This window comes from Coptis chinensis, chromosome 2 (genome assembly GCF_015680905.1).
Source record: "Coptis chinensis isolate HL-2020 chromosome 2, ASM1568090v1, whole genome shotgun sequence".
NCBI classification, from domain to species: domain Eukaryota; kingdom Viridiplantae; phylum Streptophyta; class Magnoliopsida; order Ranunculales; family Ranunculaceae; genus Coptis; species Coptis chinensis.
In genome coordinates, this window is record NC_141457.1 from 16,620,572 (window position 1) to 16,692,660 (window position 72,089).

The 72,089-nt window shown below is 37.1% G+C and overlaps 2 protein-coding genes and 1 pseudogene across 3 annotated transcripts; all 3 read right to left on the reverse strand.

The window, feature by feature from the left end:
* Positions 1-1,121: 1,121 nt before the first annotated feature.
* Positions 1,122-1,634, reverse strand: LOC147515140 (uncharacterized). The gene has a single exon (XM_086592806.1). The coding sequence runs from the start codon at positions 1,632-1,634 to the stop codon at positions 1,122-1,124; it is 513 nt and encodes a 170-aa protein (XP_086448932.1).
* Positions 1,635-24,192: 22,558 nt separating this feature from the next.
* LOC147515141 (protein VERNALIZATION 3-like) lies at positions 24,193-31,550 on the reverse strand (annotated as a pseudogene). The gene is made up of 4 exons (XR_015213376.1): positions 31,088-31,550; positions 30,211-30,272; positions 29,321-29,361; positions 24,193-24,578 (listed from the first exon to the last, which is right to left on the reverse strand). The product of XR_015213376.1 is annotated as a protein VERNALIZATION 3-like (transcript).
* A 920-nt stretch (positions 31,551-32,470) lies between these two features.
* LOC147515142 (uncharacterized) lies at positions 32,471-32,899 on the reverse strand. Its single transcript, XM_086592807.1, has one exon. It carries the CDS (start codon positions 32,897-32,899, stop codon positions 32,471-32,473), a length of 429 nt encoding a protein of 142 aa, XP_086448933.1.
* Between the last annotated feature and the right edge of the window lie 39,190 nt (positions 32,900-72,089).

Genomic DNA, 72,089 nt, shown 5'->3' on the forward strand with positions numbered 1-72,089 from the left:
GCATAAACTCTATTGTACCAATACTATCAGTGGCATCCTTAACTGTAGATTGCAAATACATCTTCATAGTCTTGACCATTCTCCAGTAGAGTAATTGAGGTGTAGTACTCTGATTTCTAAACCTCCTAGCATTTCTTTCATGCCAAATCTAGTAGATAGCTACACATATCAAGGCTTTTGCAATTTCACCTTCTTTAGAGACACCCCTACACTTTCTAAAGATATCATACCATTCTGACACAGAAGTTTTAACCGCAGATCCCCAACCAAGTAGAGTTTTCACATATGACCACACTTGTTTTGTGAAAGAACAATCGAAAAACAAGTGATGTGAATTTTCTCTGGCATTACTGTCACATAAACAACAACTCGAGTGATTTAAGATATTTTTCTGCATCAGTTTATCTTGAGTAAGAAGCGCACCTGCAAAAAGTTGCCAACTAGTAAAAGAGTGTTTGGGAATGACGAGCTTACCCCAAACAACTCTGACCTACTTTACCTTCCTTCAAATAGCCTTAAGAGCTGCATAGGCAGATTTGACAGTGTATTTTCCATTACTTGTAGCAGTCCACACTAACTGATGATTTGGTAGCAAAGAATTAATAGGAGTTCCTATTATCATAGATTTGAGCTCACATTGAGGTAAATTGGTGATGATATTGGACCATCGACCATTGACAATGAAATCTGCAACCTTTGTTGTGTCATTTATTGCCAAAATGCAATCTTGCTTGAGCATTTCACAGAAGTTGAATTTCTGAGCACCATGGGACATGCTAGAAGGATGTAGTTTCGCCATTTGCAATGAGGACCCGAGAGAACTTTAAAGCATATGTCCTATACTTTAAGATATTTCGCCATGCCCAAGAACAATCAGTAGGTGTTCTCATGGTCCAAAAGTGCTTTTCTTTTATATGATGCATCCAAGTCCATTTTACCCATAGAGAGTCTTTCTTGCTCGTCAGCCTGTATATGAGTTCATAGTATGCAGCTCTATTCCAAACTTTGGCATCAATGATACCAAGGCCTCCTTCATCTTTGTTGAGTCTAAGAATTTCACTACAAGCATGATGCGTCTTTCTTCTAAGAGTTGGACCAGGCCATAAGAATTTGTGGCAAACTCAATAGACATCTTTCAACACAGTTTTGGGGAGTATAAAGGATTGTGCCCAATATGTGTGAAAAGATGATAGTACTGATTGTACCAATTGGAGTCTCCTTGCATAAGAAAGTGTCCTGTTCTTCCAGTCAGAAATTCGGGAAGTTAACTTCTCCACCAAGGGTAGACATTCCCTAATTCCAAGCCTTGTAGAGATCAATGAAAGCCCCAAATACTTTATAGGAGGCTTTATGATTGCAACACCAAGTAAGTCTGCAAGTGTTTTGCCTCCTGCATCACTCATGCTCCCTGCTAGCAAAGTGGCTTTAATAACATTTGTGTCTAGTCCTGTAGCACTAGAAAACGAGGAGAGAACATCTTTGATAGCCAAAATAGAGTCCACCTCGCCTTTACAGAAAAGCATTACATCATCAACGAAGCAAAGATGCACTATAGAGAGTTTCCTACATTTCGAGTGGAATTTAATGCCTCTAGAGCATGCACTCTTTTGCAAAAGACCACCTAGCAACTCCATGACTAGAGCAAAAAGTTAGGGTGATATTGGGTCACCCTGTCTCAACCCACTTTTTCCTTCAAAATAGCCATAAGGGGTGCCGTTGACAAGAACTGAAAAAGTGGGAGTCATGTAACACATCTTGAGCTAATCCACAAACAAGCTAGGAAATTTGAACTTGTTGAACATAAGTTCAAGTGCTTGCCAACTGATGCAGTCATAAGCCTTTGTGAGATCCACCTTAATAGCACATCTATTTGTACCGTGACTTCTGTTAAAACCTCGAATGAGCTCATGAGCTAGAAGGATGTTGTCTTGTATTGCTCTTCCAGGGATGAAAGAAGATTGATTCAAAGAAACCAAAGATGAAATAAAGGAGTTCATTCTGCAAGTAAAAATCTTAGCCACACATTTATAAATGACATTACAACATGAAATTGGTCTAAAGTACCCTACTTTTGAAGCATTAGGTTTCTTAGGAATAAGGCACAAGATGGTAGAATTGGTACCTTTATGTATATGCTTTGTAGTGAACATGAATTTCACTGCTTTAATCACATCAGCACCAATTATAGCCCAGTATTTCTTATAGAAGAAAGTATTAAAACCATCAACACCTGGATATGCCAAATAAGTCTTATAGAATTGTTGAAGGTATTAATAAGTCAATTTCTTAAAGCATTAAAACCATCTTATAGTATTGTTGAAGGTATTAATAAGTCAATTTCTTGAAAAGGTAAATTGTGATATGCCAAATTGTGTCCCAATACATTCTATATTGGGAAAGGAAGTTCATACCTGATTTTGACCAGTTACAGAAGACTCATTGGTGGCTCTTGAAATAGGTTGATGTGTATATAAAGTTGGATTTTCAAAATAGTTGTACATTTGTCCTCTACTTTGACCACCTCTAGAGCTTCTAGTACCTCTACCCCTTGTAGGTGGTTTTGCAGATGCTTGACTTTCATTCAATGGTTCTTCAAATGCTTGACTTGCATTGACTTGTTGAGAAACTTGGTTTTCACTGACTTCTGTTGATCCAACTGTACCACCCCTTCCACCTCTACTACCCTTGCCATGACCTCTACTACCTCTTCTACCTCTAATACCACTTGTAGTTAGCACTTGGCCTTCATTAATAACTTGAGGTGGCACTTGGCCTTCAAGTGTTTGACCTTCATTCTCAGCTACATCCCCTATAATACAATATTTTTTTTCTAAGTTAGCAATGTATTCATATGAAAAATGTTACAAAAAGGTTGGCTTAATTGGGATTATATTTCCCAATTAACCTCAATCAAACCTAAAATAAATTACATCAGGAGACTCCCACCTAGTAAGCCATTAAGGCTTTCCTAGATATGCCACCTGTTCTTGGGGGGGGGGCGCAATTGTAGACTATGATTTGCAGCATGGTCTGCTGCGAAGTTCACTTCACGCCACATACTTGAGATCAAAACATAAGATAACTTCTTTCTTGTGAGTGAGAGTGAGAGTGAGGGCATTACAGTCATTTGGTCCTTTTAAATTATTTTTGGTTCGAAAAACCCTCTTGGAGGGAACTTGCCTTTTAAGGCAGACTCTAACCGATGCTCTTCGATGTGCTTCTGTTGTTGACTCTCAAACGGCTCAGCCATGGATGGTGATGAGACTATGGATCCACTAGATAACTCTAGTTCTATCATTCCAGCAGTAGATCAGGCCGCAAAAACCGCCCCAATTGCTTCTCCAATAAGTGAACCTGCTGCTTCACCTATTGCTTCTCCGACTATTGGTGGGCGGTCATGGAGCTCCTTATTCAGTTTGAGTAAGTCTTCTAAACTACAACCAAACCTTGAAAAGGTCTATCCTTTAATCTCAAATGGTATTGCTAAAGTACCACTTGATATTGTTGAAGAGGGATTTCTCTATGGAAAGACTATGTTGTTAGTTTCTTCATTGAGAAGAGATTATCTTACCCACTTGTTAAAGATGCACTGACCAGATAATGGAAGATTAAGGGTAGCATTGATATGGTGGCTGATAAGGATCTATTTTACTTTAAATTTGTGAATGAAGAAGATCAAAAATTGGTAGTGGAACTTGGCCCTGTATACATTGTAGGGAGAGTATTCGTTGTTTGACCATGGTTGGAAACTGTTGAGCAGCATAGGAGTAAAATTAGATCTGTTCCTATTTGGGTTAAAATGGATCTCCCAAAATAGTTATGGACAAGAAAAGGTATTGGATTTGTTGCTAGTATTTTGGGTAATCCTATATGTATGGACGATGCAACAGCGAAGAGGGAAAGACTAACCTATGCAAGAGTTTGTATTGAGGTGGAAACTGATTTTGCTTTCCCAAGCTCAACCACAGTAAATCTGGGCAAATGACTCATTGTAGATATTGGGATAGACTACACTTGGATCCCCTCTTAGTGTAGTGTTTATAAGATCTTTGGGCATGCTGACGCCAAGTGTCCCAAACAAAAGGGAGCTACTAACATGGTTAGTAAGAAACCTGAAACCCCAAAGTAGCAGAACCATCTCAAGAAGAAAGTACAATAGAGATGGACTCCTAAGAAATATACAAATGTTATAGGAGAATCTAGTTATCTGAGAGATGAAGAACGTAATCCTATTCTCCCTGTTGATGACTCTACTATTGAAACCATGGACTTAGAGCAACCTAAAGGAGCTACAACCTTAAATAGTATCACAGTGCATGAAGGTTCACTCGAAGATGTAGTCGCTTTGCCTGAACATGCTACAGTCGCAAATAGAGCTATATGGTTCTTGGTGGTCTGATGACGACAACTTCTACGCTTGTAGTATCTCCAACTACTGAGTTGGAACCTTTACCTGTCAGTGACAGAGAACCATCGGTTACTACCATACAGTTGAACACATCACCCCTCCCTTGGTGCCTGTGATTCCTAAATCTTTTTGTAGATTTGAAATCCTCCTTTCTTGTGAAGAAGAAATTGCCCTTGACACTGAGTTGTTGACTGACAAAGGGGAATATACCATGCAAGGGAATGTTTATACTGTTGCTGATGAGGATGGTCTCAATTCCTCGGGTGATGAACAAGATGCAACAGAGCATATCTTCTTCAAAGACAAACATGGCATTATTGAAGCAGATGATGGTCATATGACATACACTCCTCCTTATAAAGCCAAGGCTGCGTCAGTAAGTACTCCACTCACTGAGCATGCATCTATTGGTTCTGTCCCTGTGAAACATGATTCTAACAGACCCAGTAAGAAGAAGAAAATGGGAAGGCCCAAGGGGGCAAAAAACAAAAAATAACTCTAGTTTTAAATGAGTACACCATTTTGTGTTTGGAATGTGAGAGGCATTAATAACCCTCTCAAGCTTCAAAAGTAAATAAAGTTAGAATAGAACTCAAAATTGCTCTTTTCTCTTTGCTAGAAACTAAAGTTCGGCAAGATCATTTTGATTATATTAGGAATATTTGTTGTCCCTTTTGGAGTTTTTTTTGGAGAACTACACTAGTGATCCTAGTGGTAGGCTGTGGTTATGCTGGGACCCCGCCATTGTTCTGGTTAATAAAGTTGCCGAGAGTGCTCAATATATACATTGTCATGTAGAGTACTTGCCTTCCTCTACTTCTTATTGGCTTACTGTCATTTATGCTAGTAATGTTAAAAGGGAGAGACTTATTCTATGGGATGATATCATGGCATTATCTACTTCTATTAATAAACCATGGTGTATTTGTGGTGACTTTAACAATGTTCTTAGTGCTGATGAGAGACTATGGGGGGGGGAGGGGGGGTCCTATTCACCCTTGAGTGATAGTAGACTTTCAAAATTGCCTTCTTACAGCTGGTCTTTCTAATCTCAAAGCTAATGGAGCTCTATTTACATGGTGTAACAATTCTGATGGTACTAATAGAAGAATGTCAAAGATTGATAGGTGTTTGGTAAACTCTGAATAGTTACACATGTTTCATAATACGGAGGCTAATTTCTTGCCATATGGAGTTTCTTATCATAGTCCCATTTTGGTTACATGGAAGGATTTTGTATGGAAACCTGGCCCTTTCAGGTTCTACAATGCTTGGGTGTCTCATCTGGATTTCCAAAAGGTTGTAACAGAGGCATGGGAGCAAAATTTTCATGACAACCCGATGTATGTACTCATTGGGAAACTGAAACTTCTTAAATCTAAATTGAAGAGCTGGTCAAAGCATAAATTCTCTAATATCCACTCTGTGGTAGAGGACACAAGGTATGGGGTCTTTAGACTACAAACTTGTTTACAGACGGACCCTTCTAATGGGGAGCTGATTAGACAAGAGAAGGATGTTTTATGGCTATATGGTGAAGCGGCTAGAATGAAACAAGTTGAGATACAACAAAGGACACATTCTGATTGGATGGCTTTTGGTGATAGAGGAACAACTTATTTTCATAATTTGCTGAGAGAGAGAAAGAACAGAAATTCCATTTGGTCACTCAATACTCAAGATGGTACTTCTCTTAATACACAACTAGAGATTGCTGAGGAAATCGTCAACTTCTACAAGGAGTTAATGGGATTTGATTGTTCTACCCAGGTGGATGCTAGTTTCTTTGAAGAAGTGAAGGTACGAAACTCTATATCTACTCTTTCTGCGGATGCACTAGCTTATGATGTCACAGATGTGGAAATTAAACATGCTTTGCTTGATATGGGGGACAACAAATCCCCTGGCCCTGATGGGTTTAATGCATTCTTTTTCAAGTCATGTTGGAGTATCGTAGGAAGTGATTTCTTGAACATTATACATAATGTCTTCAGACTTTGTATTATGCCAAGGGGGGCTAATGCAACCTTTCTCACGTTAGTGCCTAAAGTCAAGAATCCTTCCAAAATGGAGGAGTACTGCCCAATAGCATGCTGTAATGTGATCTATCGATGCATCTCTAAAGTTATTACTAATAGGCTGAAACCTATAGATCATTGCATTTCTCCACATCAAACAACCTTCATTCTAGGCAGGAGTATACAGGACAACTTACTTCTTTCTCATGAGCTCTTGAGAGGATACACCCGAAAGGCCATCTCTCCTAGATGCACCATAAAAGTTGATATTAAAAAAGCATATGATATGGTTTGTTGGGATTTTATCACTTGTATGTTAAAAAGATTTGGTTTGCCTGATAGAATGATTGCTTGGATTAAACTATGCCTTTCCACTTCTTCGTATTATATTCTTATTAATGGTGCAGCTGAGGGTTTCTTTGCAGGGAAGAAGGCTTTGAGACAAGGAGATCCTATCTCCCCATATCTTTTTGTCATGATTATGGAGATATTGGGTGGCCTTCTTAGTCAAGCGAGCCTTTCTGGAGCATTCAAGTTTCATCCTAAATGCAAGAAAACTCTAGTTACTCACATTTGCTTTGTAGATGACATTCTCATTTTCTCCAAGGGTGACATCAACTCTTTATTGGCTATCAAGACTTCTTTGGATACTTTTGCAGATGCAACGGAGTTGTTCTTTAACAATACTAAGACTACTATTTTAGTAGCAGGACTCCAAGTTTAAGAAGCCCAAGATCTTGTAGATATTCTTCTTATTCAACTGGTCACCCCACCAATGAGATATCTTAGTGTCCCTTTAACTGCCACTAGACTTGGAATAAAATAGTGTCAACCTCTTGTAGATAAAGTCATGTTACAGATATCAAATTGGAAGTTAAGGGCCCTCTCTCATGCTGGCAGATTACAACTCATCAACTCTGTGTTATTATCTTTTCTCACATATTGGTCTAGAACTTTTACACTGCCTAAAACTGCTCTGGATCACATTTCTAAAGCTTGTGCAAGATTCTTATAGAGTGGACCTGACATGGAAACAAAGATGCACCAAGCTAGCCTTAGTACTATTTGCCTTTCTAAAGATGAAGGTGGGCTTGGTGTCACTGATATCTATAGATGGAATTCTACATCCAACTATGGTCTTGTCTATATGGCAACTTCCAGAATTGATAACTTATGGGTTAATTAGGTTTGGACCCATGACATTAAGCATGCTTTCTTCTAGACTATGAGAATCCCTGCCGATTGCTCTTGGGTTTGGCGAAATGTTCTCAAGGCTCGCAAACTTGCTACTAGATTCACAAGGTATGTCATAGCAAATGGTGATTGTACTTTTCTTTGGCATGACCCTTGGTGTTCGGATACTCCTCTTCTCACTCATGCATCTGCTCTTCGTGAGTGGAGTCAGAGTATACCACTATATTTAGTTCTCTTATTACTAATGGTCATTGGAACCATCTAGTCCACAATTTACAGTGTCATTAGTTAAAAGAGACTATCTTATCTATCTCTATTAATTCCTACTGGTGGTATGGACCCCCTCACAACCAGGGCAATCTAGTGCCAAATCTACATATCAAGCTTCGAGAATAAGGGCCACTAAAGTAAGATGGGGTAAGTTGGTTATGCCGAGACATTCCTTTGCAGGTTGGCAACTATTCGCAAATAGTATCCTAACGCAAGACAGATTAATTCAGAGAAAAGTCTTGAACGCTTCATCCTGTTATTTCTGCAACCAAAGTAGAGAGAACTCAGACCACTTGTTCTTTGAATGCAATTACTCTCAAGAGATATAGAAGGGTATTAAGCATGCTTTGGGTATCAACATACATAGTAACAATGCAAACAATGAATGGCTGCATCAGTTCTTGATGATATACAAGCAAAAAGGTCCCCACACTGAGATCTATAAATCTTATGCATGCGCGGTTGTTTACTATGTATGGACTGAAAGGAATGAGAGACGATTTAACAACACTATTCAGCCTACTAGAATAGTGTTGATTAGATTACTCAAGGACATGAAAATGTATTTGCAAGCGAAAGTCAAAGAGCTGGACAACCTCAATGTAACAGATGGGCTTTTAAGTAGATTGGGTCTGAACATTAACCTCATGAACCGCTTAGTTACTGAATGTATTTGGCAGAAACCACCACCTGAAGGTTTCATTCTTAATACTGATGGTTCGGTCTGTAAGGATAGAGGGGGTGGATTCGGTGCCATCATACGTGATCATTTTGGGTTTGTGATCATGATTTATACGGGTGGTGACCAGAACATGTCAGTGCTTCACCAAGAGCTTAATGCTATTCTATATGGGATGAGTGGTTGTCTGCATATGCAAATCAAGAGGATAGTTATACATTCTAATTCCCTTAGAGCATCTTTAGGAGAGAAACCAAGAAAACACCAAATTTTTTAACCAAACCAAACACCAAACCAAAAAAACACCAACCAACTTTAGGAGAAACATCAAATTTTTGACATCAAATGACGCGATTTTGGATAAACTGCGCCATATAGCCCACGCGATTTTCTCAACACCGCGCACTGAAGCCCATCTTAAAAGTCTAAGCACACACGGTTTTGAGAAAACCTCGCGATGTGTTGCACATTAACTTTCTTATTTATTTTCTTTCCAAATCTCTCACGCGGTTTTGGCAAAACTGTGCCATAAAAGCCCACTTAGAAGCCCAAGCCCATGTGGTGTTAGAAAAACCACGCAATTTTTCCAAAACCGCATGAGAGATTTGATACAGCACCAAAGCTAGAACCAAATTTTGGCCGATTTGGTGTTTGGTTTGGTATTTTTTTGGTGTTTTCATCAACATGTGACTCTCCTCAAGATGAAAAAACCATGGAAAGTATCTTACCTAAAGATGCTCTTATGGTTGTTAATCTCATTAACAAAAGAGTTGAAGCACCATGGAGTTCCTGGAACTTACTAGGACATATACAATCTTTATGTATTAGGTTTGAATCTATTGATTTTGTTCATGTATTTAGGGAGTGCAACTTTGTAGCAGACTAACTTGCTGGACTAAGTACCTCTCTTGAACATCATGTTGTTTACTCTGTCCCTCCTCTAGATAACAAACTCACTACTATTGTAAGGGAGGATGTTACAGGGAAAGTGTACTTAAGATTCTCATTTTAATACAGGTAAGGGTTTGCCTAACCCTAGCTCAAAATTCAAAAAAAAAAATTCTTTCTTGCGCGTTCCCATCGGGGTCTTATCTCCTATGGCAGTTCCAAAGTTCCAAATGTAGTGACAGCTGCTTTAGAATCTAATTCTATCCAAATACCTCCCCATCCCTTATCTATCGCCAGTTCTGCACTTTCTAGAATCGACATACCTTCTGCAAAATAGCTAGTGTTCTCACCCAAGTTTTTGCAAAGCACTAAGAGGACCTCACAATCACTATTTCTATACACTGACCCATAACCAACAGCTCCTGGATTACCTTGTGATGTACCATCTATGTTAATCTTGATTATCTCTTTGTCTAGCGGTTCCCATATACAATCTCGAAATCTTGGCACTTGAGAAGGCTTGAGAGAAAGACCCCATCCTTGAAGAATTATATTATCATCTGAAGGTTTTGAAGTACGTACCTTTCAACAAAGTGTATGTCTAATGAACCTGTCTTCTTATAGCCGCTTTGCAATCTGTTAAGTTTTCTTTCTTCGCATCAAACACTATATCATTTCTATGTGTCCAGATGGTTACCATTCCCGCGACCACTGTCGTATGCCACATATGTCTAATAATGGAGCTTTGCTTCGTGTTCATCTTCATAGATTCCTTGAAATTGTTAAATCCCTTCTTACACTTGAAAGTTTTAGATAACCAATCCCATATCTCCTTTGAGAATCTACACTCCCAAAGAACATGGTGTAAGTCTTCTTCATTGTGACACCCCAAGTAACATCTTGAAGCAAACCGAAAGCCCATCTCTTTCAGACTTATCTCTGTAGCTGCACAATTTTGTAGGAGCTTCCATTGTTCCCGCTATTTTTGGGTTAATGTAATCATTCCATATATAATTGCTCCACCAAACCTTCAAAGATTTCTTTCTGAGTTCCTTGTGTGCTGACTTAACTGAAAATTTGCCCTTTTGATCAGACAACCAAACCTTATAGTCTGTAGCAGCCGAGTTGATCTTGGGCAAATGAGACACCCCCTACAATACAACAATTAAGATAATTACGATAATGAAATTAAAAATTCATTAAACATGACTAAAATAATAGTACCTGTATCTTTTGATTTTGATTTCCTTTTCCTCTTCTTGCTCTGCTTGTCAAGTCTCTCAAGGCAAGTCCTCTTATTATGTCCTGGCTTATTACATAATGTATATTTTCTTGTGCTACTATCTCTCTCCTCATCTTCATCTATGATTCGCTATTTTTTTTTTGTCTCCCAGCTTTTCTTTCAACAGGTGGTGGTAGATATTGATCTTCATAACTTAATTGTAACAAAAAAAACATGATCACATAAGTGTCATATTAAAATATAATCCAATAAAACATAATACAACATAACTAACCTTTCCCTAGTCTTCCTCACTATCAAAGGGATAGATACTACAAGCATAAGTGGCTTTGAATGCCTCAGCAAGAAAGTAAGGGCTACACCATTTATAAACCCAAATATATATATATGAAATGGCATGAGTTAATTACATATCTATAATACATTGTATAAACTTAAGTATCAAACTTGTACTTACTTGCTCCAAGATTCTCTACTTGGCCTTAGAGGTCTGATGACTGCAATAGCATGAACACATGGTATGCCACCCAACTGCCATACCATACAAACTAAGAGCATGTCTTGGCAATTAAATCAACTACAAAATGTTTCCCAAATTTTAGATTGGTAGCACAATATTTGTCAGTATCAAAACAATCAACCTTATATCTATTATGTTTCTTCTCTAGTTTGGTAATGACCTTTGCAGTAGATGTTACAAGGTCACCCTCTTTCATCTCCTTGGAAAGTACTTTTCTCTCATGTATAAGAGATATCACAGCTTTGGTATACTTATCTATAAATTGTAACAGTGGCTTGTCTCTAACTTTAAATATCCATGCATTATATTGAATGATTCACTGAAGTTGTTAGTAACTGCATCACACTTGGAAGTAAGGTTAAAATGTGACCTTGCCAAAGTTCTTCTAGGCTCTCTCTCTAACCAGTCCACATCATCCTTCTCAACACTTGCCAATGCCTCCATGAATTGATCATGCTCACTAACTTTGTATGCTTTTGATGTCCCTCAACTAAGTTGCATCAAGTGGTCACCCTTAAATTCCTTCTTAAAATTCTTGTACATATGTCTAAAATAAAACCTGTCAAAAACACAGACAAAATATGTAAATATATGAAGTAAACCTTAAAGTAAATTAGGGAAATTAGATAAATTAGTGAATACACAAACAACTTATACCTGTGCTTGGCTTCTGGAAATCTGGTCCCCACAGCATGAACAAGTCCTTTTTGTTTGTCAGATATGAAAATGAGTTGTTCTGGGTGCTTGTTAAGGTATTGTTGAAGCAGTCCTAACATCATGCACCAAGATTTTATGTTCTCACCCTTACACATATAGATTACAAGTGGAAATAATCCATTTATATATTGCATCTAACTCTATAACACTTAAAACACAACCACCATATTTACCCTTCAAAAAAGCACCATCTAAACCCACAATAGGCCAACACCCATTAACAAAACCATTTAATGAAGCTTTATAAGCAAGGAAAAATCGTTTGAATTGAAATGTTTTATCCTTAACACATTTCACTCTACTCCCTTCATTTCTTTTCAAAATTTGTCTTTTTAACTCTTTACAATGTTGTAGCTATACTCATAATTGCCATTAATTCTCTCTAATAACAAGCTCACCTTTGATTTCCAAGCAGTGAAGTATGAAATCTTTACCCTATATCTATGATAAATCTCATTGTAGATGTTAACAGGCTTACTATTTGGATGATCTCTAACATATTCTTCCAACTCATTAACAACTAGGAGCTCTAGCCTGCCTATACTTATCCTCTTTGTCAGCTTCACAAGTGTGAGTATCATTGAACTTCCACAACTTCACAGTATGGTGATCCTATGTAGCACTACACCAAGCATACCAACCACATGTACCAAACTGACACTCATCTCCCATTGTTCCTTCATTATGACACCAAATTCTGTACCTCTTTTTGTCATTTTTGTTATGCTTAAAATTGAATCTATTCTAAATTCCATATGCTTTGAAGAACTTACTACACTTTTCCATGGTTTTTCACTCCGTTCCTTTCACCAGCTGCCCAACTGTGGGAATATTATCTCCATTTTCATTTTGCTCATTTTCAAACAAATTTGAACCTATTTTCCCCCAACTGTCAATAGGGTCTCCCTCATCATTATCAATGAAGTGCTTCTCCTCATCAACCAAACCAGCTACAAAACCTTCAGAGTCCTCATCCATGACATTTTCTTCAGGGTAAAAATCCTTATATTCTTCATCAGATGAATCACAACTGTTGTACCCTGCATTGGTATTGACTGTAAGACCAAACCAATCACCAGTACAAAAAACCTTATCAGCTTCATCACCATAACTTCCTATGTCTCCCACATCAGATCCCACATCAAATCTAGCTCCCACATTAGCTCCTTCATCAAAAACTTCAGTAATAGCAATAACATCAGCCCAATTAGTCAATACATAGTCTATAACTTCTTTCAATTTTTGAGAAGCCTCATCATTCAAACCAGCACTAGCTTCCCCACTTGGCTCTACTTCACCATCAAAATCAACACTAATAACTCTTGGTTTCTTACACAACAACACCTTTTGGACACCATCTACCTCTACCTTTAGGGTTGACAATTTTATGAATTGAATGATCAGGGTCTATTTCAATGACTTTGAATGGACTGACACAACTCTCCACAGTAGATTGGACAATTGGATTGGGGTTATCATGTTTATTAGATATGGCTTGAACATGTATATTGGATATGGGCTCAACATGTACATTAGATATGGACTCAATATGTACATTGGAAGTGGACTCAACAGGTATATTGAACTTGTACTGAACACCCAAAATTGACTTAAAGGAGGGCTCATATTTTCTTTGGTTTACCCCATCACACTTGGGTTCTCCTCCCACTTTTCAATTAGGCCCACAACATCATCATAAGCTACAAACAAATGATATTTGTAGTCATTTTCTACCATGATGTCGTTTGTCAGTCCTAAGTGGGCACAAAAATCCTTCCAAGATACAAGTAACAGATGACACTTTCTTCCCTTTAGGCATAAAGCCCTCATTATCCTTCATAAAATCCATATACATCAACTCATCTCCATCTAATGTTAAATTTCTCTTCCTACCACCACTATGGTCATGCACAGTTATTGCACCAGGATTGACCTCAACCCAAACACCACCCAAATGAACTACAAAAGTTCTTTTACCCACCACATAACTGTATATCACATAAACCAAACAAATAAAGCCACATATGAGTGACACATCATATTCAACACTTAAAGTATGAGTACAATTAAAGTACATCACATAAATCCAATAAACAATGTCCCATATGATCAAAGTAATTAACATTATTAACAATTGGACCCACTAAAGTCAAAATCCCTAACTTTTTAATTCATAAATCCCTAACTCTTATCCTTTACAGCAGCTGTTGGATTGGGGACCCAGGATGTCAACACGTGTCAGGTAAATTGAAATTTGGATTTTGACTTTTTTTGTGTGGGCACGAGCAAAACATGCAAGGGCTAGTTTGCCCATTTTGAAAATGCACGGCGCCAAGCACACAACAATAGATGGTCAACAACGGTCAACTAACGTTAGGGTCGGAGTGGCAATGAGCTGTGTTGGGTCAGGTTCGTGTCGTATTATATTCGGGTCACGTGTTAGGAGAGCAAACCCAAACTCAACCCAATTACTAATCGTGTCGAGTTTGTCAAACCCAAACCCAACCCGCCTATATAACGGGTTACCCAACAGGTGACCCGCTAAGCCAGCGGGTCAATTTCATATCAGTTTCAGATCAGATTCACAGACAACTTGTATGCAAAATATTTAGTATTTCACGATTTTATTTATAAAAAAAAATATTTTAATTCTAAAAAATCATCTATAATTTAATTACTTATTAATGAAAATTAAATAATGAAACATATCTTTATCGAATGAATTAATATGACAGCTAATCTTTCTCCTTTTAGTCGTTTATTTTAGGTAGTTGGGATGATAGATAAGATTTTAGATCAGTTTTGGATCGGATTCACAGACAACCTGTATGCAAAATATTTAGTATTTCACGATTTTATTTATCAAAAAAACATATTTAAAAAAATATGTATGTATTAAATCTAAAAAATCATCCATAATTCAATTACATATCAATGAAAATTGAATAACAAAACAAATGTTTATCGAATGAATCAATATGACGGCTAATCCTTCTCCTTTTAGTCGTTTATTTTAGGTTGTTCGGATAATGAAACTTATATTAAAACAGGTTATACAAGTCACGGGTTGATGACCCGACCCATTAGATTTGAGAACTAATCGGGTCTACTAACGGGTTACTTGGGTTAACATATTTGACCCTAACCCAACCCATTTATTTGACGAGTTCGGTGGGTCAACCCTTAAATGACCTAAAAGCCTTTTTTCCTAACCCAAACCTGCTAATTTCATGTCGGATTCATGTCAGGTTAGCAGATCGTGTATAAAACTGTCACCCCTAGGTAGGGGGGACATAAAGCTAATAAATAAAACACTTTGAATCCAACGTAAATACCACTATTATTGGGAGGACCTACAACTAAATCACCCTTTTTTAAATATGACGATCCTCTTACCTACAAGCCTTACTTGGGAGCCTGCTCCAAAGATATTCCTTATATTTGCATTGAACAATGTCACTCATGCACAAACATTCGCCCATAAACGACATCGATTAAAACCAATGCTCGTTTGAAATCAATTAAGCTTAGTTTCTTGTGACAAAGGCTATGTAATAGCCATTCAAACCATCGAAAAGTCTCTCATATTTTTCCACAAGAAAGATTTGCTATCCATCTGGAAGGAATTGAGGTAAGGTCATAAACATTTCACTTCGTGAAAACCTGTTTGCCAAATATCCCGATTTGATATCACCATTGTTGCCAATTATTAACAGTGTCGATCACTAAGTGAATCTTGGCCATTGCTCTTGATCTCGTTTCCTAGAGGAGAATTATTCTTCCATGAGATAATGAGATGCTTGATTTTTGACATAATTGCTAAGCTACTACTTTTTATGGACTTCTAAATTATGTCGTTTTATTAATACCAACTATTGAATTTGCTTGGATTATTATTGTATTATTGTGTCAATTATACGTTTATCCAACAAACAAAATCATAAATCTATGTTTGATATAAATTTATTATAATTTCAACTTAGACATTCATAGTTATAATTACTTAGCTTGTCCAATTAAAAAGAGTGATCCTATAAAATTAAACAAAAAAATTAAGATAATAATAATAATAATATTCAAGTAAGGTAATTTTATTAGTGAAAAAGAGATAATGATACAAAGAAAGGGAAAGCCTTTTACATCGTTCAGTCACATTTAGGTAAACCTAAAATAAGTTCTATATGGACATTCAAGAGATTTCACAAAGTCAGGCCTAGTACAACTCCAGAGGATTGAATCTTTTGTCAACTGTGAACCTTTTTTAGCTGCTGCGTCAGCTGCAAAGTTCACTTCTCTGTAAGTGATCGTGATACGCACCTCTTGAAGTTGTTTGTATGCCCTTCTCCATCTTTGTCTCCATTGCCAAGGACCTTGATTCCCATTGAAAGCAAGAACAGCAGCACTAGAATCTGACTCAATCCATATCTTCAGCCATCTTTAACGCACTGCAGTTTCCACAGCAAGTACTACAGCAAAACACTCGGCCTCATAGTTTGTTACCACCCCTAGCCCCATAGCTAAGACTCCAACAACCATGTTATCACTATTACGACAAACCAAACCACTACCCCCATTCCCAGGATTTCCCAAGGAAGAGACATCAGTGTTAGCTTTCACAATATACTCATCTGGCGGTATCCAAGACACCTGTTTGATGCAGTCAGTTGGTCTGACTCAACATCGAACATTAAGTTTATGAAGAAGAACCAACTCATTTGAATCATTTTTCATGAAGCCTTTCGATAGCATACCTGCTAGGCCAATACTACTAAAAATAAGCTTCTTCATCAGGTGGATTCTGACATTAGCATCTTCGAAAGTGCATTTGTTTCTGGCCTTCCAAATCTGGACCAGTGTGTTAATCACAGCAGCCACCTAAAGATCTTGAACCAATGTGTTAATCACAGCAGCCACCCAAAGATCTTGAACCAATGAGCTTCTGGTTTTAGATGTTTCCATCATGCTACTGAAGTTATAATCATATCTTGCCACTTGAAATAAATCGGCAAGCCAATCCCAAAGAGATCAAACTGCAATGCAATTCCAGAAGATGTGATTAGCTGTTTCCTCTTATTGTTTGCACATTATGCACTTTGACGCAAGGTGCACCCCTTTCTTCTGTACCTTGTCATCAGTAGGAATAGCCATGTGCATGATTTTCCAAGCTAGGCCTGAAGCCCTGGGATGAATGTGTCGTGCCCATATATACTTATGCCACGTTGTCTTAGATTCTTTTTTCTTTATCGCCTCGAAAGCAGAACTCATTGAAAAGATTCCCTCTCTATTAGGCTTCCAGATTCTAATATCCTGCTGCTCATCACCACTGGGCATCTGCAGAGTTGAAAGATCCACTTCTAGATTTGAGAAGACCTGAGAGACTGTAGCTGGTATACTCCAATTATTTTCCTCTATGAGATCAGCTACAGTAGCCTTAAAATTCTTCTAGTCTAAGTTAGGTAGCCGATCTGTAATAGAAACACCAGCCCAATGGTCACGCCATAAGTCAATGTCTTTACCTCGTCCAACCACCCAACTAATAAGATGCTTCATATGACCCAAAGCCCATTTAATCCCAGGCCAAATAGATGAGGCCTTGTAGTAGGTGAGCCAAGTTCCATTCTTCATTGTAAACTTAGAATGCATATATACACTCCAGATGGATTCATGCTGCATCAAATCCCAAGCAAGCTTCATGAGTAAAGACAAGTTGAGATCCCTTAATCTTCTCAACCCAAGACCTCCTTCTTCTTTAGGTTTGCATACTTTCTCCCATTTTTGAGTAACAACTTTTTTCAAATCCGGGTTACCAGACCATATGAAGTTTCTAATAGCTGCTTCCCCTTCTTGAATACTCTTCCTTGGAATGGGAATGCTAGAAAGAATAGATTGGGCTAGAACCACTCTACCTTGGAAAGATAACAGCTTTCCAGCCCACCCACTAGCCTTTCTTTTTATCTTATCTACTAAGGGCTACACATGACTCTTTTTAACCTTCCCTTGGAATAAAGGTACTCCAAGATACTTCTCTGGTAGACAACCTTTAGGGATACCAAAAAGGTCTTCTATCTTATTCTTTCTTGCAAGATCCATGCTTCCCAGAAACAACTTGCTTTTTGTGGGGTTACAAATCTGCCCAGAAGAAGCCTGATACTCTTGAAGGAGTTTTAGGACCGCATTAAGCCCCCTCAACCCTCTATTCATGAAGAGAAAAATGTCATCTGCAAAGAGAATATGCGTAGGAGCATTCACCTGACTAGTGCTTGCGAGATAACCCACCTTCCCAGAGCAAAACAGCCAATTCAAGCCTCTACTCAAGACATCCTCTGCTATATCAAACAAAATAGGAGACAACAGAATCTCTGCTATATCCACACATCATTAAAGCTGAATCTCTTGAGAACTTCAAGAAGGAATTCCCAGCTAATGGAATCAAAAGCCTATGCCACATCAAGATTCAACCCCACATTACCACCCCTCCTTTTTATGTTGAGCTCATTCATCATTTCAAGGGCCAGACAAATGCCAGAAGTACCTGTTCTACCTTGTACAAAAGCTAATTGCTCCTTACTAATAATTTTATCTGCTACATGCTTAATTTTGTTAGCCATTATTTTAGTAATGATCTTAAAGAGGAAGTTGCTGAGACACAGATGTCTATAATGATTGACAGAGGTTGGATTATTGACTTTAGGCACCAACACAAAAAAACTGGAATTCATACCTTGAGGGATTTTATTATGCTGAAAAAAAGAGATGACAGCATTGCTTATATCATGGCCAATGATTTCCCATAAATGTTGATAAAAGATCCCTTGGAAGCCGTCAGGTCCAGGGGAGCTATTGGCATCCATACTAAACACCACAGCTTTGACTTCTTCAACAGATGGGAAAGCACCCAAAATATCATTATTATCTCCTTCAAGAATCGCTTTGGAATAAGCTCCAAAGAGGTCTTGCTCATTTGAACCAGCTGCATCAAGTATTTCTGTTCATATGCTTCAACAAGATAATTTTTTTATCTCTTATTGCTGCCTGAGGACTGTGCCATCAAGTTTAGTAACTTCGAAGATCTGTGATTTCTTAAGCCTGATTTTAGTCACTGCATGGAAATAAGCAGAATTCCTCTCCCCCTCAAAATCATCTGAGACTCGAGCTTTTTGCCTTTTCATGCTAGTTTCCAAATCCTTGGCTGCCATGAGTTCAACTTCCTTCATGCTTTCCTGCTGCTACAGAATAGGGTTGAGAGGGTCCTCCTCAAGATCAGTAAGGATGGTACCCAAATCATTATCAAGTTCATGGATTCTATATTGCAGAGACCCAAAAACCTTTCAACGCCACTCTTTAAGTGTTGCTTTCAATCTTTTCAGCTTCTTCATGACCTTTCTTATAGGAACATCCACCAAAGGTTCATTCCAACTTTCTGTTACAACTTGCTTCAGATTAGCATGATCCAGCCATATCTGAATGGAATGTTATGTGGCTTCGGAATAAAAGGACTACATCCAACAACAGGAGAGTGGTCAGAGAACTTTCTTTTAAGAATCTTGCTGCTCCAGTTAGGCAATACCTGCAACCATTCTTGATTAACTAAAATTCTATCTATTTTTTGCAACATTCTTGCTGCCCCAAGCCTCTTATTGCAGTACGAGAATTCATAGCCCAAAATAGTAGAGTCCAAGAGAGCATTGTCATTTATGAATTTCACGAACTCATTCACAGCAACTCTGCAAGGAAGTCCCCCACCCTTTCTTCAGGCAATAATAATAATAATCTATATCTTAATATTAAAGCTCCCACAAGTGGTATTTTTCGAGCTCTATTAAAATTCCATGTTATCTCCTATTAAAACAGGAATTTCTCTCCTATTTGAAAAACGATAATTTTTTTTTTACAATGGAAAATCATTTCCTATTATAATGGGAATTCCTCTCATATTAAAACAAATTTTAACACTTCTAATTAAAGTGGGAATCATTCTCCTATTAAAATGGGAATTCCTCCCCTATTGAAAAGAGAAAATCTAGCATATCTAATTAAAACGGGAATTATTCTCCTATTAAAACAGGATCTCTCTTCCAATTGAAAAAACCGGTTTTTAAAATTTAATTAAAACTTCATTTAAAATAATTTATTAGAAAATTAAAACGAGTTAGCGACTAAAACGGTAGTCCTAATTTTCTAAAAAAAAATCTAAATATTTTCAAAAGAGCCGGTGCGTATGCACGGGCCTACAAACTAATAATAATAAGAAGAAGAAGAAATTTGACACGTAAACAAACTTATGGTCTTGATTGCAATTAGGTTAGATTAGGCAATTTTTCGTAGATAATATTACTAGCAGCCTCCAAAAAAAAGAGAGACTATTCCAAAATTTATAACCATATATCATGTCAAATATAAGTAGTCAAAAAGAACAATCAACAATTATTTAATTTGGTAATTACACCGGGTAGGAAGTTCATATTTTATTAAATTTTTGTTAAATTGTTTTGTATAGTTACCAGGAGGTCCCTCTAAAATAATTTGCCTAACCTAAAATTTTTAAGTGAATGAGCATGAATTTATTTATTATCACTCTTCCTTTGAACAATACTTGATTTCTCAAGCTAATTTACAGGCCACTGCACTTTATTATGGTCATCTTTATGAAATGTCTGTCTTGTAAAAGAACGCTTGCGAGGACGACGAGCAAAATAAGAAGGTAGTCGTTCATAGTCATCGTCTATATATACGAATCAAAAGAGAGTCGAGACTTTGGGCGGAAAATATTGAGGGAGGGGTATAAAAAATATGCGAGGAAATGTGCCCTGAGTGGACTTTGGACTTCGAAGCAAGAAAATAAAAATAAAAATAGGCAATGTCACAAAAATACGAGAAGTTGAGCAATTGAGAAGTGATTGTCATTTTTATGATATACCAATTCCGAAATAAAGGGGGCTACTAGGTATAGGTGTAGCACTAAGGAGGAATTCGATAAAGCCTTAGCAAAAATGGATGATGAAATAAATGTAATGACTGCACGAGTCTGATAGGAACCAAAACGCAAATGGTTGAACAAAAAAGGCAATGCTAGACATAGGGATGTCCAAACGGAAACCTGACCGATTTGAACTCGACTTTTCTGATTTTGAATGGGTATCGGGTTATCTGGGCCCGGACCGATTCTCCGTAGGTCGAGTTTGAAATTGGATATTTTGTTGAGAAGTGTGACCAAATCCTATTCTAATCCTATATTTTGGGTATCTTCTAGTTCGGGTTTCGAGTAGGATAAAATCCAGTATAAATGAAGAAAGAGGACAATAAGAAACCTCATTTGAAATATATATTTACATTTTATTTTTTCTTCAGCTATCCACCAATCTTTCAAACAAACTAAAGCTCCTAACGAACTTGGATGTAACTGTCACCTATACTTGGACATAATTCTTTTACATATTTTAAAAATAAATGAACTCAAAAGGAATTATAAATACATGAACACATATTAGATCACGTGTAATTGCCAAAAAAATTGGAAGTCCTGGCATAACTCTTTACATAATCCAATACATTAAATAACTCATCATTGTTGATATGAATAAGAGATCATAATCCAAATATTTATCTAACTCATCATTTTCTATGAGATTAGTAGTAGGCAATTGAAACTAGATTTGGGGTTTGGTTTCAGTCCCGGTTCAGTTTTGGGCTTTTTAGCCATTTTAACGGGTTTATGACTAAATTATTGGTTTGAGTTGGTTTGGATTTAGAGAGTGTGACCAAATTCTACCTTTTGTATTGGGTTCGGATTTTGTTAGATTTGGGTAGGATTCAATGCGGTGGTTTTTTCGGATTTTAGGCGGGTTTCGGGCAAGATGGAGATCCCTATATGAACAGAAGAGCGAAGAGAATGGTCCAATCCTCTATTGCTGGATATTTTCGACGATACTACTCATTCGCTATTACAATGTTTTGTTGTTCCAATATAGAAGAAAACGCGAGTTCTTTCCCATATGCAGTGATCCAACTTGATTAATTATCATTTTCCACTATATATGACTGTAACTTCCTTTCAAATTTCAATTGGTTAACAATATGCTAATTGCGGATAGTATTATGACAGGTCCACACGTGTAGATGAATGTCTGATGGGCGAAACTAAATAAAAATCAACGACCTTAAATAGCCACATTAATTATGTGAAACAGTCTTATTCAAATCCAGTCGTTTATTTTAGGCAGACCGTATCAAATGGTTCATATTAAAAGTCAGCGAAAACCTCACGACTAAGGGCAATTATATAGACAAAAGGTCTTACCAAACAGGCAAACATAGGCTATCATACCACATGGAAAGGTCTGCATAAGGGCAACTATGACAAAAACCCACGTTATTGGGCGTGGTTAAACTAAGTGGCCGGTTAATCAGGTATTGCTCGTAAACCGATTAGTTTTTACCCATTTTTTAATTTTTTCTCACCGAACCAATTTATCACCGAATTGACCGATTAATCGGCCGAGATGACCGATTTCTCGCTAAACCGAGAAAAAAAATTATTGAAAATATCGGTTTCCCATCCAAAAAAATATGTAAAATTAACGAATTAGATTCTTAAACCGTATTTAATAATAATAGAACCCAATCAATACACAAAGCTAAGAGTTTACTTATTTTCCCCTCCTTAACGAAAGTTAAATATACAATAAATCCAAAAATATGTAAAATTAACGAATTAGATTCTTAAACCGTATTTAATAATAATAGAACCCAATCAATACACAAAGCTAAAAGTTTACTTATTTTCCCCTCCTCAACGAAAGTTAAATATACAAATTATTGTATTATCTCTCTAATAAATATTATCGCTTCTCAATCCCCTTATTCCTTTAAATATTTAACGTAGTTTTTGTGTTTGACATATCTGTAGTACTCCAAAATTGAGGTAGTTAGATGTGATTATGAGAATTTGATATTTTTTGTTGTATCTTGGATCACTGTTTAGAAATATTTGGTATGATTATACTAATATATATTTTGAAAACATCAAATATATACATCCGATATAACTGATTAAATCACCGATTAACCGATTAATCGCATATCGCTCCTCGATCGATTAGTTTCGAAACCAATTTTAACTGCTTAGAGTTTTCAGTATTCAGTGGCGCTGAATTGTTAGTTTTCAGTATTCAACCTTTCAAAAAGTTGTTTGTTTTTTATTTGACTTCAGTGTTGAGTGCTAAAATCGGTTTTCAGCGTTCCACCACAATCTTCTCGCCGAATGCTGAATAATTCAAGTGTTGAACACAATGAAATCCTATACTACCCTTTTCTATTTCGACTTCAAGCGAAGAACTCATTCACCAAAAAAGAAAAGCAAAGAACTCAAGAATCCATATGTTTTTGTTACCTCGCATCAATTATTGACGAACCCATCCGGCCTCTTCATTTAACTTACACTTCTTAAATTTTTGTCTAGTGATTTGAGATGGAGTACGAGATTTTCGATCCAGAAAGAGAGATCGAGGGTTTTTAATTTGAGACGGTTTGTTTTGAAAAATAAGACTTTGATGTCTTACTTGACATCCTTATTCGATGCTCACTTTCAGTTATAGTGGCGCAACCTGACAACCATACATGTGAAAATATATTATACTTAAAATGTATTTTCTTATTTAAAATGTGAGTTTTTATTTTATAATATACTATATACTTAAAATTTTTATGTAAGAAAAAAAAAATTGTGACATTAATTATTGCTTCTATATATTACTATACATTTTTAACAATATTAGTTTTCACTATTTAGTCCAACTATTTATTTTCATTATTCAGAAACCAATTTTTTAAAATGTTGACAATAATATATTATTTTCAAACAAAATACAAAGATTATGTTAGTAAAAAGAAATTATAATTCCATTGGGTAAAATATGGTCCAAATAACTTATATTCAACATTCAGAACAAAAAAAAACAAACAAAGTTTTAGAGTTCAGCATTCAGATGGTAGACTTATTTAACATTAGCAATCAGTATTCAAAGGCTCGAAAAAACAAACAACCCCTCAAGCTTGCATAATATTCAGCAATTTTCCCATTCAACAAGTTGGTGAGACTAAACTCAATAGAATGACAATACTAACAGTCTAACACTCTCTTTAATTAGTCTTAACCATTATTTCTAAGTCTAACTAACACTCTCTTTAGTCTTTATAGTCATCTTTCTAACAATTATCATGAACACAAACAAAAGAGCATTACATTTTTGTACAACCTAAGAAAACGGAAATGCATAAGCCAACATAAGCAGTAATTAATGATATATTTATTTAATTAGCCAGACATATCACCACATATATTTGATTTTATCATTATATCACACCACGTCATAACTACTTTTACCAAGCTTTAGCCATCTATATTTCCATACACATACATATCAATTTCGTCGTCCTCCCGTACCCCTCTCCCTCTGACAGTTGAAAAAAGCTGCAGCAACAGGCAATCCGAGGTTATAAAGCTCAGCGAACTCTTTGGTGTTGAATTGTAGACGCCATCCCGAGCGTGAAACGGTTTCCTACCAAGTTGTCGAAACGAACAAAGACAAGTCGATGAATTCCAAGTGAAGGTCTTGGGCTCTCATAACCAACAATCTCTTGTCCTAATATCATAACCATGCATGTTGTAAAGATTAGACAAATAAAACAATTAATGCTTCCAAGTATGCCATCTATATTATTGTAGATCTTTTTATTAATCAATCAAAAAATTATTGGGGGTTCATACTAAAATTGATAAAATTGAAAGAAAATAAACCTGACAAGGTGGAAATTTGATGTTGGAACTTGGAAGTGCACATAGTAGGGCTGTTCTCGGTCCGGTTTTTACTAGAAATTGAACTGAATGTTCAGTTCAGTTTCAGTTCGATTGTTGGTTTGGGCTTTCTATTAAGCTTCAAATCGAAGCCTATATGAGCCTACTGATCACCAACCAAGTGAATTTTAATAAATATATTGAATACTATTGATGCCAATTTAGGTATGTTGACAAGTTATAACGTCAATCACAATAAGCAAATATTCAAGTGCTCAATAACATAAACCATTTAGCCCAAAAAAAAACTAGTAATAAAAAAAACTTTAAAATTTTTCTATATAAATCTAGCATCCAGTTTTGTTCGGTTTATATCGGTTAACCGAACCCGCAAACTGAAAACCAGTCCTAATCAGTTGGTTTTGTCTTTTGAGAACTGACAACCAAACCAAGAAAGTAAAAAACCATTAATTTCACCCAAACGGTTAGGTTCGGTTTTATCGGGTTTCCGTGTTTTTAACAGCCCTCACATAGAAAGGGCGAGGCTTGGCTGGCTATCCAGGACGAAGTGGAGTTATTTCAATGTCATTGACATGAAAACCACCAAAACTCTGACGGTCCACTTACATAAACCTATATTTTACTAAAGGTTCGAACTGTTCAATAACATTCAAGTTTCTCGCATAAAATTGTAGTAGACTTGACTACAGAATAAGTAATACTCACACACTTTCACATCAATTCATTAGAGTTGACAGAGGAGTGTTATTTTGTTCATAACTAGTATGTATAGCCTGTGCCCACGACACTATTTCAAATTAGGCCCAAAAGAACTCAACCAACCGAATGATAAAAGCCCAGCCTACAAAGCAGTTTTTATTGACCAAGTCAACAATGATCCAGTACTCTTTCAAATTAATATTTTAAACTGCATATATCCTATAAGACTTTGGATCTTCCATGTCATAACTTGTGAGAAATATTTGTAGCCACCAGATGGGCCCTACGGGCCCCACACAAAGTTTTTTTATTAGATAGATTACTAGCCTCACGTAATCAATTTTAGAACAAATATGTGGTGTGTAGACCTTGCCATACCACTTTTTGCATGAAAGTGGTGCCAACTTTCCTTAAATAAAATGGATGTTTCAATTACGTTTGTGTCCACAATTAAGTAGTTAACTACGATGGTATGCACTTGGAACTGTTGAAATATAAGGTGTAAAATTGGGACAAAAACTTCCAAACAACTCACAAAAAGTAAGATGTTGAAAAGTAAGATGACATTCTAACCACTTATAAAAGTCTTTGGTCTTAGTAACAGTATTTTTTGCATACGTCACAGGAGCAAATTTTTTATTTTACAATTTTTATTTTTTAAAATATTTTTAGTCTTTTGTAGGGGTATAACAGTACATTCGCCATTTGTTAAATTATTTTAACAAGAAATTGGTTCCGAGGCCCATTCATGTGTGAAAATCACTCAGAACCATTTTTTTTAAATCACTCTCAAAGACAATTTTCGAGTGAAAATAACCCTTAAGGACAAATAGCTAGCCCGGATTTGAAATTAATATCTTCCAATTTTACCTTTTCTGTTGTTTTGGTATGAACAATGATTGTTCGTACTTTATGTTGACGTATGAACAGCGATTGTTCATACCCAAATAGGTGAACATACTTCATACGCTATGTTGATACATAAACTAACAATGATTGTTCATAGTTCATGTTGAGGTATAAACAATGATTTTTCATACCCTACATATGTATGAACAATAATTGTTCATACTCCAATATGTGTTCTCACTGATCATACATTATGCTAAGGTATGAACTTATGAACAACAATTGTTCATATACCCTAATAGGTGTGAAAATTAATTGTTCATACTTCTTACTGACCACATGCACATTATGTTGAGGTATGATTGTTCATACCCCAATATGTATGAACAATGATTGTTTATAACTCATGTTGAGGTATAAAAAATCATTGTTTATACTCCAATAGGTGTTCCTACTGACCATACATTATGTCGAGGTATGAACTTAACGTTGATTGTTCATAGTCCAATAGGTGTTCCAACTGACCATACATTATGTTGAGATATGAACATTGATTGTTCATACCCCAAATAGGTATGAACAATGAGTGCTCTTATGAATAGTGATTGTTCATACTCATGTTGAGGTATGAACAATGATTGTTCATACGAATAGTGATTGTTCATACTTTAATAGGTGTGAAAATTATTTGTTCATATTTTTTACTGACCACACATTATGTTGAGGTATGGACAGTGATTGTTCATACTCTATATAGATATAAGCAATGATTGTTCATACTATATGCACCGGGTGGTTTCAGTTGGGTCGGGCCATTTATTATTTCGCATAAGGGGTATACTTAACCTTTCATCTACCTAAGCCATTTTTAATTTCGCGTCAAGAGTATACTTGACCTTTCATCTACCCCGTCTTTATGAGTGATTAAAAAAAAATTAGTTCTGAGAGTTATATTTTCTCCCGATTTGTCATGGAGAGTCAATCTCTGTTATTTTAAACATTAGTGGGTTCTACATGTTTGGATAAAATTGGACATAACGGTAATTATTACGAGATGGTTGATGGTTAAAGTTTTAAAAAAGCCAAAAGTGTGGCCATGTTATATTAGTGTAGCTTTACATTTTTGTCATTAAATTATAACGTTTATTATACAATAGTCTGTATGGACTAATGAAATATCTTTTACCTATAAAGAAAACTCCCCAAGCAACAGTGTTATTTCCATCAACCGGATTTTTCGCTTTCCAATTTTTGCCCTCGCTCATAATTTCCATTTACAATGCTATAATCTGATTTTATTTGTAATTTATTATATTTGATAAGGGTAAATGTGTAAATGTAATATTCAAGTCTAACTAGATTGGTCAACAATTTCGGCTGGGCTGGAATTTGATGGGCTTTTTATTACTGGGCTTCGGTTGCAATTTGGTTGGGCTTATTTTGAGTAGACTTCGGTTGCAATTTTTTTAAAATCAATCTTGCCACATGGACTGGGCTTTTGTTGGGTTTGCTTTCGTGGCTTGGTTAATTGAACAACTCTCAATTTCACGCTCTTTTAAAATGTGGAAATTATTTCATTTTTTTTTTATCTCGACAAATTTAACACATTTAGTCTAAATTAGTGGGTTAGTGTGATCTCTTTATATCTAGAGCAACAAATCGGGTCAGGAATTAAATTTTTTATGATCGATTCAAATTTGAATTTTGGAATCGGGATTTTTTTTATTAACCCGATTGATTTCGGTTTCGGATAGGCAACATAAAATAAGTGCGAAAAAAACAGGCGTATTGGTTGCAATTTGGTTAGGCTTATTTTGACTGGGATTCGGTTGCAATTTTTTTAAAAATCAACATTGCCACATGGACTGGGCTTTTGGTGGGCTTGCTTTCATGGTTTGGTTAATTGGGCAGCTCTCAATTTCACGCTCATAGAGCATGCCCAAAATGCTAGTATATATAAGATGTAAAGTTAGGTTCCGTCCGGCAGTGGAAATAGAAGGATGCCATTTCTTCTAATACTAGGGGTGGAATATAGTGAAAGTGACCATGAGGACTTCCCTAAACCTAGGAATGTTATGGAACCAACTAAATAAATAAGAGACACTACTATTTTAAATTGGAAACTAGCTTATTAACATTTTTTAGCAAAAAGAAAAATAACAAAAAAAACACAAAACACACCAATTATTGTGGATTGTGGACACGCTCAACTGTAGTTTTGGATTTCGGAATTGCGGGAATTCTGAAAGCTCTCAAAACTGGAATTTTGGTCAGAATTGCCGTAATTTCAACATATTCCTACCAAAATTTGAAATTTATATATTTTGACACTATATTATTACTTTATACCATTTTTTTTTTCAAAAATTAAAATATTTGATCGACTTTCAAGATTCCCTTTGAAAATCATGAACATTGCACTCAACTTCAAACATGTGCAACCAAGCAAGCCCAATTTTTCCATATCGACCGATATATCGGCCTCCCCAAAAATCGATATATATATATATATCAGTCTATATCGGGATATGTCGGAGATATCAATCTTTTAAAAAAACAATCAAAATATCGTATATACATTATATATCAAAAATATCAGTCAATAGTAAAAAAAAATCGATCAAACAATCAAAAAGTCAAGCCAAGTCAACCGATATATATATATATATAGCAAATATCAGAAATATCACGACATATAATGGTATATCGGAAAATCCGATATATATTGGCTTAAAAAATATTGAATATCCAACTTCGAAATATCAAACATATCTATATCGGGTACCTCAAAAACTAATATATATCGTTGATATATCGATATTTCAACTGATATTTTCAGCCTTGGAACCAAATACAATTTATGTATTTGCAACTTTTCAAGGATATGTTACCCATAATGAATACACCCTCAAAACATTACCATTCTACAAAAAAAATTATTTCTTAACTGTTCACTATAATGTTACAAATTAAATTTGGGTTGATTTGCAATTTTTTATGGTGAAATGATACTAGTCTTACCATAAGTGGCACCAGTTGTCCCAGGAATATCCGTCACCAACCTAAAATCCAATGTAGGAGTAGATAGTTAGATTCTATAAGTAATATAAGTAATGGAACCGAATCCCGAACTATAATCCCCGTCTTCTAAGATGAGCCAATTGGGATTTCTTCTACTAAATGGAAAATTAGAGTCTCTCTTCCCCCAAATACATTAAAAAAAAAACATAGATTGATTGTGTATTTTTTTTCCCGTGTATTTGGGGATCCTAATTTCTCATTTAGTGCAAAAAAATCCTAACCGGCTCATTTATGGTTTTTTTTATTTACTTATTTACTTTTTCTAAGAAAGAGTATTTTCGGTTATGTCTCATCTTTAAGGGAAAAAAAAACATGACATAAGTTGGTTTCAATTCTCGTCAAATATGACACTAGTTATCAATCTACAAAGTAAATTGACTTAAAAAATGCTAAGGAGCCTTGTACTATATGGAGAAAAACTAAAAGTAGGATAGATATCGTGGATATATACATGGCCCGGGAAAAAGAAAATGAGTATAGGGCATGTAGCCATGTACCGGTATAAAGTATAAACAACCTAACAATCCTAACATACATATGGGCTATGGGCCTATGGCACAGATATTTTCCTTTTCTTTAACATATTTTGGACCCTGATTCCGATATGAAGTTGAGAGATCCTTGTAGATATTTATGGGTCACATGTGAAGTTTGCAGTGACCCACGCCATGGAAGTACGTGTACTATATATACATCTATCTCAAGTTAACTTAGGCACAGGGTAATCATCTAACAAGTGACTATATATTCTGCTAGGAAGAATTAAGGGAGAGAGATCGACAGAGTGTGTCCCTACGTAGTACTGTAGACGAGGGTTGACGTTAAATTACCAGTGCAAATATTCCCTCTGGTTTGGATCACTAGGGCTGGGAGCATCAGGGTCGACCAACACCTGCCAACTCAACTATGTTAATCATTCACTAATTATATATGAAAAAACAAAAAAACAGACTTAGCTGCAGTACATAGACGTCATGATCATATTGACTGCAACAGCCAAGACTAAAAAAAATAATAAAAATAAAAGTACATACCACGACCATTGATAGCGTGGTCGGCTAGCTGTTACTAGTCGGTCATAGGATAAGTCGTGGTAGATCAGATGAAGAAAACTACTCCTTAATGGGAAACAAGATCTAGAGGGACGACTACAGTGTGACCTTTATGGTAAGTAACATAAATAATGTTTTTGAACAAAGGGATATATAGTTTTAAATCCCTCATTTTATTAAAAACATTGGGTGGACCTATAGTAGGTCTAACAGATGCTGTAGCCCCTTTGTCATGTGAAGTCGTGGTCCCGCCCCTGTAGATAGGACTGAGGTGTTCAAGATACCATACAATCTAAAGTATATAGTGTAATCTAATCATGTAGAATCATCAATAAATGCTATTACCTATACATTTCAGTCCCTTGCTACTTAGAAAACGTTTTGAGTTACGACATCTAGGATATAAATTTATATTTTTTAAAATTTTCTAACCGATCAAGCGCTGTTTGAAAACACTATATATAATTGCAGAAATCTTCCTACATAAACTAAAGTGGGAATTTGAATATATATGATATAGGTTGAATTTCCTCCAGAAAACTTCTGGTAGGGTCGATCTTTAAATTAGAATGAGTGTGGACATCACTGGACAGTGTGGTGTGGTCCCTGGTGGCATGCATGATCAAATATATAAGAGCAGTTAAGAAAAACTTACCAAGGTGTAGAAGGTTCTTAAGTCATCCCCTCCAATCTCAACTCTAGGTTGATTAACAAGAACTGAGGGCCTGAATTCACAACCATTGGTGACTTCCCTAGTACCATACGAAATCGTAAGTTGTACAGACCTTATGAAAGGGTCCAAGACATCCCCAACAACACGACCAACAACCAATGGATTCCTTTCTCTAGGCATAGTAGAGAGAGTAGTGATTATTTTAATTTTTTGGGATAATGAGAGAGTAACGTAGTGATGAAGGAAGGGCAATATTCCTATAATTATCGCAATACTATGGCGTGTACGTGATAGTTGCCTGGTTGGGCAAGAAATGGAGAAGTGCTATATATAGGGCAGCAGGCCGGGAAGCATCCATTTCTTTTGAATGAAACAAATCAACAATGATCGATATTAACTGGAATCTACTTTTTCTCCTAAACTAGCCTATACTATATGGTGTATCAGGTTTCCCAATGTTCTTTTAAAGGCAAGTGGGTCCAATATATTCCTTTTTTTTTTGCTAGGTAAGAATGAATATATATAAATATAAAAAGGTTACATGGTATAGGGAAGAGGCCTTCCCTGATTCAAGCTCTCATGCACTCTCTATTTCCTACAGAAGGAACCAGTACAGTCACTCATTAGAATCTAAAAAACACTCCATAAGGCATTTCCCATTTCTTAACCCAGTCGGGCTTACCATCGAACGCTTGAGCATTTGTATTTGTAAGTCTAGCTCCAACTTTAGAAAGTGCATCTGCTGTAGTGTTTCCTTCTCTCCATATGTGAGTGATTTTGAAATGCTGAAGTTGTCGTAGACAATTTGTCCATCTTGGTGCTATGTCCCATGGTAGAAAGTTAGATCCAAAGGCCCTAATGGCAGCCGCCGAATCCGATTCCCAGACTAACTGCCATCCTCGAGTGATAGAAAGTTCTACTCTTTCAAGAATGGCTAGACATTCAGCTCTATAATTGTTATCTACTCCAAATTAAAGGACCTCCAATATGTGAGCTTGAACCCACCTTCATGATCTCTGTAACTTACCCCTAATCCAGCTGGACCTGGGTTGCCCAAAGCAGCTCCATTAGTGTTAATCTTGACCGTGCCTAGTTCAGGAGGTTGCCAAATGCCTTGTTTGATATTAGGTGTTGGGTAAGGTCTCAAAGAAACATTCCAAGCGGCACCCACAAATTTATCTCTTTCATTGTTAAATGAAAAGGCCTTTGACAAGAATGCAGTAGTATAGACTTGATATCTGATCGAGGCTTTACACATGTTCATGTCCCTTGGCTTCCTTCAAAATGGATACTATTTCTCAATTTCCACAAAGATACCAAAGTACTAGCAATTGCCGAGTGCGAAAAATGTTTCAATCTTGGACTCTAAAGTCTTGCAACTCTAATAGCTTCAGTAAAGTTATTGAAGTTCATAGAAATCTGAAATCTGCTTGTAGTCCAATGCCATAAAGCTCTGGAGAATGAACATTCCCAGAGTATATATTGAAGGTTTTCCACTTCAAACTTACATAATCTGCATGAAGAATTAAGATGAACACCCTTTTTTTGAACCATACTATCAGTTGCCGCACAATTCTGAATGAGCTTCCAAGCATTTGCCACTAGTCTCGGGTGAATATGGGAGTTCCAGATACTTTTTGCCCAGCCAATTGGGTTGGCTTTCCTTCTTATGGAGTCGAAGGCAGATTTACAAGTGAATCTACCTTGAGTGTCCGGAGACCAGACCATATAATCTTCTTGTTCAGAGGCTCCTTTATGAACATTATCAATACTCAGACCAGCTGCATCTAACATATTTTGTAAAATAGGAGAAATGGACCAATTGTCGTTAACTAGGATAGAGTTAACCTTTGCATTAAAGCCCTTCAGTTGCGGGAGAGTGAGTTCAAGAGATGATTGAAGTGAGGGCAAACTGAGCCAGTTATCTCTGATGAGATCAGCTTTAGCGCCATTACCAATCACCCATTGGCTCCTAGATTTTACTTCTAGGAGGGCTTCGCGAACACCAGGTTAGATTGAGGATAGTTTGTAGTATTGACTAGTATCTCCATCTCTAGAGAAGTATTTCAGCTTCATGAATGTTGCAAAATCATCCACTTCAGCTAGAATTCTCCATGCAAGTTTCATTAGCATAGAAGAATTAATATCTCTTAATCTTCTAATGCCAAGGCCTCCTTCGTTGAGTGGTTTGCACACTTTCTCCCAACTAATTGTTGTAGCCCTTGACCTTGATGGATCACAAGTCCATAAGAAGTTTCTCAGAGTTCTCTCTGCTTCTATAATGATAGAAGATGGCCATTTGTAAATGGACATATTGTACACAGGGATACTATTAAGGACAGATTTAATAAGGATTACTCTGCCTTGAAACGACATCATAGACCCTTTCCAGCTAGTCAGTTTCTTCTTGATTCTATCCAGGACTGGGGCTACCAGCGATCTTGTGACTCTCTTTTGGTCCAAGGGAACTCCCAAATACTTTTCAGGCAAGGTCCCTTCACCAATACCAAATTCATATATCACTTTATCCTTCCTTCTTTGAGTGAAGCCTCCCATAAAGATTTTGCTTTTTGTCTTGTTCAAAGCCTGGCCGGAGGCTAGATGATAGACTTCAAGAAGGTTAAAAAGAAGTCTCAAACATCGAATGTCACCATTTAAGAAGAGAATAATATCATATGCAAATAAGAGGTGAGATGGAGTTGCAAAACCTCTAACAAAAGTAAGAGGTTTAATCTTGTTATGCTGAGTTAAAAAGTGCAAACATCTGCTAAGAACATCTTCTGCTATAGCAAAGAGTAATGGGGACAAATGGTCACCCTGTTTGAGACCTCTTTGTATGGGAAAAAAACCAATGGGACCACTGTTAACAAGAATAGAAATTCAAGAAGATTTCATAATTGCATGAAGCTATTTTAACCAAATATGGGAGAAGCCCAACCTAGAGAGAACCTCAAAGAGAAATTCCCAACTCATAGAGTCATAAACTTGGGAAATATCAATTTTAATAGCCACATTACCTCCATGTCTTTTGATGTGTAACTCATTAAAAAGTTCAGAGGCAAGACCAATGGTTGACTGAGAGCATCGAGAAGGTACGAATCCCACTTGTCTTTTAGAAATGATCTTAGAGGCAATCTCATTAAGCCTAAGCTGCATGATCTTGGTGATAGCTTTCATAAGAAAATTCCCCATACAAATGGGTTTATATTGGCTGAGCTTTTTTGCACCTTTTTCTTTAGGAATGAGGGTGATAAAGTTGGCATTAAGACCCCCCTGGAACAGCAACTTGAGTGAAGAAGGACTGTATGGCAATACACACATCTTACTTAACAATACTCCAGCAGTTGTGAAAAAAAATGACCCTGAAAGCCATCAGGTCCGGGAGAGCTATTGGAGTCCATACTGAATATAGCATGTTGTATTTCCATGTAGTCCGGAATTCTACACAAATTGTAGTTCTCATCCTCATAAATTAGCTTTGGAAACAAATCCATGTTGAGGATCTTGATGAGTAAGAACATGTCTGAACTTGGCTTCATAGAATTGCACAATGGGATCCTGGATTTATGCTTGATTAGTCATTGTGACACCCTCTTCACCTTGAAGTCTAGTGATAAAGGATGCCCCTTGTCTAATCTTGTACATATTGTATTCAGAGTTTCTATCACCCTCAACATCATTTTTTATTATACTTTTCTACTTCCACAAAGAAGCTCTATTGTTTCTTGCATCATCGACCAACCATTTTTTATGTACAACTTGAGAAATCACGTCTTCATCTTCATTATCCACATTTACTTCAGCAAAAATCTGAGCATTCAAAAGTTCATGTTGAGCCTTTCGAATACTCACGTCCAGATGACCAAAAATATCAATGTTCCATGTCTTTAGAACACCCTTCAGTCTTAATAGTTTCTTAATAACTCGTATAAGTGGTGGAGCAACCATTTCTTGAGACCAGCTTTCTCTAACTACCTCCATAAAAGTAGGGTGAGAGATCCATGCCTTTTAAAATCTGAATGTAATATTTGGAGGTTTAGGGACATGAGCATGTAGCCCTAGCAAGGGAGAATGATCTGACGCCTGCTTAGCACATGCTTTGTATCTCCAACCGGCAAATTTAAGATTCCATAGATCATTATAAAAAATTATGTTCAATTTCGCTAAAACTCTACTTGTACCCCTCCTGTTGTTGTACCAAGTAAAAGTTAATCCTTCATAGTTGCTCTCAATCAGGTTACAAGAGTTGACAAAATTATGAAATTCTGTCATAGAAGTTCCATTCGGAAGAAGAGCTCCTTTCTTTTCCTTATATCTTAGAACTGCATTGAAGTCCCCAGTAATGAGCCACGAGACTATGCCATTGAAAATCTTTAACTCGTCCCACAGAATTCTTCTATGAACCAGAGAACAATTTGCATGTACTAAGGAGATAAAGCAGTTCTCAACAGAAATAGTAATATGTTGATCAGAAGTATAAAGTAAAGAAACATTAACTCCTTTTTTACACAAGATCCATAAGTTACTAGTTCTACTCATTCTAGCATTGTGTATAATAGAATTCTCATAATAATCTATACCACAACTAGATAAATAACCCTATTGAGGTGAGATTAGTGGTTCAGCAATACACAGTAAATCTGGGACATGAGACCTGGTGAGGTCTCTCAATCTATCAATAGCATTAAGTTTTCTAAGATCTCTAACATTCTAATAAATTATCTTCATTTATATGTTGAGGGGGTAGAGTGCACCTGATTTTGTGATCTAGTCTAGAGGGGAGGACCCGTAGGATTCTTATGCCCCTTTGACTTTTGCTTCTTCTTTCCTTTGGAATTCTGGCCAGTGTTAGGATTCATAGTAATGTCCTTCCAAGCAGCTTGAAAAAACTCCTGAGATTGTGAACTCTCACTGTCTTCCTCGACCATAGCAATAGCCTCAAAGTTGTTTCTAACCTCCAGCGGAGTAGTAGGTATTATGATCATGTTTGCATCCATTATGGACACAATCTGGTTCTCAACTTCTTTTAGCGTATGGACACCAGCATCAACATCTGGTTCAACCCCCTGAATCCCTGTTGGCTCAGAGTTTACATTCTCTTGTACTTGGCTAACCTCGACTTGAGCAGCCTCAGTAGGCCCATGCAGTACAATTTCAAGTATACCTTCAGGAGATATCTCACATGCACCTTGTTCACTTCTATGCCCTATGGCTTCAACCACTTCAATACAGGGAAGAATCTCAGCACTTGTTTTAACAACCAATTCCTTACTAGGCAAAACATTTTTATGCACATCCATTACTTGTTCAGTTACTATAGCTTCTGCAACCACCACGCTATTACCACCTTCAGTTTCGACTGGAATGGCATTTTCCTCGTAATCACCTTGCTTGTCAGCTTGATTTTCACTAGGAACTACCTCTAAGTTTTCTGTGTTTTCAGTTGAAATACACAGAGCAACTCCATTCTCTTTACTACCAGAAGAACTTGCACCATTTGTGTTTTTCCTTCTCCACCTTTTCCTATGGTTCTTACTCATGATAGACAAATCAACATCTACTACCACATTGGACGTTAATGCTTCCTTGTCAACATTCTGAACCACAGGTGACTTCTCTTTATGAGCGTTTGATGCCTTATCTCTCTCCAAATCACTCTTCAGGAATTTGCATCGAGCCACTGAATGCCCAACCCCTTTGCAATGGTTGCAAAATTCAAGAGTTTTTCCCAGTTTAACAGTTTGCCAGAAGCCTACTCCATGCTTATTAGATTCTACCCATATTTTGTTGGGAACCGGCTTTGACAGATCCAAATCAACATATACACTGGCATAGTAGCCTAGTTCTCGTTTAGCAGTAGTTTCATCTACATGAATTGGCATGTCAATAGCATTTCCAAGAGCCAACAAGTTTCTCACTTCCCAGTACTCCAGACTAAGACCTGGAAATCTAACACATACTGCAGCATGGGATTGAGTTTCCTTCTCTGTGGAAAAGTTTGGCGTCCATTTAACTAACCTCAAGATTTGTTTGCAAAGATCTAGGAGCCTTGATCCCAAATCTTCTGAAAATCTTCAACTTTGTCAAACCTAAACATGACATGACCTCTTCCCAGTGGTGTTACTTGAACAAAACCAACTGGTTTCCAATGAAGGCGAACCAAAGTCCTTATACGATCCAAATCAACTTTGTTCATATCTAATCTGCCAACAAGGGACTGAGAACAAAACTCTATCCCATTGTCAACTTCCTCTTCAATAAGTGAAATAGTAGGAAACTCACCTTGCCTTCTTGGAATCGGCAGCAAAGAAGTGTCTATATTCCTTCCATATTTTGGTTTTAGCACCGCTACATAGGATTTGGAAGGTCTCACATCTGTTACCACCTCCATTTCTGGAACAGTGACCATCAGTGATTGAGTTTGTGGTTCCTTGAGGTTCAAGAAATCCCATGGACAAAAAGGCGTGGCTTTCTCCATAAGGACTTCTTTAAAGGAATGGATCTCCTGCAGAGGAGCCCCGGATGCCTCAGTCAACAGCTAAAAGAGCAGTTAACCCATTTAAAATTGAAAGTTTTCCCTCTAGAAACAGGGAAGGGGGGAAGCTTATCCACAATTAGAGCTAAAAACGAAAATAACAAGGATAAAGACTGAAATGCCCCTAGACACTTAGGGAATTACTATAAATGCAGAGCAACCCCTCGATTATGTTTCTTTTTCCCAATGGCTAGAATATAGAGTAAGCTTGCCCATCTTTACAAGACCTCGGATTTGTGGATTATCTGAAAACCTTGTACGTTTGAGAATCATGAAATGCCCACACCCCCCCACGACTGACGACAATTCACTATTCACTTACGGTACCAACACGTACTGCATCACCACTAAACATTATCCTTCACCATTTTTCTTTTAGCTGTAATCACTTCCGTCATCAACTACCTTAACCATCAATAACCAATCATAGATCACAAAACTTTGAGGCTACAATAGAGTTAGGGGTGTGCACGGGTCGGGTTTGGGTCTAAAATTGACAACCGAACCAAACCGACTGTGTTATAAGAACCGAACTAAACTAATTTCCAGCCGAACTGAAGTGACTGGGTTACGGTTTAACCGATCCGAATCGACCAGTTTTAACATATTTTTAAATTAAATCAATTAAATATATATATTCAAATATATATTATATATAGCGGGTCGGTTTGGGTCGGGTTTGGGACTAAATTGATAACCGAACCAACCCTATCGATTTTCAAATATACTTAACCGAACCAAAACGACTCATAAATATAACCGACCCAAAACCGACCGGTTCAGTTTGGTTTGATCGGTTTTGTCAGTTCAGCCAATTTTATGCACACCCCTAAATAGAGTAAGTGGTACAGTATATATATTAAAGGGGTGTGGTATTGGCACCCCACTTTATGGGATTGGCACCCTTTTGGTAAAAAACAAAATAATAATGGTTATTCCTTATATGCCTTTTTACACCCCACATGCTTAATAGTTCTACGACATCGGGCTACCGCGAGATCCCATATCCTACGGCAGGCAGTTACCGCGAGATTGCACAATCCACAACATCAGGTTGCCGCGAGATCCCATATCCCACGGCAGAGAGTTGCCGCGGAACATTTTTTTTTTGTATTTTTTGTTTTTTTTTTTCACTTCAAATTTTGCGTATTGAACACACACGACATATGGATACCCCATTTTATTCGTTAAAGTTTCTTTATACACTCCAAGAACAACACCAAAACCATGATAAAATAAATGTACAATCGAGGCATAATTTTGCTATCTCGTGGCAAATATTTTCATATGCTATAAGAAAAACTTGTGATCAAATTAATGAATTTTTTTTTTATAATTAACACAAGCAAAGACTCTATTTTAGTGAATACAACTATCTCGCGGCAACTTACTTTTTTTACGGTGGCTATTAAAAAAAATTTAAAAGAAAAAAAGACCCACGACAACCACCTTCTGTGGGATATGGGATCTCGCTGCAACCCAATGATGTCGTGGATTGTGCGATCTCGTGGCAACTTTTTACCGTGATTGATTTTTTATGTGATTAATAGAGGGTGCCAATACCTTTGAATTGGTCAAAGGTGTGTCAATTCCATAAAGTGGGGTGTCAATATTGCAACCCTATATTAAATTGGAATAAACCTATGTCAATCACCCTTTGGGGCTCATGTTAAACAAATTAAAGGTTCAAATTCAACAAGAAAAACTTAACATGGTAAGGTAATTAGGGCTGTCAATGAATCGTTACTATTTCTAATCGGAACTAAAATTTCATACCATTAGCCCATTATTTGTTTGGTTCCTATCGGTTATTGGATAATCCGAATTCATTGACAACCATAGTGGGCATCTACATTTCTAAAATCTGGAATGAAGAAATATCAATATTTGTAAATGTTAATATACTGCTTGATTTATAATTCTGCAAAGAGATCCAAGTTTTATTTGAGAATTAAAGAGAAACTTGTAAGCAATTAGGTAAAATAAGACAAATCACTAAGCACGTCGAAATTGTAATATTGCATATATGCTTTATAAAACTATCTAAATTGGATTATTGAACAACATACACATGTTGACATATATGAGCCTCTAATATATGAATAGAATTGACCCCAAAGACTAGGTGAGGTCCCACCTATGTCCCCAAGACTCTCACATAATATATTAATAAAATTAACCTGACCTTTACATAAGTTAGAGCTTATGGAAAATTGACAATTTAACAACACGGTCACAGTATGTACACACAGTTAGAGTGTCACAAACAAAACATATGGTCCATAAAGATATAAAGTTGGTTTAGCTTTTGGAATTTGAAGAATTCTTGAACTACGACTACTAGTTCAAATGTTCAATAGACTTGGACGATTCATTTAAGAAAGAATCTTGGCATGTCCTTTTTCTTTTTCCGGGGATGAGGCTTTGGGTTATTGGGTTGGCCGATCCCAAGAATGTATTCTACTATGTGGCCTTTGAAAACACCCACTCACATAATAGTTACATCATTTGAAGGGAAAACAACGGCCATGTCTCATGCAAAAGTGTGGGCAGCCAATAACATTCAAGATTTCTTATGGTCATGAACTATACATATCTACATCCAATAATTCTTGGAATATTACTCTTTCTTCTTTACTAGTGCATCTTCATGGTTTTAATTGAGTTTAACTCAATCATATCTTATGACTAAAAAGTAAAAACTTTATCAAACAATGCAAGTTATTATCTATTACTTATTTGGTACAACTCATTCGGTATTGTTCTCTTTCACGGGGACCCTCTTTAAGGCATTTTTATGCTCCTTAGCTTACCTTGCATCCAGGTGCACAGATACTTTTATTACTCATTTTAGATAAATCTTATCCCTTACTTCCAATCTAGGGCTTGTTTGTTATGGAGGAAATGCTAGGGAAAGGAAAGGAAAAGAGGTGTGGTCCACCTTTTCTGTAGTTTTTTAGTTGTTATTTGTTTCCCCATGGAAAGGAAAGTTTGCTGTCTGTGTGGAAACAAAATTAGGGAAATGGAAACGATTTTGAGTCCATGCTCCAGACCTAAATTTTTTAAGGAAAAGAAACCAAAAAAAAAAAAAAAGGGTTTTTTAGACATACCCCCTCCCTTTTAACGCTTGATGCCGGTCAACTAGATTTGACTCTCACCGTTAGTACAAGTTTTCTATTTTCTTCCAATAAAAAATATAAGTAATAATCTAAAACTCCCATGATGAAATACCGAATATGCCCTCAATGATTTCTATTTCGTATGCAATTTGCTATTTAAAATCAAGTCTTTCTATTCTACTATTTAACAAGCATGAACCGATGAACGCACTCAACGAGTGTTTAAAGTTTTAATTCATGTATTTGATGGCCATTGAGGGCATATTCGGCATTTCATCATAGGAGTTTTAGATTATTATTATTATTTTATTAGAAGAAAATATAAACCTGGACTAATGATCAATGAGAGTCAAACCTAATTAACCGACATCAAGCATTAAAATTGGGGGGGGGGGAGGGTCTAAGGAAAATTAGAGTGGGGGGTTATGTCTAATTCCCAATTATAAATTGGGGATATGTCTAAAAAACCCAAAATAGAGAACCGAAAGAAAAAACCAAGGAGAAAGGAGCAGCTCCCTTCTTCATCTTCCTTATTTGTCTTCATCACTTCTCCTCATCTCCAATTTGTATATGGTAAGGACGTCTCTCTCTCTCTCTCTCTCTCATTGCTTTTTTGTTTTGTTTTATTATTATGATCGAAATTATATATGTTCATGATCGAAATTTTTTCTTCAAAAAAAAAAAAAAAAAATTGGTTTTTAGTGTGTTTGGTTGAAAGTAATTGATTGTATTACTAGTGGCTGATTGATTTCTAGAGTCTTATTACAAGAAGATTAAGGAGTTTGTGATATTTTTTTGATATTTCATTTCAATTGTTTCCTTTTAGATTAGGGCATGCTTGATAAGTTTTCCCGCAAGCTGGGCAAATATGGAAGAGGGAAAACATTTTCCCATTATATAATTTGCCAGCAAATTACCAGCAGGAAAATAACTATTTGCCGCTGCTTGTTTCGTCGAGAGGCAAATGTTGGCAAATGTCATTTGCCAAGTTTGCCGGTGCTTGATAACCCAAAAGTAATTTGCTGGCAAATTCGGAAAATATTTTTAACCCTAGATCAAAGTGACGTTCTTCTCTCTCTCTCTCTCTCTCTCTCTCTCTCTCTCTCTCTGTCAAGGTAGTCGCCCTTTTCCTCTTTTAATTCGAATCAAGGTTAGAAATTTACTCAAGTTTTGCCATTCTTACTTCTTTTTCTGTCTTTTTATTTGTTTAATCAAGTAACTTATGTCATCAAATACTTAATCAAATCTCCTAATGCCAATATAGCACGATACATTATCACACAAACTCAACAGCACCACTATCGACGAATTCACATTGTTTTACATTATCACACATTGTTTTACACAATATATTTCATTTGATTTGGTTTGTTGCTCTTTGTTTTAGATGTTCAGTAGTTTTATTCACTTGTTAAATAGCTTTTTCATGTTTTGGGAGATAATTGGTCACAAGAAATGTACTCTCTCTAGAGTGCTACAGTTTCGTGTTATATATTTAGGGTGATTGGAACTGCATGTGCAAGCATACTGCGAGCATGATGTTGAGAACATTAGAATAGATAAAAAGATGGTAAGGTATTGATAAGAGCTCAAAACTGTAGTTTTAACCCCTTAACAATACTACTTTTAGACCAATTATGCGAGTAATAAATAAGAGTTAATGCTAATTATGTGCTTTTATGTATTTCAGGCATGGAACTCAATTATGTGCAGAAATGTGCCACTTTGGTGATATAAAGGAGCAAAGGGTTAGTTGCTAAGAAGTTCTGTGATAAAGGCCAAAGTTCAAGGAGACAAAGCCTTTATGAAGCCCGGTCAAAAGCTAAAAAGTCAACACGGGCATAAACAATACACAAGTCAGTAGAACTTCCGAAGACCATATCTTTGGACTCAAGCCTCGGATTTGGGCCTACCTTATGCCAAAACGACCGACTCGGAAAGAGCTTTCTAATGGTTTAAGCCTTGACCCAATCAGAGAAAGAAAAGTGGACGAAAAGTCTACTGAAGTCAAAGCCAGCTGAAATGGGCTCTGTGGACTGAAGAAATTAGGCTTTGGGCTCGATTTTTCGGCCCAAAATAGGGCTCCTCAGCCCATGCACGAAATTGTGGATCTGGTCTCCTCCTTTACATAAAACAAGACTTAGCTCTTAAGAAAGAGATAGTTAGATATCTTAGATAGAAAAGTAGCCATTAAAATAGCTTGTAGATCTAGTTTTTGAATTGAATTAGTTAAATTAATTAGTTTCATACATTGTTTTAGATTAATTCTTTGAGTCATAGTTCTTCATTGATTAGATAAATAAAATAGTTATTTCTTGTTCATTTCGATTTTGTCATTTAAAATTGTTAGATCTAAATTCAGTTGTTGTTATTCAATTCTTAGTTATTAATTTAGAATTCAATTATTGTTAGTTAAATTTAATAAAGTTATAACATTTATATTACGTCTAGTTTTAATTCACATCATAGTATAATTCCCACCATTGCTCTCATTAGACTTTGAATAGATTAGTCAATCTAGGAAACTTGAATGCTAAAGAACTAAGAGTGGAATGAACTTTTACTCCACTCTATTTCGAGATAGAATTGAGAGTATAGAAATCTTTGATAGCAACGCTAATTAAGTTTAGTTTTACTTGCGTTTTTGAGTTTCATCGTTCATTTCAGAGGTAAATTATTCAATTTTACGATATCAAATGCGCCCGCCATCTTAGTACTCTTTAGTATTGTTTTCTGTAGACTTGATAGTTTTTCAAAGTCCCATAACCCACCCACGGTTGTTTGGATTCTTCTTTGCGTGGTTTCCTGCTTTCGACTTTGCAAGTTTCCACGAAAAATTACCGGGGGCGCTTTTGCTACAGGCAAGCCAAAGTGGAGCGCCACTGCCCCTACACGCTGAATCCCACCTTTTTGGCTGAAATACCACCTGCGCTTTACCAAGGCCAACTTGGAGCGCCACCTGTGCCCACACGCCTGGAATCCTACCTTTTGCCTGAGCGCGACCTGCGCCCTGCCTAGGCATATTCTGAGCACACCCGCGTCCTCTGCTGAAATTGCCCGATTTCCACAGGTTTGTTTCGAACTTCCATTTCTTCAAAGTTTTCAGTGTTCTAACTTGTTATATACACTGAGCACGCGTAAACAAGACGCTATTCATAAGCGAAGCAAGGAGGCTTTCAGGTACTCTTTTCTTCCACACCTTGAATATTCTGTTAGAGGTTCATACTAGCATATCAGGATTGTTTGGAGTGTTGTTGTGTTTCATTAATATTGGTCTTAACCTTGCATGAGATTAAGGTCGGGCCGAAGAAAAACACCTAACGTAATTAACCGACAATAACAACAAACAAGTCTTTCTAGTATACCACTCACTACACCTCTAGCTAGCATACCACACACACCACCCGAAGTAATGGTTGAAGAAAGAGAGTCTCCTCTCTTTAACTTTTACAAAGCCTTGAACGATAGCCCTAAATCTTGCATCGTTCTATCAGACCCAGTGGGGGATTTCCGAATCCCCCCAAATATATTTAATTTGTTACCCGTTTTTCATGGGTTAGACCATGAAAACCCTATCAGCACATGCATAGGATTGACCAAGTCCTTACTACATTCCACCATCCTACGGTAGGTGCTGAACAAATTAAACTAAATGTATTTCTCTTCACCTTAGCCGATAAGGCGGCGTCTTGGTTAACTGCCTAAGTGCCTAATTCTGTGGACTCGTGGGCTAAACTTGTTCAACTATTCATGGAACATTTTTACCCACCACTAAAGACTGATGAAATGCTTTCCAAGATTCATTTCTTTCGACAGAATCCTCATGAATCATTTTCAGAGGCTTGAAATCGTTTCACCGATCTACTTATAGAGTGTCCACACCATAACCTTGCGAAAGACATGTTAGTTCGTGCCTTTTTCAAAGGACTTCTACACCACCATAAAGAAGTCCTTGACATAATGAATGAGGGTAGTTTCTTAAGTAAAGGAGCCTCGGAGGCTTATAAATTTTTAGAAGATCAGACTAATAAGCGGAATAATAATTGGGGGGGGGGGGTAGTGATGATATCTCCCGTTCCGCTAGTTCTTCTACAATAGCTAAAGCCGCCAGTATGTTTGAGATGAAACCCGATCCAGAACTTAAAAATTTAATCGAATCTCTAACTAAAAAGGTAGAGGCTATTTCTGTCCAACAAAAACCTATTCCCGTCATGAATGTCAACTCCAACCCATGTAATTTCTGTTTAAGTCTAGAGCACCCCGACTCCTACTGTCTTTTCATTTACGAACAACAAACATTACAACAAGATAACGTTTACTCAATTAATAGTTATCCTATTCCTAATGCCCCTTGGAGACAACACCCCAACTTCAGTTGGAGAAATAATCAACAAGTAACAACTCCAGGATTTAATAATCAAAATGTTAGGCAAGCAAACAATTATAACCAACCTCCACCACGACAAGGACAAGGTCAGGGTAATTATAATAATTATAACAACCAAGGGCAACCACGATAAGGTCAAGCACAAGGTCAGGGTAATTATAATAATTATAACAATAATAATTATAATACAAATCGAGGTATCATTCCGGTTAATAATAATAACTATCACAACCCACCCATAAATAATCAACGTGACATAGTTCCTGTCACACAACCTATAGCTAACACTCTTCCACAACCGAATCGTTTCGATACCTTTATGCAATCTTAACAACAGATTTTGCAAGCCATCCACCTTTCCTTACAGCAGCTAGCTCAAGAGAAAGTACAACCCAAAGGTGTGTTTCCAGGACAAGCGATACCTAATCCTAAAACACCAAACACAGCCTTTGAGGTGAACGATAATACTAGTACGGAAAATGTAAACGTAGGTGAGCTAAATGCCATCACCACTCTCCGTTCTAGTAGAATGGTTGACAACAATATAACTATGCCTATAGTTACCCCACAAGTAGTCCCTACACAGGAGATTGAACTAGATACCGAAATGGAAACTGAAGAGCCTACCCCTATAGAGGTACCAGTTAAACCATAACCTAAGAAACAAAAAGCAAAGGTTAGACATCCAGTTGAACCATACGCTAAGCATAGAGAGACACCACCGTTTCCCCAGAAATTAGCTATGTTAAACAGAGATACAAACTTTGACGAGATTAGGGAAGTATTCAAGAATCTAACGATTAACCTACCCTTTCTCGAAGCAATTAAAAAATTACCTCACCACGCTAATTTTCTTAAGGAGTTGTGCACTACTAGGCATAGGACAAATATTCCTAAAGACGCCTTTCTAACTGAACAATTTCCAACTTTAACAGAACATAATGAAATTGAGAAGTACAAGGGCCCTGGTCGTCCTACTGTACAATGCACCTTAGGAGATTCTCACACGACCACCGCTTTATTAGACCTGGGGGCAAGTGTTAACTTACTCCTGTATTATTTATACAAACAAATAGGTCTACAAGAGATGCAACCTACTCAAATGACGTTGCAATTAGCGGATAGGTCTATTAAGTATCCTAAGGGTGTGGTTGAAAACGTGCTAGTTAAGGTCCAGGATTTCTACTATCCTGCTGATTTTGTTATCCTCGATACAGAAGTCGTTAATGACTTTATTCCGATCATCTTAGGGTGTCCATTTTTGGCAACTGCCAACGCGCTTATAAACTGCCGAAATGGTTCGATGTCCTTGTCTTTTGGCCATCTTTCGGTTGAGGTAAATATTTTTAAAATGATGAAACAGTTACCAGATTCATCTATAGATGGAGAGATTAGCATGATCGAGAGCTTAGCGCAAGATTACTTTAATAACACGTTTCCAGAAAACCATATGCATAAATTCCTTTGTTTTGGAAGTTCAGATTTTGTCGATGACTCCTACGTACAAGAAGTCAACACCATCTTCGAGTCTACACAAATCGTAGAACCTTCGGTTGCTCCATATACAGAGTTTGAAGACCTGCTGCCTAAGCAAGTATTCATTACTCAAGATGAGGACACCCCAGAAGCTTTTATCGACATACTAACCATCCTGGTACTTAAACCTCTTCCTCCTGAGTTAAAATATATTCAACTTGATCCAGATGGTAGCCATCCGGTAATTATATCTTCTTTATTATCTAAGGAGGAAGAGACATGTTTAATCAGGGTGATTAAGGAACATCGTTCTGCGATTGGTTGGTCCCTAGCCAATATTAAGGGAATTAACCCTAATGTGTGCACTCACCGTATCCATTTGGAGGATAACGCAAAGACTTCTCGCGAACCTCATCGTCGTTTGAACCCGGCCATGAAAGAAGTGGTCAGGGAAGAAGTCTTACGGTTACTTGATGTGGGTATCATATACCCAATCTCTGATAGCGAATGGGTCAGTCCCATTCATGTAGTTCCAAAAAAATCAGGGATTACAATGGTACGTAATGCCAAGGGTGAATATATTGCCACACATGGTCCTATGAAATGGAGGATCTGTATTGATTACAGACGTTTAAATGCCATGACACGAAAGAATCATTTTCCATTACCCTTTATAGATCAGATGCTAGAACGTCTAGCTAGTCATGCTTTTTACTGTTTTTTGGATGGCTACTCTGGCTATTTCCAAATTATTATTGATATTGATGACCAAGAAAAGACTACCTTTACATGTCCTTTTGGAACATACGCCTATAAACGAATGCCTTTTGGCCTTGTAATGCTCTTAGTACCTTCCAACGGTGTATGCTTTATATATTTAGTGACATGGTAGAGCGTTTCATGGAAGTATTCATGGATGATTTTTCTATCTATGGAGACTCTTTCACTAACTGCCTGTCTAACCTATCTAAGGTTTTGACACGGTGTGAAGAGAAGAGTCCAGTTTTAAATTGGGAAAAATGTCATTTCATGGTAAAAAAGGGCATAGTACTAGGTCACATTGTATCTAGTGATGGCATAGAAGTTGATAAGGCAAACTAGATAAGATAGCAACTCTACCTATACCACGGACTATCCGTGATATTAGAGCCTTTCTAGGCCATGCAGGTTTTATAGGCTCTTTATCAAAGATTTTTCGAAAATAGCTAGGCCGCTAACTAATCTGCTTTTAAAGGATGCCATCTTTGATTTTAATTTTAACTGTAAATAAGCTTTTGAAACTTTAAAAGCTGCCTTAAGTTCTGCACCCATTATACAGCCTCCCGATTGGTCTAAACCTTTCGAACTCATGTGTGATGCTAGTGATTATGCAGTTGGTGCTGTCTTGGGACAGAAACTTGATAATAAATCCACTATTATTTAGTATGCTAGTAAAACTCTAAACGATGCTCAAAGGAATTATACAACTACTGAAAAAGAATTATTAGTCATGGATTTTATGCTTTAGATAAGTTTCGTCCTTATTTGGTTGGTTATAAGACCCTAGTTTACACCGACCATACAGCCCTTAGGTACCTTCTCGCAAAGAAGAATGCTAAGCAGAGATTAATCCGATGGATTCTCCTCCTGCAAGAGTTCACCTTAGAAATAAAAGACAAAAGAGAGGTCGAAAACGTAGTTGCCGACCACTTATCTAGACTGACAAACAACGATGATAGTGATTCGGAGTCCATACCCGACTCTTTTCCTGATGAGTATTTGTATGCTATTTTTTCTACACCATGGTATGCTAACATCGTGAATTATTTAGCGGCTGATGCTATTCCTTATGATTGGTCAAGAAATGAACGTAAGAAGTTCTTGGCCAGAGTTAAGCTATACTACTGGGATGAGCCTTACCTTTTTAAGTATTGTACGGATCAGATTATTAGTCGTTGTATTCCCCATTGGGAATATAATGTGGTTCTCTCATTCTGCCATGAAAAAGAGTGTGGTGGTCATTTTAGTGGTATGAAAACAGCTGCTAAAATTCTACAATGTGGGTTTTATTGGCCTACTCTCTTTAAAGGTGCCCAAATGCATTGCAAGGCGTGCATTCGTTGCCAACAACTTGGGCGAATCACGAAGCGTAATATGATGCCATTGAATCTAATCATGGTGGTAGAAATTTTTGATGTATGGGGCATTGATTTCATGGGTCCCTTTCCAGTTTCCCACGACTTCATCTATATTCTAGTTGCCGTGGACTACGTGTCTAAATGGATAGAGGCCATGGCTTGCCATAGCAATGACCATAAGACAGTTGTGTTTTCTGTTAAAGAGTATATTTTCTGTCGATTTGGCATTCCCAAGGTCATCATTAGTGATGGTGGAACACATTTTTGCAACAGAGTTGTTGCATCTCTTGTGAAGAAATATAGAGTTACACATAAGGTAGCAACTCCGTATCATCCACAAACTAGCGGACAAGTATAAGTTTATAATAGGGAAATCAAAAAGATCTTAGAAACAACTGTAAATCCTGATAGGAAAGACTGGTCAAAGCGTCTATCTGATGCCTTATGGGCATATAGGACTGCTTTCAAAACTCCTATATGTATGTCTCCCTTTAGACTTGTATTTGGGAAACCTTGTCATTTGCCCGTTGAATTGGAGCATCGTGCTATGTGGGCTATAAAAAACCTTAACTTCAATTTTGATGAGGCGGGTGTCAAGCGCAAGTTGCAATTGAATGAGCTTGAAGAAATCCGTAGCGATTCTTATGACTTCGCAAAGGATTATAAAGCTAACATGAAACGTGTTCATGATAAGCAAATTTTGCGCAAAGAGTTTGTGGTAGGTCAAAAGGTCTTACTTTACAATTCCCATCTACATATTTTTCCAGGAAAATTAAAAACCCGTTGGACTGGTCCTTTTCTGGTTACTGAAGTCACCTTTTACGGGGCAATCACCTTGGTAAATCCCAAGGACAACAATACCTTTTAAGTAAATGGCCAACGGTGAAATATTTTCACGAGCTATTGTCCCCTGATGTAAAGGAAGTCCTTTTACAGGATCCTGTCTATGAGGACTGATAACTGTAAAAATAGTAGAATCCTAAATATTGATGTTAACAACACTAATACGTAATCCTACCGTTCTTACGTTTAAATCAATTCTTCTTACTCTCAAAACATAATCATGCAATATAATGAGTAAGAATTCGTCCACTCTTAACTCTCTAGACTTTAATCGAATTCAACTAATCAAACCCAAAAGGAATAATGGTGAGAGTAATGATTTGATGTGAAATTTCTATACTACCATTCCCAACACAAGAACAATAATAACAATAAGACATAATTAAATTAAACTAAAATTAAAACTAATTTAGAACTAAGATTGTGAATAAATAATTATGAATTTAAGACAACTAAATCTAAATAAGAATTTAAACAATAATCTAAATTGAAATGAAGAACTAATACTTTATTCTAAAAACTAAAATATGATTCTAAACGAACTAATTGAATGAATGTAAAAAAAACTAGATCTAGATCTATCTTTTTCTAACCCTAAACTCCATTAACATTAGCTTCCTAACCTAACTGCCATTAACAAAGAGTCAAGCTTTTGTTTTTATACTTTCAGATCCAAAAATCGTGCATGGGCTTGGAGCCATGTTTTGGGCCGGAAAATCGGGCCCAAAACCCAATTTCTTTAGTCTAAAATGGGCTCTTCAGTTGTAGTCAGCTTCGACAGATATTTCGTCCACTTTTGCTCCTTTGATTGGGCCAAGGCTTGGACCATTGGAAAGCTCTTTTCGAGCCGTTCGTTTTGACATAAGGTAGGCCCGATTCCGAGGTTTGAGTCCAAAGATATAGTCTTCAGAAGTTCTGTTGACTTTGTGCACTGTTTCTGCCCGCGTGGACTTTGACTTTTCAGCTTTTAACCGGGCTTTACAAAAGCTTTGTCTTCTTGAAAATTGGCTTTTAATCACAGAACTCCTTAGCAACCGACCTTTGCTCCTTTATCTCGCTAAAGTGGCACATTTCTGCACATAATGGACTTTGAGCCTGAAATGCATAAAAACACGTAATCAATATTAACTCTTACTTATTATTCACATAATTGGTCTAAAAGTACGATTGTTAAGGGGTTAAAACTACAGTTTTGGGCTCTTATCAAACCACCCCAAAACAGCATTTTGCTTGTCCTCAAGCAAAGATGAGAAATTAGAATAAGTGACCAAAAATGGAGTTCTATCTACTCGTTTTGTTGAGTCGCGATTGCATTGACCATATGCAACAAGGCCTTAAACCACTAGGAATTCCCTAGTGGACGAAGTTATAACCTCGTGAGAGTTTTCCGATGAAGGTACTCACAAACTTCATCTATACTACAACGACTAAGAAATAAAACTATTGTTTCCTTATTTATGTCTCAATTATCTATACATCTTACTAGCAATGAATACGAGAATAATCATGTCGAAACCTAAGCTAATATATGCATAATAATCAATCATCTACTTAATAAACATATATACAATGAGTAATGCTATGAAATGCAGAATGTGTCCGTTTAAAACTTTGGAATAAGCGTCCTTAAGTAGGTTCTCACATAAAAGTCAAGACAAAAATCACTCGATTTTTCCACTCAAGTTTTGCTACTCCAAAGGTGCGAAGGGCATACTTTACCTTACAATCTCAATGACACACAAGGAAGCCGAAGTTGATAAAAAACATCTGCTACTTACTATCCCACTAACCTATTCCTAATTGAGCTAGAGGTTTTTATTAGGTGTTGCGGGGATTAGGAGATGGTTTAAGAATGAAGGAAACAGATATTCAAAAAGATAAGTCTGAGATAATAGGGTCTTCATATTACGTAACTAGAGAAAACCTTGTTCTTTTGCTTCTACACTTTGTTTCCATCCTTAGCCATATATATATTTTTTCTTTTTCTTTGGCTTTTGACTCCTTTTATTCTATTTTTTTTGGAGTTTTTATTTTATTTATATTTATATTTTTCTTTTCTTTAGATGGAAACTTCTTTTCTTTATTTTCTGAAGCAATTAACTAACTTTTGTTTACACATGTTTTTCTTTTCTTCTTTCTTCCTCATTCTATTCTCAGACTTATCTAAATTGGGTAGGTTGAATTTTTTTATTGGGTTAACTAGTATTACCCCACTAGATGAGCCAATTAGGATTTCCCCCCTACTAGATGGGAAATTAGGGTCTCCCCCCTAAATACACACAAAAAAAAAAGTCAAAGTGGGTTGACCAAATTTTTTTTGTGTGTATTTAAGGGGGAGACCCTAATTTCACATCTAGTGGGGAGGAGGTAATACTAGTTCACCATTTTTTATTTTGTTTTGTTTTGTAACAGGGTAAAGGATTTGTGGTTTATGAAAGGGCTAATGAAAGGCTCAGTGGGGCGACTAGCGGAAAATATACTTAGGTCAGAATTTCTAGCTATATCGATCCAAAAAGGGCTTAAATTCTCTCTTAGGACATGGTATAGTGGTCAAGCAAGTAGACGTGTGATTTCTCTATTCGGAATATACTTCTCCCTTGTGTCATTTCTCAAATGTTTCACTCATATAAGGTTTTAGGCTATATTCTCACAGATTTGTAGAATAAGTACTCTAGCCTAGATTTCAGAAAACTTATTGCCAAACAATCATAGATACTCATGTAATATATTTATAGATAAATGCAAAGATTATTACCTACATATTAACCTAAGTTTCTAAAAACTATTCTAATGCAAAAGCTACGTGAGACTTCTAGATTATTAAGAGCATAGAGAAAGAAACAATACCAATATTCCTAAGTGTATAGCATAAACTTTTTATTTTTATTTTTATTTTTATTATTTTTAAGATAAATAATACGTAATATACAACCTAATATGTGCTTAACATTTACACCGTGTTTCTATACCACCCCCAAACAATTTGGGAGAAGGGGGTTCATGAAACAAATCGATAGCACAATTAAATTATGTAACTAACTAATTTTTAAAATTTTTAAAATTTTATAAATAAAAGTGCGTAATTTACATCCTAAAAGTGTCTAATTTTTGCAAATGTTTCTATCCCACCCCCAAACAATCGAACGCTTTGTCCTCAAAGTGTAAAGAGATAAGGAAAGAATTTACCATAGAAACGTGGCAAAAATTGGCGCACTATAATGTAAATATTGTAAAGATGATATGATAATATGAAGCCGCGCTTAAACCGGTGCGTTTAACTAACACAAACTCTACCGAGTAAACATGACAGGCTTAGGGTGGCAACATGATTTGAAATGAATACCAAAATATGCCACCCCCAAACAAAATTGGAAAACTCTTTTTAAGTTTGAAAATTTTGTTTGGCCTATACTCCAGAAAGTTGGTATTGTACGAAAACTTGAGTCTTTTAAAGTCAGATACTCGAGACTTTATCTAATATATATGTATTAAAATGCAGTTTACCATATATCAACAATCGAAAAAGTTGTGGGTCTTTCCACAAATAATTAACATGGAATGCACCATCAAACATAATTAAGCACCAAGATTTCCTATGACGTAGCTTAGTGGAATGAGAGCAAAGCCTTATAGATCTAAAACCTAATCGAGCATACAATTTCTTCTTTGTCCTCCTACGAAGGGGATGCCAAGTAAATGAACATGAGAAAATTGATGGTTGTGGAAGATACGTAGGATGTGGATAATTTTGAGAAGGAAAAAATGGAAAAAATGAAAAAGTGTCGGGTGGCTTGTCCTCCTTGGTGTTACTTCTTCACCAGTTGGTTTTAGATAGTTATGAAGCATAGGAGAAATGCCAAGGTCAAGTACAAACTCAATGGTTCTTTGAAAAGGTAGAGGGCGAGGAACATTAAGTGATGGAAGGTGAATGAGTGACATGAGGATGTGAGGTGGGTGAATGGTGTTCAACTAGTGTTCTTAGGTCTATATCATCGAGGCCTTGAGATATGCAAGACATTCCTTGATAGGTGGGTAAGAGGAATCACCGGGATAGAGGGCTTAAAATTCTTCTTCCGTCATGGCCAAGAGATGAATGGATGTCAATAGGAGAGAACTTCAGGGCAAAAGAAGGGTTACAAAAGAGTCGAAGGAAATCCTCCTTGATGTTATCTTCCATAAGAGGGGTATCTACTAGTGTGGGGACTAAAGTGTCAGCCGCACTAATGTGAGGTACAAAACTCTCAATGGACTTCACTTCCCTTCTACAGCAAACCTAGTTGTCCCGGTTTTTGTCTAAACATGTTAACTTATACGAAAGATTTCCAAAAGAAAAAGAGTCATTGAGCCATCTCGACAATTGATTTGGGCATTGGCGGTTGCCAAGAAAGGACGCCCTAAGATGATGGGAATGGAATCATGAGCAACTTCTGTGTCAAGAATAACAAAGTCGGCTGGATAGTAAAAATCCCGAACTTTAACGAGAATATTTTCAACTACACCCTTGGGATACTTAATAGAACGATCGGGCTAACTGCAAAGTCATTTTGGTTGGTTGAAGTTTTGTTAGACCTAGTTGTTTATATAAATAAAAAGGGAGTAAGTTAACACTTTCCCCCCAGTCTAATAAAGCAGTTGTTATGAAGGTATCACCTAAGGTGCATTGTCTGATAGGGCGACCGGGGGTCCTTGTACTTAACAATTCCGTTATGTTTAGATAAAGAGGATATTGTTCGGCTTAAGAATGCTTCGTGGGGTATGTTGGTTTTCCTCTTCTTGGTGCACAACTCTTTTAGAAACTTATCGTGTTCAAGTAGACTTTTTATAGCTTCTAGAAAAGGTAGGTTTATAGTCAAATTTTTAAACACTTCCCTAATCTCATCAAAATTCTCGTCCTTTTTAAACACAACTAGTCTTTGGGGATATGGTGCTTTATCGCTATTTTTAGCAGAAGGGATAAAAGTTTTATTAGTCTTTGCTTTATCTCTATCCGTTTTCCATCTAGGTGTCCATATTGGAACCTCTACATGTGTAGGGTCTTCACTTTCTATTATTGGGTCTTGTAATGTTTTCCCTTTTGGTTGTGGTTTAACTGGTACTTCTACAGTTGTAGGGTCTTCAGTTTCTATTATAGTATTTGGTATGGTATCATTTTTAGTTTGCGGGTAATCTTTAGGCATAGTCACTTGGTTATCAACTACTGCCTACTGAACGAAGGGTAGTAGCCTGTAGGTCCCCTTTGGTTTATATTACCATTACAAGAAATCTTTGTTTATTTCAAAGGCGGTGTTTGTTGACTTAGGATTAGGCAATTGCTTGACTTGAAAAACACGCCCGGTTTGGTTATTATTTTGGTTAGAAGACATGTCAATAACCTTTTGGCACAAAGACGCATCATTTGCATCGTTTGTTTCATCATATTAGAGTTTTGATAATCTTTGATCTTTCATCAAGTTGGAGTTTTGTTGCATAATTTGATTTTGTTTCTCCAACAAGGTCACTACTACTTTGTCTGTAGATGGTTGTATTGGAATTAAAGCTTGTTGAGCATTCATGTCTTGATGTTGATAGTTAAGGGTTATGGGTACTAAACCTCTATTCTCGGTCACCTAAGTTCCCTTGTCCTTGATGTTGAGTTAAACCGGTTGAAGTGTGATGGTTGTGGTGGTGTTTGTGCATAGACAAAGAGGACAATAGAAGTCGGAATGCTCAAGACTACAAATGTACATTACAACGAGTAGAGTTAATGTTCATAACCGGAGTGGGTTGTTGTTGAACGAGATGGCATCTACCTTTTTAGTGAGGGCATCGATAAGAGTTTTAAGCTTCGGGATCATGTTTAACCTCAAGAGAAGAAGGAGAGGAGCGGGAGGAATCGTTACCTCCCCAATTGTTGTTCTTCTTAGATTGATTTTCTAAGAATTTATAAGCCTCCAAGGCTCCTTTACTTAAGAAAACTACCTCCACCATCATGATATCTAGAACCTCCTTATGATAATGTGAAAGCCCCTTGAAGAAAAGCACGAACAAGCGTGTCTTTCGCAAGATTATGATGCGGGCATTCAATGAGAAGATCAGTGAAACGATTCCGGGCCTCTGAAAAGGATTCATGAGGATTCTGACGGAAGAAATGAATCTTTTGAAGCATTTCATCTGTCTTTAGTGGTGGGTAAAATTGTTCCATGAACAATTGAACAAGTTGAGCCCATGAGTCCACAGAGTTTGGCATTTGGGCAGTTAACCAAGACGCCGCCTTGTCGGCTTGGGTGAAAGGAAACACCCTAAGTTTAACTTGATTTGGACTTACGTTAGGATGATGGAATGTAGTGAGAACTTGGTCTATCCTACGTATGTGCTGGTAAGGCTTCTCGTGGTCTAGACCATGAAAAACCGGTAATAAGTTAAATATATTAGGGGGGATTCGAAAATCCCCCACTAGGTCTACAAGAACGATGCACGACTTAGGGCCATCGTTTAGGGCTTTATAAAAATCAGAGAGAGGAGTCCCTTGTTCTTTAGCCATTGATGCAAGTGTAGTGTGTGAAATTCTAGATAGGCTTGTTGTATTTATTTCTACGAAAAACAAGCCTGATTATACTAGAATTAAAACTCCTCTGACAGAAGAGGCGAGGAGTGGAAGAAGGAGTACTGAATGCCTCCTTGCTACAGCGTTTGAATAATAAGCGTCTTGTATCACGCAATCTCGGTGTATTTAACAAGTTAGAAAACACTGAATAACTTGAAGAAATAGAAATTTGAACTAACCTTTGTGAAAATTGGGCCGCTCACGCTGAATTTTCCTTCGAGGGCGCTGGTGCGCTCTCCTTGAAGCGCAGTGCTTTCGGGGTTTTCGAAAGTCCGTGTTTGGCGGTCGCTCGGCTTCGATGTTTTGGCGAGCGCAGCGCTTTGCTTAGGGCGTGGGTCGGGAATTTCAGATGTCCGGTGTTTTGGGCGGTCGCTTCGCCAGTGTAATAATATCTAGTAATGAAAAACAGTAATAAGAATGCACGGAAAGACTTATCATCGAGGATTGTGCTTTCGGCACAATTTCCTTCGAGACAAAAAACGCCGCCCGGTATGGTTCTTTGCCACCTCAAAGTCACGTCTCCCGGGATACAACAATGGATGAAGCGTGTCACCCAACCAATGACCAGGCTTTGCGGGAACTCTCCGATACTCGGACAAGTTTTTAATCGGTGGAAAATAATGTTGTGTTTTTTCGTATTTTATAAAACAGGAGAGACCTTAGTTTTATAGATCTGAAAAACGCAACTCGGTGCTGTAAGTCACGACTCCTCATTGCCTTTATGGTTTGACTCGAATCAAGGAAAGATTTTGTAATCTGTTACGGTTTTGGAAAGAAGACCAAAAACGCAAAAACAAGCCTAGTACTCGCGCTCCACGCGCGAAGCCCAATTGGGTGGATTTGCACTTCCTCCGGCGGCGTGTGGGGCACACGCAAGACTAAGGTTTTCTGGAGCTCCCACCTCGAGAGCCCCCAAACCAAGGAGGCCTTGTGTGCGCTATGAGCACCTCCTTATATCTCTCTACACTATCCCTCCATAAGGACACAACCAATATAAACTTAAGAGTCTTAAGTTTAGTAACCAATGTGGGACTAAAGCCCCCACATTAGAGTGTAGTAGATACAAAAGGTCATGGGTTCAAACCCATGAGGACACAAATTCATTCACATTTCCAACAATCCCCACATGAATGGAATTATTAAGAAACGAAAAAAGAAAAACAAAACAAGAATGTCCGGAGTATGAAGAAGTTATGAATGGGTCAAGGTGTCATCGACTTGAACCTTCGCTTGGTTTTTGTTGTCGGGGATTACTAGTTGACCGGTGACCTTAGTCTTGAACTGCTTCAACCTATATGTAAGCCAAGTCAACAGGTAACACACATAACTTAAAAATCATCATAGAGTTCCCTCGGTTGTGCTCAGATAGCCATGAGCTTCCTGGTTTCATGAGTGCTCTAGAGAACAAGCCTATAAGTTCTCATAGGAAGCGGCTTCTACTTCCTCACTCATATAGGTGCCTCTATCAGGAGTGTACTGTATCATTACACCCCACTGGAAAAACCAGCTATAGAAAGCATTAAGAGTATTCACTCATCCTTTAAAAGATACAGAAGGTACTACTACATCATAGGGATGGGTACGGAGTTTTCACTCTAGGTGTAGTACCCCCATTAAATCACCATGATAACTTGTTTCCCCATTGAACCTTGATCCCGGGATCTCCATTCACCAAGGTTGGGTGTCGGTTATCGCGATTTAATTAAATAGGCAATTAGTCTTTAATAGACTTTAGCCCCATCCCCTCGATGTACTAAAAACCAGCTCTCTAGCCAGGCCTTTAGTTAAAGGATCAGCTAAATTTTCTTTTGACCTCACAAAGTCAATAGCTATGATCCCATCTCTTAACAACTGTCGCACAGTGTTATGTCTTCGACGAATATGTCGAGATTTCCCATTATAGGAAGTATTTTTGGCCCTCAAGATAGCAGCTTGGCTATCACAAAGAATAGAGGCAGACAAAACGAAATGTTTTAGGCTAAAGCGGGATATCCATCAAAAAATTCCTGATCCACTCTGCTTCCTCACTAGCTTTGTCTAAAGCTATAAACTCAGATTCCATAGTGGAACGGGCAATGCAAGTTTGCTTAGATGATTTCCAAGACACTGCACCCCCTGCCATAGTGAACACATAGCCACTAGTGGATTTAGATTCACGAGAATCAGGCAATCCAATTGGCATCATCAGACCCCCAAAGGCACATTTGGATATCCGCCATAATGAACACCATAATTTGAAGTATATTTCAAATATCTCAATACTCGATAAGAGCATCCCAATGCCCATTCTTTGGGATTTATGGTGTATCTACTAAGTTTGCTTACGGTAAGCTATGTCGGGTCTAGTGCAGTTCATAAGATATATGAGACCTTTATAACCCTAGAAAACTATAAAGGAGATACACCTAATCCAATATTTTTTTGTCAAATGTATACTAGGATCATATGGTGTTCTTAGCAGTACACACAAATAAATTGATTAAATCTTTTAAGCATTTTCTCTATAATGAGATTGAGACAAAGTAATTCCATCGAATTATACACAATCTTAATGCCAAGAATGACATCAAAGATACCCAAATCTTTCATGTCAAAATGCTTACTCAAAAAAGATTTAGTCTTATTGACGGTCTCTAAACCGGTTCCAATGATCAACATGTCATCCACATATAAAACGGATAATTACACCAGATTGTTTCTCAAATTTACAATAAATGCATTTATCTGCCTCATTAATATTAAAACCATTAGAGATTAGCACACTATCAAATTTCTCATGCCATTTGTTTTAGGAGCTTGTTTGAGACCGTAAAGAGATTTCTTTAGCCTACAAACTTTTCTCTCAAGGCCTTCTAAAACAAACCCTTCCTCGGCTGATCCATATATATCTCCTCTTGTAATTCCCCATTTAGAAATGCCGTTTTAACGTCCATTTGGTGAATTACGAGATTACGAAAGAAGCAAAGGCTATTAACATTACGATAGATGTAATCCTCGTCCACCGAGAGTAGGTATCAAAGAAATCAAACCCTTCTCTCTGTTATAGCCTTTTGCTACTAATCTCGCTTTATATTTATCAATGGATCCATCTGCCTTAAGTTTCTTTCTAAATAACCATTTATTTCCAATAGTTTTACTACCAGGGGGCAACTCAACCAGCTCCCAAGTGTTATTGGTTATAATGGACTCATATTCACTTAGAATGGCCTCTCCCAAAAAATCGCATCAGAAGATGACATGGCCTCTGAATAGGTCTGAGGATCCTCCTCTACTAAGAAAGTAAGGAAATCAGGTCCAAAAGAGGTGTTAGTCCTAGGTCTCTTGCTCCTCCTGAGTTCAATTTTATCTTCAGCAGAAGAATCTTCTCGAACTCTAGGAGCAAGTGTAGAAGAACTCGGAGTCCCTCCCGATCTCTCAATAAATGGGAATTTATCCTCAAAAAGACAAAGATCCCTTGACTCAATAATGGTATTATCATCAACAAATTTATTTTTAGATTTGAAAACTAAAAACACAGTAGGCCTTTGCTATTACGTGCATACCCAATAAAGACACATCTACAGTTTTAGGGCCAAGTTTAGTCCTCTTGGGTGTTGGTATAGATACCTTAGCCAAACACCCCCACACTTTAAAGAATCTATAAGTCGGTGTCCTATTTTTCCACATCTCATATGGAGTTTTATCTGTGTCTTTAAAAGGTATCTTATTCAGAATATAACAGGCCGTTAGCAAAGCCTCCCCCCATAGGTTCATAGAAGCCCCAGAGCTATTGATCATTGAATTGATCATATCTTTTTGATTGGGGAGCATAAGGGGCAGTGGTCTCATGTACAATACCATTATTTTCACAAAATTTATTGAAAGGACCAGAATATTCACCTCCTCTATCAGACCTAACTATTTTTATTTTCTTGTCTAACTGGTTCTCAACTTCAGTTTTAAAGGAAATAAATTTAGCTAAACTATCATCCTTACTCTTAAGAAGATAAACATGACAGAAACGTGAAGCATCATCAATGAATGTAACAAAATATTTATTACCTCCTCTAGTCATGTAACCTTTAAGATCACATAAGTCAGTGTGAATCAATGCCAACAACTCAGTGTTTCTTTCTACCTTTTGAAAGGTTTCCTAGCATATTTAGATTCTACACATACTTCACATCTCTTATTTTCAGAAATAGTATTCTTGGATATGTTACCTAGATGCATCGGTTTTTAATTGAAACATTATTAACGTGTCCAAGTCTACTATGCCACAGATCAAATGACTCAACCATATAAGAAGAAGTAGATGCTTTATTAAATTCAAAATCAGTTACATTGAGCTTAAACAAGCCTTCATCTAAATAACCTTTACCCACAAAGGTTCCCCCCTTAGTCAGAACAAATTTGTCTGACTCAAAGACAAGTTTGAACCCCTTCTTACTTAAAAGGGAACCAGAAACCAGATTTTTCCTAATATCAGGAACATAAAGAACATCCTTCAAATTAAGAACATTTCCAGAAGTGAACTTCAAATTAACAGTCCCTTTTCCTTCAACTCTAGAAGCAGATGAGTTACCCATGAACAGACTTTCTCCTTCTCCCAGAGGAGTGAAGGACGCAAATGCACTTTTAGTGCCACAGATGTGTTTGGTAGCCCCAGTGTCTACCCACCCGTCAGTCATGTTACTCACCAAGTTAACCTCAGTAACCACAGCAGAAAAGTTACCATCCTGAACTACATTTGCTTGTGCCTTGTCTTTCTTCCCATCATTCGGACCTTTTTTGAATTTACAGTCCGGGGCTATATGACCTCGAGATCCGCACACATAGCAATGAATTTCAGGATTGTAAGGTTTCTTTTTAAAGTGAGGTTGGGACTGTTTATTCTTGTTCGCATATGGTTTCTTTTTGACGGGGAATTTAGTTGATTTAGACTTAGAAGAACTAGCAGCGTTACCTTCAACCAGGTTAGCCTTAGCCTTCATTTCTGAAGTCTCCACATTGATTTCAGCCTTCCTGTTATCCTCCTCGATCCGAAGGTTGACGATCAGATCTTCTAGTGTCATCTCTTTCTTCTTATGTTTGAGACTGTTTTTGTACTCCTTCCACGAGGAAGGGAGTTTCTCAATGATGGAAGCAACCTGGAAGCCTTTGCAGATTTTATAACCTTCCTGCAAAATCTCATGAATAATTATTTGCAGCTCCTCCACTTGAGAAACAACAGATTTCCCATCTTCCATCTTGAATTCGAAAACTTTCCTACAAGAAACTTCTTAGAACCTCGCATCTTCAAGAGCATACTTCTTATCAAGTAAACTCCACAATTCAGTAGCGATCATTACACAAAGCATATACATCATACAAATCAAGGGAAAGACGATCAAGTATATAATTTCTACATAAATAATCTTTCTTTTCCCATCTCCACACCACACCACCGAATCCACCGTGTTCATCTTCATTTTCATTGTAAATGGGTTTCTCAATCGAAATCCATTCAACCGGTTCAGAGTAGTCGATAAAATCTCATTTTCATCTGCGGTAACTAAAATTTCTGCCATCAAAAATTTCAGTTTGGATTGGACTTACCACTAGGTTTCTCCATCTTAGCGGATATTAAACGATTCGAGCACAATACTAGATAATAACAGATCGGTTTTTCGCCTTAAGATTGTAATATCTAGTAATGAAAAACAGTAATAAGAATGCAGTAAAGACTTATCACTGAGGATTGTGTGCTCGGCACAATTTCCTTAAGGCGAAAAACGCCACGGTATGGTTCTTTGCCAAATTTCAAGCGTCGTCTCCCGTGATACAACAAAGGATGGCGTGTCACCAGCCAATGACCAGCTCTGCAGGAACTCTCAGCATACTCCAGACATTTTTTTTAATCAGTGGAAAATAATGTTGTGTTTTTCGTATTTTATAAAACAGGAGAGACCTTAGTTTTATAGATCTGAAAAAACGCAACTCCAAGCTAGAGTCACAACTCCTCATTGCCTTTATGGTTTGACTCGAATCAAGGAAAGATTTTGTAACTGTTACAGTTTTGGAAAGAAGACCAAAAAACGCAAAAACAAGCCTAGTACTTTCGCACCCACGCTGAAGCCCATTGGGTGGATTTGCACCCCTCTCGGCGGCGTGCGTGTGGGCACACGCAAGACTAAGGTTTTCTGGAGCTCCCACCTCCCGAGAGCCCCAAACCAAGGAGGCCTTGTGTGCGTCGAGCACCTCCTTATATCTCTCTACACTATCCCTCCATAAGGACACAACCAATATAAACTTAAGAGTCTTAAGTTTAGTAACCAATGTGGGACTAAAGCCCCCCACATTAGAGTGTAGTAGATACAAAAGGTCATGGGTTCAAACCCATGAGGACACAAATTCATTCACATTTCCAACACAGGGTTTTCGAGTTTTAGGCCTTTTATCGTACTCCAAAAAATTTGAAATTGTGTAAAATTTTAGATCAATCGGAGCTACGAAAGTCGCTCTACTGCCTTGCAAAGTTTGCGAAACAGTTTTCGGACACAATACAAACAACCGAATGGTTAACCCATCAAAACAAAGCCAAAAATTGCCAACTTTTTACTGGAGACTCCTGATAGATCCGACTTATTCCTGTAAAACGTTTAGAGAAATTGGAGTTCTACAACCTCTCCTTATCGGCTGGTGTTCCAGATATTAAGTGTTTGCAACACTGCAGAAACACACTGGAAACACTCTACTATTTAGGAGGTCAAAACAAATAAAAAACTCGTCAAATTTTTACTACAAACTCATGACTTAGGATAGATACTCCTGTAAAATTTATAGAATTTTTAGAACTCCCTAAGTAACCTTACTCGTCTGTTTTTCAAGAACATACGGTGTGAAAACTGAAATGCAGCACTGTAAAGATCGTATTTTTTTCACAAAGTAAACCAACTTTGAAAAATCTGAAAATATTCCAGTAAATTAACAACACATTAAGTATTATGTATGAAAATTTTCAGAATTTTTGAAAATTTACAAATACCTTCACCGCAGTGTTTTTCTCTGTGAATCCGCAGCCCCTATGCCTGAAACAATGAACAGTTCCGAAAATTCAAGAAATAAGAATGAAAAATTAAAAGGGTGGGTGGGTAGAGAATGGGGGATTGCCCCTTGGATTCAAGCAATTGAATTCTTGTCTAGAATGAGATTAAGATGGCAGCGGCGCCATTTGATAACCGTAAAAATAGTAGAATCCTAAATATTGATGTTAACAACACTAATACGTAATCCTACCGTTCTTACGTTTAAATCAATTCTTCTTACTCTCAAAACATAATCATGCAATATAATGAGTAAGGATTCGTCCACTCTTAACTCTCTAGACTTAAATCGAATTCAACTAATCAAACCCAAAAGGAACAATGGTGAGAGTAATGATTTGATGTGAAATTTCTATACTACCATTCCCAATACAAGAACAATAATAACAATAAGACATAATTAAATTAAACTGAAATTAAAACTAATTTAGAACTAAGATTGTGAATAACTAATTATGAATTTAAGACAACTAAATCTAAATAAGAATTTAAACAATAATCTAAATTGAAATGAAGAACTAATACTTTATTCTAAAAACTAAAATATGATTATAAACTAACTAATTGAATGAATGTAAAAAAACTAGATCTAGATCTAAAAACTAATCTAGATCTATCTTTTTCTAACCCTAAACTCCATTAACATTAGCTTCCTAACCTAACTGCCATTAACAAAGAGTCAAGCTTTTGTTTTTATACTTTCAGATCCAAAAATCGTGCATGGGCTTGGAGCCATGTTTTGGGCCGGAAAATCGAGCCCAAAACCCAATTTCTTTAGTCCAAAATGGGCTCTTCAGTTGTAGTCGGCTTCGACAGATTTTTAGTCCACTTCTGCTCCTCTGATTGGGCCAAGGCTTGAACCATTGGAAAGATCTTTTCGAGCTGGTCGTTTTGACATAAGGTATGCCTGATTCCGAGGTCTGAGTCCAAAGATATGGTCTTCGGAAGTTCTGCTGACTTTGTGCACTGTTTTTGCCCGCGTGGACTTTGACTTTTCAGCTTTTGACCGGGCTTTACAAATGCTTTGTCTTCTTGAAAATTGGCCTTCAATCACAGAACTCCTTAGCAACCGACATTTGCTCCTTTATCTCGCTAAAGTGGCACATTTCTGCATATAATGGACTTTGAAGCCTGAAATGCATAAAAACACGTAATCAATATTAACTCTTACTTATTATTCACATAATTGGTCTAAAAGTACGATTGTTAAGGGGTTAAAACTACAGTTTTGGGCTCTTATCAAGGACTAACCTTTTTCATTGGTGTACTTCCTTTCATTTTCATATATTGGTAAGTGCACCATTAAGGTAACCGGGACCTCCCTATGGAGTGTGTGGCTGTAAGTACCGGATACTAAGTCCACGTTTAACATAATTCACATTTTCCACTCTTGCATGTTTTCTCGGTTTTTGAGTCATATCCCTCTATGGTGTGAATTATGCATTTAATGCTTTCTTGTTTTCTTATATTAAATTTTATTCATAAAAAATAAAAAAAATTGTGTTAAAATCACACATATAGTAAGTTAAGAAGTTTCGGGAATCTGACTTTAAAAGACCCACTTTTTAAAACAAATTTTCTCAACACTGTGGCTAAAATTTGTTTGGGGGTGGGGTGTTCGTTCCATTATGGATTATTCAACTCTCCAGTTGTGTTGGTTAGACTATTTAATTGTATTACAATTCGGGTTGACATTATCTATGAAATTAAATTTCATTCGTTCGCATAACTTACGTTATGCATGCACTTCGAGGCATTTTCAATCTTCTTACATGTCACCAATGGTCGGACTAGAGCGTTTTATGGATCATTGGATTGGAAATTCTCTCCTGATCATTTCCATACCTCATTCGCAAAAATCGGCCCGATAACGAAGCGGCAAATTAAGTTTGAAGTTGCGCGAAATATTGAAAAATCAAAATCCAAAAATCAAGTGGGCTTGGGCCCAACTTGGCACGCACGTGCGTCTCTTTCCTTCACACCAACAGTCGCGATTCCATTTTTCAAACCACCATTACCAAATTTCAAAGCTTCAAAAACCTAACCTAAAAAAAAAATAAGAAACTTAAATACACCCACGCCCAAAGTTAAAACCCACCCCAAATCTCCTCCTAACTACAACCACCACCACCTCCACCAACTTAAACAACCAAACACCACCAAAAATTCAAAAATTTCGACTGCCACCACCACCACCACCACCACCACCACCACCGCGCCTCCTGCCATTATTTTTAGTTAGGGTGTTTCAAAACAAGTCCCCTACCTTATTCAAACCCACATATCTTATAAAAACTCCAATGACTCAAAGACGTCGGATATTGCCAGAGCACGCTTTTACTGCCGACCACTTCGCACCGTTTTACGGTGACGAGATGGTTAGGAGAGACTGGAGTGGTTTGTGGTACTCGACAGATGATTTTTACCTCGAAGATTTGGTCCGAGAGTTTTATAGGATGAGGGAGTTGAATGGGGATCGAATTTTTGTTAAGGTGGCTAGGAGGAGGAGAGATGTTACTACTGGGTTGTTGGCTGAGATTTTAGGCATTCCACCTAGACACCATCTCGATGCCACATTACAGATTCCCCCATCTTTCTGTAGAACCTTTGATGAACGCGACTGTTGCGGAAGGGAACTACAATGCGAGCTCGCATTGTGTTCGCCAGTCGTCTCTCCGAACCAACCAGCTGGCTGTAGCTTAGTGGATTGGTAGGAATTTCATAGGGAAAGAGACAGTCAGTGATATCGGCCTGAACTGCCTTCACATTTTATGGATACTCCAGGAGCAGAAGTATGAGTTCTGTATTTTGGAGTTTTTGCGTAACATGATTATGGGAGTTGGAAAGAGTATTGCACCTCTCCCTGTTTTGATAACGAAGATCATGATAACCTTGAGAGCGACTCAGGGGTCCGATAGGATTTGCACGAAGGAGCACCAAAATCATCATAGTTATACGGAGTGTATCCAGAGAATTTGGAGGTTGCCTGAAGAGAGGGTAGTCGAGGAGAGTGACTCGGAGGATGAGGATGACATGACATGTTTTGATGCCGATGCCTTGCAAAGGTGTAGGTCGGATCACGGAAACGATGGGCTGTGATTCACCGTGGCATCGCGTTCTCTCAATACTATTTGTGAAGACCTCGAACTTCGGCAGGCTACCATGCATCATAACTTTGAGACTCGTGCCCGGCGCGAGGATGAGCGGTGGGAACAGACGAGGGCTAAGATGGATGCTCAGCACCAGTTCCGAGACGACATGCTTACACGCTTGCCACCCTAGAGGGGTTCTTCTTCGAGGAGCGCCGTCGGCACGAGCCTGGCGTCGTCGCCCATAAGACGGATGGCTCTGGCCCATCGGAAGCCCAAGGGCCATCTGCTTCTCGAGCGCATTCCACTACTAGCAGCGAGTGGTTTAGGGATCTAATGAGTTGATTTGTTTTATTGTATTTGTTTTTATTTAGTACGGATGTAAAAAGATTAGTTCAGTAATTAAATTTGAATTTGGTTGTCGTATGTTATTTGGAATTTAATTTTAATATAAGTTGGTTAATTTCAAATTATGCGTTGTTCTTATCATTAATCCCACCATCCCGAATTGTTTTGGGGTGGTATTATATAGTCTAACATAATTCGTTATATGATCATCTATTTTCAGAAGTTGTTTTAGAGTGAGGGTTGAGAATATTGTCGATATGGGCATCACTATTTAATTATTGCCGATATGGGCATCGCTATTTAATAGAATATTGCCGATATGGGCATCGTTATCAATTATTGTTAGTTAAATTTAATAAAGTTATAACCTTTATATTACGTCTAGTTTTAATTCACATCGTAGTATAATTCCCACCATTGCTCTCATTAGACTTTGAATAGATTAGTCAATCTAGGAAACTTGAATGCTAAAGAACTAAGAGTGGAACGAATTTTTTACTCCACTCTATTGCGATAGAATTGAGAGTATAGAAATCTTTGATAGCAACGCGTAATTAAGTTTAGTTTTACTTGCGTTTTGAGTAATTTTACGTATATCAGTTATCGACTCCGCGTCAATCATGATTCATGAAGATAACGATTTAGTTGAGAGAAAACAATGAGAAGATGAAGTTTCTTTCTGTTTAATGCACATCTGATTAGAAATATCGTTGAAGCTTCTTTTGATAAAGAATCCTTTTGTATGGCTGTTTTTTTTAATAGACAAACACAATAGAAGCTGTTTGAGAATGATGAACATAAGAGCTTCTCATCAACGAATGAATTCATAATTTTCATGGCACAAACTCTTTCATTGATGAATTGAAGAATTTGCGGGAAAAAGGAGGAGTTTCTTAATGGACAAACCGATGGTTAGAGGCCTAAACATATGACTAGATGAGATTTCCTCGTGTAATTCTTCATTTTATGACACAGTTCTGATAACATATTTTATAGTTCATTTGAATAATTTAGACTCTCTTCAATACGATTGTCTATGAAGAAAAAATAGCATTAAGTCATAAGGTAGTAGGATTTATTAGTAAGAATTTCATCACTTCTATGACTCAGATTTCCTTGTAAACCAGGTGCAGTCATATTTTTGAATTCGTTAGCGCTTTGCTTGATAAGTAGTAGGGTTTATTTTACCTGTATAACTAGCTGGTGTGGATCAAAGAGGAATTTTGATAGTGTCTCTCCCATACATGTTTTCCGAACAAGAATCCAAGAATGTCAACAAAATTGCTTCCCTCTTGTGCAGAAACTTCTAAGTATAGATCTAACATATATAAACTCTATCTAAAGAAATATTTCATTGTTTCAATTTAATTTTATTCATCTCTTTATCTGTATGGCTAAGTTTGGTGCATTGGCTGAAACAGAAAGATCCCTGATGTATCTAACTATAACGATAAATCAATGTTTGTTGTATGAGTAAGTTTGCTTATTGCATCATTATCTAACTAAGTTTGGTGCATCGTTATCTAACTAATTGTTATCTAACTAGAATGAAGAAGTGTTTGTTGTAAGAGTAATTATCATTCTGTATACACAATGTTCTTTAGTTTATATATAAAATTGCTTTAATAAGTGTTAGTTTGATTACTTGTTAAATCGTACTTTGATTAGTTCACCTTTACAGTTTCTTTTTATAGTTATGGCAAGTCGTCATCAGCATACCCGTTGGTCTCCCACGATGGATAAGATCCTAATTGAATTGTTGTTGGAGAAGACTCTAAATGTTAGTAGTAGAACGTCAAGGAATGGGTGGGAAACCGGGACCTTAATAGAGGTGGTTGTGATTTTGAATCGATGACTTAACTTGTCAATTGGGGTTGACCATGTACGTTCTAGGATTAAAACTATGAAGATGGATTACGTAACTGTGAAGGAATTTCTCGACGCTACTGAGTTTGGTTTTGAATACAACCAAGAAACCAAATGTATTGTTGCTGATCGTCAAGCATGTGATGCGTATTTCAAAATAATTTATTTGACTATCTTGTAACAAATGATTACTATGTTTTATAACCATAGCGTGTTTGTAAGAAATTGTTTATTGTTATAGGCACATCCCAAAGCGAGGCACCTAAGAGGGAGCATGTTTCCTCATTTTCCTCAACCTTGTGTCATTTTTGGCTATGACTATTCAGATCATATTGTCAATGTTGGTGAAAGCTTTGGCCCAGTTCTTGGTGAGACTTCACAAGCTGAGAGTCTACTTGGTGAAAGCTTTGGTGGACATGGTGAAAGTTCTAGTATTGTTGATGATACTACCCCATCCCATCCAGCAGTTGAGTATTCATTCCCTTCAGTGGAGTATTCATGGCAGTAGACTTCATAGTTGTTGAACGTATTTGTTATTTCTTGAATTTGGTCTGTAGACTTCATAGTTGTTGAACGTATTTGTTATTTCTTGAATTTGGTCTGTGTTTTAGATATTTTAGAATAAGATTCTTCATGCAATCCAATTGTTGAAGAAACTTAAAACATGATTAGTATGTGTTCAACTTAAATTATTAAAAGTGTTTACTATAATTAATTTTTTGCGGTATTTGAATTAATATGCGTGGAATGATTTGAATGTTTAAATTAAATTTTTGTGTGCTTGTGCCTTGTGGTGGTGTGTGGTTGTGGTGGGATGTGTGTGGTGTGTAGTGTTGGTGGTGTAGATATGTGTTGCAGGCGGTGGTGCAGGTGTGCGTAGGTGGTTGGGCTGCTTGTGTGTGACTGTGTTGGCTGCGGTGTGCTTCTAGTGTGTGCAGGTAGAAATAAGAAAGATGAGTTTAGGGAGACTGCAGAACATTTGTTGAGAATCCTTTGCATGTTGCTGCTATGGCTGGCCATCTTAGTTTTGTGAAGGAGATGATGCTATTGGGGCCCGAGTTGAATCAAGATGGGTTTAGCCCCATACATATAGCTGCTGCAAATGGTCATGTCAAAAATAGTAAGGAAGCTTTTGAATATTGACCTTGCAGCAATAGGTTCTCTTGCCCTCGATGACTCATCTAACGATCATTTCCTTGTCGCAGTCTACAACATGTCGACTCTCTGAAGCTGCTATTGAGTTTTCACTCTACTGATCATCATAAGCACCTGCAGTGGCTCATCTCATACCAGAAAATCACGACAACAGTGGATAATTGTATCAACCTCTGAGCATCAATGTCTACTATTTTTTGGTTTTTAAATGGAACAGACATTGGGAAAGCTCAATCTGCTGAGTGACATAGTTTGTTCAAAAGCTCACTATCTTCAAAAGTTCAAAGAGGGACCGCCAATAGGTTCACCTGCTTTCACACTTATTTCTTCTGTGGCAAGTCATCAACTAACAGGACCACTGCAGTGAGATCAATTCAACCTTTTTAGGGATGATACATCTCAACATTCTTTTTTCTAAAACTAGATACATCTCCACATTAGATGTTTAAAACTCATATAATATATAAAGGCATTAATGAATATAAAATAACATTATTGCTAATTTGTTTACGTCTTTGCAGTGCCCAGGAGAGGAGGGTGTATTGATAACATCTGTGTAAACTTGTACTATTATTCAAGTTCGATATTGTTTGAAACACAGAATGCTAGCTATGAGACATAATATACTGGGTTATTTGGGAAGAATTTGCAGTCGTAAAGTCAAGTAATTATGTTGGGGTTTTGCAGTCGCGTCTGCAAATGACACTCAATGAGTCAATGCGTTCGCCATTCCGGGAAACTGATAAGTGCTCAAAAAGTGCTATTTAACCCTCGATTATGCCTCTTGTTTAGCCATCTTAGTGGACTAATAGTGTTTATAAGTTGTGTTTTAAGATTCTACAGGTGAAAAAGAGAGTTTTGTAGAATATTAGAGAAAATGGGGTAAAATGAAGCAATTCGGAGCATCAATGATCACATGGGAGGTCCGTGGACAATCATGGAGAAGGCCAAGGAATTGGAGCTATTAAATATGCGACTTGGACCTATTTTAAAGTCTATTTGGAAGCCCAAGGCCAAAGGATTCGTTGCTTGGACCAAAGCCCGCAAAAGAGGATAGAAGGATAGAGCGTAAGAAGAGAAAATCGGCTTATCGCCCGGGGACGATAGATCGAAATCGACGCATTGATTAAGTCCGGGGCGCATGGATAATCGCCCGTGACGCATGAATCGACAATCGCAGCCAATTCCTTCTCAGTTTGAAGACGAAGTCGGACTCGAAAAAACCTATTTGTATTAGGAAACAAATGACAGTTTGGAATGCTTCTAGAACTCATTGTAACCCCTATAAATAGGGACCTAAGTGCCTCATGTAATGGGCCAATTCACTTATATTCTTGTCTCCTTAACTTGAGGCAGAGAGATTAATAATAAAAAAGATCGGTTTTAACTAGGTTTGAGTCTTAATAAATTAGTCTTTCTAGTCTTATGTTCTTCAACTCTTCTTCTTCTCGCTCTTCGTGTTCTTCCTTCTATATGGAAGGCTAATCTTCTCCTTCAAGGGAGGAGATGAAGCCGCTGCTTAAGGTTTAATGATTCTTCCGGTTCATGGTGTTCTTCAATCAGGTTAGTTCTTTATGTTTGTAGTTATTAATTCCATTGCCCACACCGGGGATGGAAGTATAGAATAGGGTTTATGTTTTGCAATATTAATATCATGCTAGTGTTCTTTACTTTTCTTCTAGTAGTGTAATTCTTTGGAGTTAGGGAAGTATTCTTTGTGTTGCCTTAGAAGGGGTAGCTCGTCAGGAGTGGCTGCCTAGGGAAGTATTCTTTGTGTTTGCCTTAAGTGGTGATTCATTGAATGGTCAGCCCTATTAGGAAGTACTCCTTGATGTTGCTCTTGGTAATACATTGAATGGCTGCCCGAGCTTACATAAAAGGAAAGAAGATATTAATAGCATAAACATAAGAACAACCTTTAAGTAGAGTTAATTGTTAACGATGTTTCATCCAAAGGGCATCGGCACTTTCGCCGATTGCCTAATTGTAGTCTACTTGTAAGAACAACCATGAAGCGTAAGGTCATAGATTAAAAGTATTGGTGGATTCTAATCTCTTGAATTCTCTCTCTTATAAATTCTCAATAGTTTAGTTAGTTTAGCTTAGTTTAGCATTAGAATCTACAATCTCTACAACATTAGTTTTAATCCCTCAAACCCCTTTCCAAATTCGGCCCATCACATAACATACACTTAAAAGTGGAACGATACCCTACTCATCCTTTACTTAGTAAGGGATAATTAGGTTTTGATACGCTTCTCTTTTGTTCAACGATCATCATCTATCTACATCATCCATACACCATCTAAACACACAAAAAGAGGTTGGTCAGAAACCCATGTCAAACATAATACACCTTCATCAGATTTCTCATCACATGTGATTAAGTTGAAGCTATCCAA

What these genes read in the sequence shown, in the direction of transcription:
- LOC147515142 (XM_086592807.1), bottom strand. Translation starts at nt 32,899, where the DNA reads ATGTTAGATGCAGCTGGTCTGAGTATTGATAATGTTCATAAAGGAGCC.
- LOC147515140 (XM_086592806.1), bottom strand. Translation starts at nt 1,634, where the DNA reads ATGGAGTTGCTAGGTGGTCTTTTGCAAAAGAGTGCATGCTCTAGAGGC.